The 72,089-nt window shown below is 39.0% G+C and overlaps 1 long non-coding RNA gene across 3 annotated transcripts; it reads right to left on the reverse strand.

Moving 5' to 3' along the window:
- Window positions 1-26,351: 26,351 nt before the first annotated feature.
- LOC147379607 (uncharacterized) lies at window positions 26,352-55,841 on the reverse strand. Of its 3 annotated transcripts, XR_015133783.1 has the most exons (3): window positions 55,698-55,841; window positions 53,817-54,064; window positions 26,352-26,592 (listed from the first exon to the last, which is right to left on the reverse strand). It is a non-coding gene; the product is annotated as an uncharacterized LOC147379607 (long non-coding RNA). The 3 variants fall into 3 exon arrangements; XR_015133786.1 differs by lacking the exons at window positions 53,817-54,064; window positions 55,698-55,841 and adding an exon at window positions 48,200-48,483; XR_015133790.1 differs by lacking the exons at window positions 53,817-54,064; window positions 55,698-55,841 and adding an exon at window positions 42,852-43,069.
- Between the last annotated feature and the right edge of the window lie 16,248 nt (window positions 55,842-72,089).

The raw sequence follows: 72,089 nt of genomic DNA on the forward strand, positions 1-72,089 counted from the left end.
TAGCCCTCCAGGCTCCTCTGTCCACGGGGATTCTCCAGATAAGAATGCTGGAGTGGGTTGCCACGCCCTCCTTCAGGGAACCTTCCTGACCCAGGAATCAAACCAGGGTCTCCTATACTGCAGGCAGATTCTTTACCAGCTGAGCTACCAGGGAAGCCCATTTTGTAGTTTACTTTGGTTTAAAAATTAATATTCAATTCATTATGGCTACAAAAGTAAAACTTCCTCAAGGTTTTAAATTTGCTACTCAAAACTTATTTTGTGTAGCATTTCAGCAAACATTTTAAAATCCTTAGATTAATATTTGGTACCTGTATAGACTTAATTAAATATCTTAAAATATCCTTAACTGTATTTATAAATTTGATATAATAAATTTCCCTTTCAAATATAATTTTTGATTCAATAAACTCTTCCAAATTACTTAAACCATGCAAATGTTATAAACTAAATTTTTACATTAAAAATGTAATCTAAACCAATTATTCAATTCTTATGTTTAAAATCAGAATCATAAGCCTCACATTTATTCTAATAAGTCAAATTCTCTTAAACAAATTACAAATGCCTAAAATACCAAACATGCAGAGTTTGATCACAAGAAGCTCACACTCATATGGAAAGAATAGCAGTACACATTTATGGTCTTGTCATAGGGCTATATGTTAACCTTCCTCTTCTCTATGATAATACAGTTCAGAATAACTTTGATCATCTTGATATTCCATATGACACACTAGTTCACTTTCTTAATGAGGTCATACTAATTGGACTGGTGAGCTGGCAGTGGCAAGTACACTGGATATCCAAATTAGACACAGGCATATCACAGGTAGGATAGAAGCCCTATAAAGAAAAACTCTATATATTGATGTGTCAGTATATCAATATCAATAAATATTTTATGAAAAATAAAAGGTTTTTCCAATGTTTCATTACGAAAATTTTCAAGCATATAGAAAACTTGAAATAATTTCACAGCAAACTCCTGAATATCCAACATCTAGATTCTATAATTAACATCCTACTATATACTTGCTTAATCATATTTAATAAAGTATTTAGAAGTTCAATAAGGGCAATTGTTACATCTTGCATCCTCTACCACTAATAAGTAAACAAGAGTATTTAGTGACCCATTTTGAATTTTGGTGACAGCATATACTGTTCTTAAGAATATCATTCTGATTTAGTTGTTGGACAACTCGAAAGGCTGACATTTCTGATGGAGCCTGGAGGAGAAAGAAGACTCAGATGCAGATCCAGTCTGAACTGTGAGCTGCCCTGCCTTCCAGGTTATATAGCCCAACAAATTAAACAGCACTAGGGGTATTCACTATGAATACATGGATCCACAGCGAATACAGGTGTGGGATCCCTGGGAAATGACAATTCAAAAGCTATAGTAGAGAGGCTTCAGATTTTGGAGCAAGACTGTCTTCTATGGCAGAAACTACATGCTTTTTGCAAAGTAGTCCCTGGCTGCTACTGAGGCCTAGTAGCAGTCCTACTCAATGCCTAACACAATGACTGCAAATGTTGCAGCCCTTCATGAATTGGTATTTTCAGGTTTATCATAGTGTAAGGTCAGACATGTGTAGGAGCCATCTATTGCACTACAGAAATGGTACAAAATCAGGATCAAGCAAAATCGGAGGATACAAAAAGCTACATGAATAGGACTTCTGACTCCCACACCACTTAATTCTGCCTGATGTTGTGAAAGTGCTGCACTCAATATGCCAGCAAAGTTGGAAAACTCAGCAGTAGCCACAGGACTGGAAAACGTCAGTTTTCATTCCAATCCCAAAGAAAGGCAATGCCAAAGAATGCTCAAACTACCACACAATTGCACTCATCTCACACGCTAGTAAAGTAATGCTCAAAATTCTCCAAGCCAGGCTTCAGCAATATGTGAACCGTGAACTTCCTGATGTTCAAGCTGGTTTTAGAAAAGGCAGAGGAACCAGAGATCAAATTGCCAACATCCGCTGGATCATGGAAAAAGCAAGAGAGTTCCAGAAAAACATCTATTTCTGCTTTATTGACTATACCAAAGCCTTTGACTGTGTGGATCACCTAATAAACTGTGAGAAATTCTGAAAGAGATGGGAATACCAGACCACCTGACCTGCCTCTTGAGAAATCTGTATGCAGGTCAGGAAGCAACAGTTAGAACTGGACGTGGAACAACAGACTGGTTCCAAATAGGAAAAGGAGTATGTCAAGGCTGTATATTGTCACCCTGTTTATTTAACTTATATGCAGAGTACATCATTAGAAATGCTGGACTGGAAGAAACACAAGCTGGAATCAAGATTTCCAGGAGAAATAGCAATAACCTCAGATATGCAGATGACACAACTCTTATGACAGAAAGTGAAGAGGAACTAAAAAGTCTCTTGATGAAAGTGAAAATGGAGAGTGAAAAAGTTGGCTTAAACCTCAACATTCAGAAAACGAGAATTATGGCATCCAGTCCCATCACTTCATGGGAAATAGATGGGGAAACAGTGGAAACAGTGTCAGACTTTATTTTTCTGGGCTCCAAAATCACTGCAGATGGTGACTGCAGCCATGAAATTAAAAGACGCTTACTCCTTGGAAGGAAAGTTATGACCAACCTAGATAGCATATTCAAAAGCAGAGACATTACTTTTCCAACAAAGGTCCGTCTAGTCAAGGCTATGGTTTTTCCTGTGGTCATGTATGGATGTGAGAGTTGGACTATGAAGACGGCTGAGCGCCGAAGAATTGATGCTTTTGAACTGTGGTGTTGGAGAAGACTCTTGAGAGTCCCTTGACTGCAAGGAGATCCAACCAGTCCATTCTGAAGGAGATTACCCCTGGGATTTCTTTGGAAGGAATGATGCTAAAGCTGAAACTCCAGTACTTTGGCCACCTCATGTGAAGAGTTGACTCATTGGAAAAGACTCTAATGCTGGGAGGGATCGGGGGCAGGAGGGAGAAGGGGACGACAGAGGGTGAGATGGCTGGATGGCATCACTGACTTGATGGACATGAGTCTCAGTGAACTCTGGGAGTTGGTGTTGGACAGGGAGGCCTGGAGTGCTGCGATTCATGGGGTCGCAAAGAGTCGGACACGACTGAGCGACTGATCTGAATGCCTAACTCTTCAATTCACACCTAACATTTTGTTGAAGAGATGGGAAATATTCTGAAAGCCAGCTGATGGAGGTAGAAAAATCTTGGGCCTAGTGCACAATTGGGTCAGCACAATACCTAAAAACAAACTAAAACTGGGCTATTTCCACATTATAGTCCCACTTTGGGGATAGCTCTGAATTTCAACTGTGAGGGCCAATCCTTCCAATGAATAGAACTGGGAATTCAGTTCAGTTCGGTCGCTTAGTCGTATCCGGCTCTTTGCGACCCCACGGACAGCAGCACGCCAGGCTTCCCTGTCCATCACCAACTCCCAGAGCATGCTCAAAGTCATGTCCAACAAATTGGTGATGCCATTCAACCATCTCATCCTCTGTCATCCCCTTCTCCTCCACCTTCAATCTTTCCCAGCATCAGGGTCCTTTGCATCAGGTGGCCAAAGAATTGAAGTTTCAGATTCAGCATCAATCTTTCCAATGAATATCAGGACTGATTTCTTTTAATATGGACTAGTTGGATCTTCTTGCAGTCCAGGGGACTCTCAAGAGTTTTCTCCAACACCACAGTTCAAAAGCATCAATTCTTTGAAGCTTTCTTTATAGTCTAACTTTCACATCCATACATGACTACCGGAAAAGCCATAGCTTTGGCTGGATGGACCTTTGTGGCAAAGTAATGTCTCTGCTTTTTAATATGCTGTCTAGGTTGGTCATAGCTTTTCTTCCAAGGAGCAAGCTTCTTTTAATTTCATGGCTGAAGTCACCATTTGTAGTGATATTGGAGCCCCCCAAAATTTAGTCTGTCCTTGTTTCCACTGTTTCCCCCTTTATTTGTCATGAAGTGATGGGACCAGATGCCATGATCTTAGTTTTTTGAATGTTGAATTTAAAGCCAACTTTTTCACTCTCCTCTTTCAACAAGAGGCTCTTTAGTTCTTTTTTGCTTTCTGCCATAAGGATGGTGTCATCTGCATATCTGAGGTTACTGATATTTCTCTTGATTCCAGCTAGTACTTCATCCAGCCTGGCATTTCTCATGATGAACTCTGCATATAAGTTAATAAGCAGGGTGACAATATACAACCTTGAAGTTCTCCTTTCCCAATTTGGAACCAGTCTGCTGTTCCATGTCTGATTCTAACTGTTCCTTCTTGACCTGCATACATATTTCTCAGGAATCAGGCCAGGTAGTCTGGTATTCCCATCTCTTTAAGAGCTTTCCACAGTTTGTTGTGATCCACACAGTCAAAGGCTTTGGCATAGTCAATAAAGCAGAAGTAGATGTTTTTCTGGAACTCTCTTGCTTTCCTGATAATCCAACAGATGTTGGCAGTTTGATCTCTGGTTCCTCTGCCTTTTCTAAATCCAGCTTGAACATCTAGAAGGTGAACATCACTGTTCACGTACTGTTGAAGCCTGGCTTGGAGAATTTAGAGCATCACTTTCCTAGGGTGTGAGATGAATGCAATTGTACAGTAGTTTGAGCATTCTTTGGCATTGCCTTTCATTGGGATTGCAATGAAAACTGATCTTTTCCAGTCCTGTGGCCTCGAACTGGGAGTAATACATTTGATTTTCTTCCTTTATATTCAGAAGTAGCTTGAGAAGAACATACACGTACTCGTGATTACTGGCAACCAGTTTGGCTGGTTGATCAGGGTCTGGAAGCAAGTTTGAAAGATCAAAGAGGGACTTTCCTGGTTGTCCAGTGGCTAAAACTCCATGCTCTCAATGCAGGGGCTCAGGTTCAATCCCTGACCAGGGAACTAGATCCCATATGTTGCAGCTAAAGAGCCCACATGCTGCAAAGATCAAAGACCCCATGAGCCACAGCTAAGACCTGGCCCAGCCAGAAAAATAAATAAATCAGTATTTAAAAAAGGAAAAAAGAAAGATTAAAGAGAAAACAAAAGTCTAAGAAAGAACAATATAATGGACCCATTAGAGCAGGTACCAAGTAAGTACAGATATTCTACTGCCTACCAGAGAGCAACCAAGTCAGGGGAGACAATAATAACACCCTCCCTCCTCTACCAGCCTCATGTTTGCACAAGGAGGCCGAGAATGGAGTCACCATGGTGGCAAGAATAGAGGTTATGCATTGGCTCAATAGTATGGACTCCCACTAACCAAGGCAGATTTAGCTGCTGCTTCTGAACACCCAACCTGCCAAAGTGCTAACAACCTGATACAAAGACCATGATAAGCAGCCAAGCTTGAGATCAGCCAGATACCTGGTAGCAGAATGGTTACCTCAGACCCCTTCCACCCTGGGGGAGACACTGTGATTCAACATCACTGCAATTGTTACTTACTCATGTATGGTTTTGATTTACCTGTCTGTCATGTCTCTGCCAGCACCACCATTTAGCACATAGAATGCTCACTTTACTGTCATGGAATTCCTACATAACATCACATCAAACCAAGGGACCTATTTTACAGGGAAGGGTGTGCAAAAAGTCAATGCATGACCAAGAGATCTATTACTTCCACCACATAGTAGTTCACCTGGAAGCAGCTAGCCTACTAGAACAACAGGTTTATTTACTAAAGGCTTACCCGAGGTGCTAACTCAAGTCAAAGATCTCAATGGATTTGGGACACTGGCTTACAAAACAAAGACAAACAGTTGTGATGTGCCTCCCAATGAGAATAAACAATTCTAGACACCAAGGGATAAAGTAGGATGTGTCCCTCTCACCATCATTCACAGTGGTTTACTTACAGAGTGTGTGCTTCCTGTCCCCATGTCTTTATGTTTTACAGGATCACAGGTCCTGATACCTAGGGGGAGTACTACTTCCACTGACAGAAACAGAGTTTCATTAAACTGGAAGCTATGAAACTTTGGGTTCCTCGTGCCAGTGACCCTGCAGACAAAGAAAGGAGTTAATACTAGTAGAGGGAGGAGTATAATTGAATATGATTATCCTGAGTAGTGGGGAGCAGATAGGAGCAGAGAGACCGTCTGAAACACAGGGAATTCACTGGGTGTCTGTGGGTACCTCCATGCAAGGTGATATTGATAAATAGTCAATTGTAGCAATGGCAGCCCAATGAGGAAAAGGGGGGAAAGGGCTCAGATCCCTCAAGGATGAAGTTACTGGTACACTACCCAGAAAGCAATCTAGAGGAACTCAAGTGCTGGGGATGAGTGAGGGAAATCCAGAACAGGTATTGAAGTAGTTAGAGAATGAATACCAATTGTGACCTCAGGCCCAGTTGTGGCAGCATGGATAGTAACTTCTTACACTAGCCCAATGTATTAAGATCCACTGGGGAATGATTGCAGCTGCCAGCATCTTGAAGAATGAGTAACTAATTGGCCTTAATATGTAGTGCACACAAGGGATGGACTATACACTTGTGCCATGCCTCATTTCCTCTTGGTGTTCTTCTGGTTCCATTTGCAACTGCAGCAGAGGGGTGAAGTGTTCCAATACTGACCACATCTTGCCTCAAGCATGTTTTTGGCTTGCCATGGTGTTTGTCTGATTCTGAAGGAGTGGGATACTCACAGGCATTTAATGGACATGATGCTTGCACAGGCCTTATCCAAGTACAGCAGAGTTAACAAGGCAACCCTCAACTCATAGGAGATGGGAGCCAAGGGACAAGTGTTTCCACTTGCTAATCCTGGAATCAATTCCCATATAAGCTACCTGAATGCAAGTTCTTTTCTCAAGTTCTGCCCTCTAGGGTCACCCAGACTAAGAAAGAAACATGAGAGTCAACAATAGCTCTCTTACAAATATGATATAAAATTCTATAGAGCAACAATAAAAGCTTTCATTCTGCAAACACATCAGCTTTAAGAACAGAAAATGTCAGTTTTGACTAATTCCAGATGATTCCTTCTTTTATTGTGTCCAATATTAGGGCACATATACTCCTTTACAAATTCTTCAACAGCAAAACTTAATAACAAAGAGAAATTATTATGGAAAGAAAAAGTATATTTGTATTTGCTATCTATTGCTCCTGCAAATTACCACAAACTTAGTGGCTTAAAACAATGAAAATGTAGTATCTTTAGGGTCTCACTGGGCTAAAATTAGGTGTGAGCTGGGCTAAATCCCCTTCTGAGGTTCTAGGGGAAAATTAGTTACCTTGCCTTTTCCAGCTTCTAAAGACTTTCCACATTCCTTGACTCAGAGTCCTTTTCCTCCACCTTCAAAGCCAGCAATATGCTGTGTCCTTTTTATATCAGATCATTTGACCTCCTCTTCATTCTTCCTCTTCTACTTTTAAAGACCTTTGTGATTATACTGGGTCCATCCAGATAATGCAGGGTAATTTCCTTATCACAAAATCACCAGATTAACAAACAATTCTATGTACAACCTTAACTCCCCTTTGCGGTATAAAGTAATATATTCAAGGGTTCCAGGGATTACAATTTAGACATCCTTGGAAGTTAGGTAGAGAGCATTATTCTGCCTACCACAATATTGGTGGTGGTGGTGGTGTTGCTGCTAAGTCTTGTCCATCTCTTTTGTAACCCCATGGGCTATAGCCTGCCAGGCTCCTCTGTCCATGGGATTTCCCAGGCAAGAATATTGGAGTGGGTTGCCATTTCCTTCTCTAAGGGATCTTCCCAACCCGGGAATTTAAACTCACATCTCCTGCATTGAGGCAGATGGATTCTTTACCACTGAGCCACCAGGGAAGACACAATATTAGAGGAAAGAGAGAATTTATCAATTTCCTTTAACATCTACCATCATATTTACTTTAGAATCAAATTCTCATTCAACTTAATTCAATTCCAATCTCTTGGTTGTAATTATATTGATTTATATCAGGCTGGTGGGTACATTTTCATTTTATGGGTGAACAGAATGAAATGTGAAAAGTAAAAGGAAAAAAGGCTATAAAAATAAGAGGGAGAGAGGAAGGAAGGAAGTGATGAAGGAAGGAAGGAAGGAAGAGACAACTTCAAATTTCTTTTCACATATGGAAAGTATGCTTAGCTACTGAACCCTGAGGTTACTCAGTTGGTGTGATGGTTAATTTTATGTGTCAACTTGACTAGGCTAAGAAATGGTCAGATAGCTGGTAAAACATTACTTATGGATGTGTCTGTGAGGATGTTTCTGGAAAAAATTAATATATGATTCAGTAGACTGAGTTGTGTAGCAGATATCATCTAATCAGTTGGGGACCCAGATGGAACAAAAAGACCAAATAAGGACAAATTCTCTTTCTTCTTGAGCTGGGACACAGGATCTCCTGGTTCTCAGGTCTTTGGACTTCAGCTGGAACTATACTCCTGGCTTTCCTGGCTCTCAAGTTTGTGAGACTTCTTGGCCTCCATAATAGCATAAGCCAATTCATGTAAGAAATCTCATCATAAATATTTCTCTATATATCTTAATAATTCTCTGAAGAATCCTGACTAATATAGTTGGAAAAAGCTTGTCTAAGGAGAAAGAATCCATCTGCTAGAAGTTAACAATCTTATTCAAACTCAAAATTCTCAAAATTCTATTTTTCACAGATAGTAAAAAAAAAAAATCCAGTCAAGTATAAATTTTCACCAACATTATTTGTTAAACTTTATTTTTATTTGTGATAACATTATTTGTTATAACTTTAATTGCACATTACATTTTTTTTAGCTGAACTTTTCCTGAAACAAATCATATTCTTGATTCTGATAATATGGACAATACTGAAGAGTCATGGTTCAGTGATGAAATGGTTGGATGCCATCATCAACTCAATGAACATGAGTCTGAGCAAATTCTGGGAGACACTGAAGGACAGGGAAGACTGGTGTGCTGCAGTCCATGGGGTTGCAAAGAATCAGACACAATTGAGTGACGGAACAACAACAACAATAACTGAAGAGTCAACAGCAAACCATACATGTTTTGGAAAACAAATGGGCATTTAACTGATAAAATTTATCATACAACCATCTTCTATAATTACCATTACCAAATTATTATTTGCTCTCATGTGAATTGTTCACATTTTACAACCTCCAAATTTGATCTGCAAGATTAAATATGATGAAATGTTTCAACTGACAACATGCTATGTTTTATTTTATTATTGATCTCAATCCATGTGATTTAGGTTAATTCTGCAAAACATATTTCTTTTGAACCAGTAAATCCAACAAAAGTGAAAAAGAAATGGCAAGGAGGCAACATCCTGAACGTGCATTTGGCACTTCAAAACAGGTGGATTGTTAAAAAGTTATTTGAGATTAGTTGAGCATGAGTAGGTATTTATTGCTTTCTCTTGGACAGAAAATTGTTAGAGAAATAAGATAATGATAGAAATATTCCCTCTTGTAAAGCATAATCATTTTTTAGAAGATTGACTCGAAAATATCCTAATGCTTTTAGATATTGTGTCCTTCTGGTTATACCAATTATGAGTTTACTTTGGGAAGCCAGCATATGAACTCTGCTGTATTTAGTACAGGGAATTAAAGAGAATACTGGGACCAGAATAATGTTTCAGGAAGGAAAAGTAGCCCTTGTCTGTTTAACTATGACATTTCCCAATCTAACTAGATACTTTGAATTCCTTTTGACATTATATTTCCACTTCTGAAAGGAGTTATTCCTAAAGAAGTCTTCTCTCTTCCTGGCTCTCAAATTATTTCCTTTTTGAATTGCCCTAGTTTCTATTGGCAAAAATATCAATGTGCAAACAATATTAAGGGAAAGAGTTATGAGCCAGATTTACAATTAATCATAATTGTAAATGGAAATTGAGCAAGATTTCCTGTAAGAAAAAGTATTTAAATTGAATAGTTTGGGAGGGAGAAGGAAGGAGTGTTCAGGATGGGGAACACGTGTATACCTGGGGCGGATTCACGTTGATATATGGCAAAACCAATACAATATTGTAAAGTTAAAAAATAAAATAAAAAATAATTTTAAAAATTGAATAATTTGTGGGTTTTTTTTTTTTTTTTTATGATTTGGATGTGGGGAAGGTCACCATTGGAATTATACACATGAACTGTATGAGTGATTTAGAGAGCCTATATTTATTATTCCATCCTTAAAGTACATTCCAGCCTCAAGGCCATTATTAAGCAAACTTAAAAATCAAGTAACTCTCTAAACTCTAAGTCACTTCAGTAGTGTCCGACTCTGTGCGACCCCATAGACGGCAGCCCACCAGGCTCCCCCGTCCCTGGTATTCTCCAGGCAAGAACACTGGAGTGGGTTGCCATTTCCTTCTCCAATGCATAAAAGTAAAAAGTGAAAGTGAAGTCGCTCAGTCGTGTCCGACCCTCTGCGACCCCATGGACTGAAGCCTAGTAGGCTCCTCTGTCCATGGGATTTTCCAGGCAAGAGTACTGGAATGGGTTGCCATTGCCTTCTACAAAAAATCAAGTAAAGCTCCTTCTTATCTACTCAAGGGTTAACTTCTTGAAAAATGGAAAGTAAATTATAATTAATTTTATCAGAAGAAATAAAAGTAAAACAGACACCATACTCCAATATGTTGAAAATAATACAAGTTGTCCTTTTTCCATTGTTCTCTTGATGTAAGCAATGATTAAAAGATTTTGGAGAAAGTAAAATTAACATATGAAAAAATTAATCATAAATTACATTTTAAAAGTCACTGACAATGTCTTGTCAATCTGCAGACTCTCTTTAAGTGTTTTATTTTTCATCAATTTCATTAATTAAATTATTTCACATAAAGGCTTTGACATATATTTGTTCACCAAATTTTAGTGGGTAACTCTTGAAGGAAAAATATCTAGGGCACAACAATTAGAACACGGTAATGAGACAATTTATTTTACCCAGAACGACAACAACCTAAGTAAATTTCTTCCATCTGTAGAGTGCTCCATCCATAGAATTCTTTAATAGCCACAATCTCATTTGATTTTCACAAACTCTCTATGAACTTGGTATTTCTGGGTAGGCACCTCAAACTAATATTTGCAAAAAAAGAAAGCGAGCTTAAGATGTCTTTTTCACTCACCAAGTAAGTATTCATTTGAGTGTGAAACTTTCATCCACCTCACTAGGTAACTGCTCAGATAATTCATTACCTAAAGACATAATAGGAGTTGAAAACATAAATACTCAGAAAAGCTTACATAAAATGGATATATAACAAACATCTAATGGGTTATAATGTGTTGTTGTACATGCAAGTATTTCGTTTCCTATTTAAGATAAAAATAACTCCCTTTATTAAATACTTTTTATATTGCATGGCTTTGGTAAAAAACAGACCATATATATTCACCATATTATATCTAGAATGAGTTTTATCAAGAAAGTTCTTTAAATATGACATACACACATCCTCTTGGTGATGAGTAGGGAAACTATACTACTGTGTATTCTTGTTTTACTTTCTTGTGTTAATCATGTGCTTAGTCCCTCAGTGTGTCCAACTCTTTGTGACCCCAAGGACTGAAAAGCCCACCAGGCTCCTCTGTCCATGGGATTTTCCAAACAAGAATACTGGAGTGGGTAGCCCTTTCCTTCTCCTGAGTTAATCATAGTTAATTACTAAAGAAAACATGAAGCATGTCTTAATACCTATACTAATGCCTATCATGGGAGAAGGCAATGGCACCCCTCTACAGTACTCTTGCCTGGAAAATCCCATGGACGGAGGAGCCTACTAGGCTGCAGTCCATGGGGTCGCTAAGAGTCAGACACGACTGAGCGACTTCACTTTCACTTTTCACTTCATGCATTGGAGAAGGAAATGGCAACCCGCTCCAGTGTTCTTGCCTGGAAAATCCCAAGGACACTGGAGCCTGATGGGCTGCCGTCTATGGGGTCGCACAGAGTCAGACATGACTGAAGCGACTTAGTAGTAGTAGTAGTAGTAGTAATGCCTATCATAGCTCTGCATTGCATAAAGGGGTTTGTTTTTATGTAAAGATTTACTATAACTATCTTCATGTATTCCGATTACTATTAGAATTATCAAATCAGTTGGTTGGCTAGTTTCCATTTCTAAACATTTCCATGCTAAAAATATTTGTACATTATGACTGGGGGCCTTTTTTAGTTTTGAGAGTTTTCATTTTAGAATAATATCACCAGTCCCAGCTAGTCAAAACACTAAAAAATGAGCACTGCTCTCTGGGACTTATATTAATAGTTCCATCTAATGAGTGACTGCCCTCAGTGATCAATGCAAAGAAACAGAGGAAAACAATAGAATGGGAAAGACCAGAGATCTCTTCAAGAAAATTAGAGATACCAAGGGAACATTTCATGCAAAGATGGGCTTGATAAAGGACAGAAATGGTATGGACCTAACAGAAGTAGAAGTTATTAAGAAGAGGTGGCAAGAATACTCAGAAGAACTGTACAAAAAAGATCTTCATGACCCAGATAATCATGATGGTGTGATCACTCACCTAGAGCCAGACATCCTGGAATGTGAAGTCAAGTGGGCCTTAGAAGGCATCACTATGAACAAAGATGGTGGAGGTGATGGAATTCCAGTTGAGCTATTCCAGATCCTGAAAGATGATGCTGTGAAAGTGCTGCACTCAATATACCAGCAAATTCAGAAAACTCAGCAGTGGCCACAGGACTGGAAAAAGTCAGCTTTCATTCCAATCCCAAAGAAAGGCAAGGCCAAAGAATGTTCAAACTACCGCACAATTGCACTCATCTCACACGCTAGTAAAGTAAGGCTCCAAATTCTCCAAGCCAGACTTCAGCAATATGTGAACCGTGAACTTTCAGATGTTCAAGCTGGTTTTAGAAAAGGCAGAGGAACCAGAGATCAAATTGCCAACATCCACTGGATCATCAAAAAAGCAAGAGAATTCCAGAAAACATCTATTTCTGCTTTATTGACTATACCAAAGCCTTTGACTGTGTGGATCACAATAAACTGTGGAAATTCTGAAAGAGATTGGAATACCAGACCACCTGACCTGCCTCTTGAGAAACCTATGTGCAGGTCAGGAAGCAACAGTTAGAACTGGACATGGAACAACAGACTGGTTCCAAATAGGAAAAGGAGTACGTCAAAGCTGTATATTGTCACCCTGCTTATTTAACTTATATGCAGAGTACATCATGAGAAACGCTGGGCTGGAAGAAGCACAAGCTGGAATCAAGATTGCTGTGAGAAATATCAGTAACCTCAGACATGCAGCTGACACCACCCTTATGGCAGAAAGTGAAGAGGAACTAAAAAGCCTCTTGATGAAAGTGAAAGAGGAGAGTGAAAAAGTTGGCTTAAAGCTCAACATTCAGAAAACTAAGATCATAGAATCTTGTCCCATCACTTCATGGCAAATAGATGGGGAATCAGTGGAAACAGTGTCAGACTTTATTTTTGTGAGCTCCAGAATCACTGCAGATGGTGATTGCAGCCATGAAATTAAAAGATGCTTACTCCTTGGAAGGAAAGTTATGACCACCCTAGATAGCATATTCAAAACCAGAGACATTACTTTGCCAACAAAGGTCCATCTAGTCAAGGCAATGGTTTTTCAAGTGGTCATGTATGGATGTGAGAGTTGGATTGTGAAGAAAGCTGAGCGCCGAAGAATTGATGCTTTTGAACTGTGGTGTTGGAGAAGACTCTTGAGAGTCCCTTGGACTGCAAGGAGATCCAACCAGTCCATTCTGAAGGAGATCAGCCCTGGGATTTCTTTGGAAGGAATGATGCTAAAGCTGAAACTCCAATACTTTGGCCACCTCATGCGATGAGTTGACTCTTTGAAAAAGACCGTGATGCTGGGAGGGATTGGGGGCAGGAGGAGAAGGGGACGACAGAGGATGAGATGGCTGGATGGCATCACCGACTCAATGTCCATGAGTTTGCGTGAACTCTGGGAGTTGGTGATGGACAGGGAGGCCTGGCGTGCTGCAATTCATGGGGTCGCAAAGAGTCAGACATGACTGAGCGACTGAACTGAACTGACTGAATGAGTGTCTGTCATGTACCAGGTACATATTCTATTCAGCTTACTTCATTTAACTCTTACCTCTCCCCCAAATCTTGATAAGTAGATATCATTGCCCCATTTTACAGATGAGAAATATGAGACTTAGAGAACACATGTAACCTTTCCAAAAATACACAACTAAAAAACAATGGAACTGTAATTTGACCAGGATGAGGTAACTCAAAATTTTTAGATACTACTTAAATAATGAAAAGATACTGTCATTTCAACAATTATCACTAAAGCTTTAATAAGGAAGAGCTTTGCTTGTCATGATATTAAAATCTCATTATTACGGAAAAACCCAGTCACACTGAATCTCTCTGCAAGTGTCTCTTACACACATTGAAGCTCTCTTCTTTTCCTAGTAGATAGTCTGTTCTGTCAATATAATAAACTTTCAAACAATATATTCAAAACTATAGAATAGGAGGCAAGAAATATTTTGGCACACAGATATTTTACACAATACTGGCAGATAACATTCAACTGCATCTTGTTGTAGTGAGCTACACAAACATTAGACAGGAATATAAGTTGAAAAGAGACATAACTCTTCTTTCAAGTCATGGTAGACCAATCAAATGACATCATGAAATTCCATAGCTATTTAATCTAAGCCAGAAAAAAACATGACTAATGCACAAAGCCATTAAATTTTAAAATTAAAATAATTTTAGGACACATTTGTAGAAGTCATGAATATACTATTTAGCTTAACAGAAGGAATAACTAGAAGTCTTCTCATCCAAAGATTATTTTTTCATATTTAGAAACAGAGAAATTTCTGATGGTCTTTTGACTCACAGTGAATTGTTGGCACAATATTGTGGCTGATATGTGCCCCCAAGGCAGGGACATGGACTACAGGTGCCACAGCTCTACCCTGAAACAGTCATACAACACTCGTACTTTCCTCCCGGTAGTACAAGTGGCTTCTCTCCTGCCCAGCCCTGAAGGCAAGACATTAACTGGCCTTGCCTTGAGTTCTCCCCAGCTGGGAGGGCACAAGGCCCCCCACATACTGAACTCTTGGCTGGTGTTATTTGGAGATCCTGGAGTCAATGCTAAACCCCAGATCACCTGAAAGGGATGAGAGGAAAGATTGATGGGAAAGATAACCTAGGTTCAAATCTTATTTCTGCTCCTTACTTTGACATCACTAGAGAAATTACCCAATGCCTGGAAGTATGTTTGCTAATCTGCAAATTGAGATTGAATAATGAAAATATAAATAGCATTATGATGATTAGTTGACATAATGCCAAAATCCTGATACAGTGCCTTGATATAGAGGGTTCTCTCTTCTTTTCCTTTCTTCCTTCTTTCTCTCCTTCCTACATATCTACAAATTTAGATATACAGTACTCTTCCTATCTCCTGGGACTGGGAAACTTTAGAGAAAGCACTTGCCTGTCATTTAAGGCTTGCACCCTTCAACCTCCTCATTTGGCTCCATGTCCATTTTTGAAGTTTCCCTTACGAAAGGTTCTGAATGGGGAAGTAAGAACCAGTAACCCTCCTGCTCAGTCTTTTTGCAGAGCCCTGGGGTCACTGAGAGCAGGCCTGGGGAGGATTTTTTCACTAATGTCGAACTAAATGATGCATTAAATTGGGTGAGGGCTGCCTTCAGGTGAAGATGAAAAGGACCCTGGCTGCCCTAGGAAAGAACATTTCTTCTAGGATGTTTTCAGCTGCACTTTTCCATTCCACTTTAAATAGCACAGGTGACAAGGACTTTATGTGCATAACCCCCTGAACCAGCCAGCAGCCCCATGTCACTTTCTGCTACAGAGAAAGAGAGAAGGAAAGGTTTGCAAAAAGAGATGCTTTAGCTTTCCTTTCAGTTTTTTTCCTTCCTCATTCCCACTTTGGAAGGAAAGAAAATACAAGCACAAAGAAGGTACCACTTATTTTACCAAAACTTCAAAAAACACCAAATTCAGGTCTCCAGGTAAGTTTCTGGAGCATTCCAGTTACCTTTGATTATAGTTCCAATTAGGATAAGCTTTGCTAAAATGAGTGAGGTATTTCTCTGTGTCTGCCATGGTCACAGAATAGAGACAATCAGTCATTGACAGTATGCAAGAGAGGAGGGCTTAGGGAAGACTTTTAGAAGATGTGGATTCCAGGCTCTCCAAAATGTCAAAGGGCAGATAATTTCACGTAAAGGGCAGTGAGATTTGGACCTCAAGGTTATGGGAGAAACTGTGCTATCTGATCAGAGCACAAATTGCTCTAAGGGTTGGTTGTTAATCACAGTGGAGTAAGTAGACCATTATATTTTACTGTCTGCTGCTTGTATTGACTAAATGAGAGAAGTTTGTATATTTCTGATCACTTTCTTTGTACTTTGTGCTGTTGAAAAATGAATACGGCATATATTTAGTTTGGTCATCAGAGCTTCAAATATAAGAAAAATTAACAGAACACTTTTTAAATTTTTTAACATTTCCTTAGCTATATAGGAGATAAGGCAGGTTTTTGTTGTTGTTGTTGTTTTGCCTTTTTTTTTTTTTACTTTACAATATTGTATTGGTTTTGCCATACATCACCATGAATCTGCCACAGGTATACACGTGTTTCCCATCCTGAACCCCGCTCCCTCCTCCCTCCCCATACCATCCCTCTGAGTTGTCTCATACAAATATGGATACTGCCTACCTCCAAGCTTACATATTTCTACGAATAAATGGTAAAGCAGGGTTTCAATATAGGTCCTGTCCAAACTCCTACCTCATAGAGCTCCTGTGAAAATTAAATGTAACAAACTCTAAAAACTAAGTGAGAGCAATGCCTGGCATGTAATAAGCCCTTAATACCAGGGCTTCCCTGGTAGCTCAGCTGGTAAAGAACCCACGTGTAGTTCAGGAGACCACAGTTCAATTCCTGGGTCAGGAGGGTCTGCTGGAAAAGGGATAGGCTACCCACTCTAGTATTCTTGGGCTTCCTTGGTGGCTCAGTTGGTAAAGAATCTGCCTGCAATGAGGGAAACCTGGGTTCGATCCCTGGGTTGGGAAGATCCCCTAGAGAAGGGAAAGGCTACCCACTCCAGTATTCTGGCCTGGAGAATTCCATGGGCTATATGGTCCACGGGGTCACCAAGAGCTGGACACAACTGTGCAACTTTTACTTTCAAAGGACTCTCCCCCAACACACACATATATACACACACATTCACTTTTACATCCACCCACAGTGCCCTACTGACTCCATACTCCATAGCCAGCTATGTCTCAGTGAGACACAAGAGTCCAGCAACTGGTAAATCCATCTGGTCCCAAGAGAGCTGGTTTTTGCAGTAAGTGATAGTTGTTGGTTGCAATGGTAAACTGTTGCAAGTAGAAATGACAACAGTGAACAAGGCTGAGGCTATAGAGAAAGGAAGAAATAATTTTTAAGGTATGCTACCTAAAGGAACAACAGGCTCTATGGTAACCTAAATGAGAATTTTTTAAAACACATGGAGCAAGACACCAGATAAGGGAAATAATACTGGCTCAGTGGCAAGTAGGTAAATTAGACCTGAATAAGAGCCTATCTCTGAGTTTCCTTTTCTGCAAATGGAGGTTGCAGGTGAAAAGATAAGTCAAGACTCTGAGTGGGTATCTGACAGGAACAGAAACAATGTCTCCTCTTTGTTTGCCCTGTGATGTAGCCATATTTCCTTATGACCATGAGCCCTGTCTGGCTTGCAGACTATACAATTTTCCTATTTTTTTCTCTTAGAAATGACTCACAAATGCTATATTATTTTACCCTACACAAATTGGTTTCCATAAACCCAGAGGAGAAAAAAGTGCTTGGAGCCATCATTATAAACATGACACATCTGTTTTTAATAACTGGAGAAGTATAATAAAAAACCTTTATTTTGGGGGAATATCCAGAATTTTATCCTGAAGAAAAATTGTATCCATCTGGTCCCAAGAGAGCTGGTTTTTGCATTAAGTGATATTTGTTGGTTAGGTGATTGGAGAGTGGGAGTGAGGAAAAGGGGGAAGTTGTTAGATCCAACACTTATCGTTAAGTGGAGTTAGTTTCTAAAAATGCAGCATCCAGAAACTGGTGAGTAATCCTTCTTCGTCGTGCAATATTATGTCACCAGATCTGCTGATCCAATGCACAATAAAATTAATCCTCCATTCTGCAAATGCTGGTGATATGGCAATCACAGATGTGCTGAAACAGAAGCGTTCGTGCCAGGCAGAGTTCACGAGCCATAGACCAGGCCAGTTTTTTAGTTTCCTGTCCATGCTCAGCTCCAAGCCTATGGTATCTGAAGAGGGGAGGAGCAGCTGAGAATTCACTAGACGACCTTCCAATCTTTTCTATTTCCTCTCTTTTCCAAGAGTTTTTATTGCACATTATCTTAAATTTCCTGCCCATCTGGCAACATAGTAAGGATGAAGACAGCGTGGAAGAGGAAGATGGCTGTAGAGTAGAACTAGGTGAGAGAAAGGAGCTGACATTTGTTGGCATATACATATTAGGCCCTCTAGATGTAAACCTTACAATAACCTCTAGAGTTGCTGTTACACAACCATCCTTTGACAAAGTTTTATTTGGGACCCAAATCTGTGCAACGTCCAACATCTCTCCATTAAACAATTCTGACTTAATCATCCCACAGTCTATGCTTAAATTCTTCTTTCACTGATCCCTACTGATTTCCATAAAGGGGGAACCAGATATAGGGAATTTAGGGTCAATATAATAAGTCATAACTACCATCGGTGAACTAAAGCAAGACTTACCCTTAATTCAGGAGAAGTCCATTATGGCTATTCATTACACCATGATATTAATGGCGGCCATTCTTCAGAATTTGACCACATGCACATGTGGCCGCATGCCTCAAATCTCCAGAAAAAATTCTGACTAGTCAAATTTGGGTCACATGCCCACTCTGACGCTAGAAAAAGGTGGGATACCTTGACAGACTATCTGCCAACGTCCTGTGTTGGGGGAAATCAGGTTGCTGTTACCAAAAAGCCAAAATAAAAGATCCTCTGTCCCTGGATTTCCCAGGGAAGAATACTGGAATGGGTTGCCATTCCCTTCTCCAGGGGATCTTCCCAACCAGAGGATCAAACCCACGTCTCCTGCATTGCAGGCAGATTCTTTACCATCTAAGCCACCAGGGAAGCCCATCCACTGAAATAGTACTACAGAAACCTGCAGTTACAGTAGTCATTTTTTTTTTAATCTATCACTCTCTAACTAGAATGTAAACCCCATGAGGGGAAGTGAGTAGTCTGTTTTGTTCTTTTCAAAAGAAGAAGCATAGAGCCTGATATGCAGCAGAGGCTCAATAAATGTCTGTTATATGAATGGGCCAGTCAAGATCCATGTTGCCTGAAGTCTCGTTATGAGACCTAATAGACCTGACCCGAGCAGACCTGGGTGTTTACTTAAAGTCCAATGATTCAGACAGCCCCATTAAAATTTCTTCTTATATCAGTTGAATCTCAAAATTGAACATGAATCCTAGCAAGTCCAACACCAGCAAGAAGAAAACAGCCAGCTGTGACTTTAGCCTCTTCACAGATATAACACTCACCAATTCTTTGAGCTTGGATGGTCAATTACCACAGTTAGGTGAGCTAAGCCATTCCCATCAAACCTCCTTTTAATTTTCATTAAACATCCTTTATTTTTAAACAGCTCAAAATGTTAACTACCAAATGCAATGCTGAATCTCCATTTCATGCGTTTATGACTTATTTAACTTCTATCTCAATGCCCCAGAAGAAAATCTGTGTTAATTAGGATGTTGACACATTTTTCAAACTGAAATCAGGGATTATTTCTTCCACCTTATTTTTACTAACCTTGTACACCTTGAAAACATCACTTTTTTATTTGTTGGTGTTTCTTCTCATTGCTTATTTCCCATTGTATCTCTAACACTGAGTACAGTCAACACCTGACACATAGTTGTAGTTGTTGTTGCTGTTCAGTCACTCAGTCGTGTCTGACTCTTTGTGACCCCATGGAATGCTGCACACCAGGTTTCCCTGTCCTTTGTCATCTCCCAAAGCTTGCTCAAACTCATGTCCATTGAGTCAGTGATGCCATCCAACCATCACATCCTTTGTCGTCCCCTTCTCCTCCTGCCTTCAATCTTTCCCAGCATCAGGATTTTTCTAATGAGTTGGCCTCTTTGAAACAGGTGGCCAAAGTATTGGAGCTTCATCTTCAGCATCAGTCCTTCTAATGAATATTCGGGACTGATTTCCTTTAGGATTGACTGTGATCTCCTTGCAGTCCAAGGGAATCTCAAGAGTCTTCTCCAAAGCCACAGTTCAAAAGCATCAATTGTTCATCATTCATCCTTCTTTATGGTCCAACTCTCACATCCATACACGACTACTGGAAAAATCATAGCTTTAATTAGACAGACCTTTGTTGGCAAAGTAATGTCTCTGCTTTTTAACATGCTGTCTAGGTTGGTCATAGCTTTTCTTCCAAGCAGCAAGCATATTTTAATTTTGTGGCTGCAGTCACCATCTGCAGTGATTTTGGAGACCAAGAAAATAATGTCTGTCACTGTTTCCATTGCTTCCCCATATATTTGCTATGAAGTGTTTCCATTGTTTCCCCATCTATTTGACACACAGTTGGCACAATATAAATGGCTATTGCACTTGATGTATAAATACATCAATGTGATTTTTCTTTAAATCAATTTCAATTATATGTAATTGTTGAATACTAACTCTATGTCAGGCAGGGCACTTTTGGGAACCCAGAGGAAAGGTGATATTAATGTTCTTGTTAACCCATATAGTTAAATTTTCCCCTTAAAGACTCACTTTCAATAGGATTTGTAGTGAGAAAACAATAGCAAAGAAGAACAATTTGTCTTATGAAATAATTCAACACGTTTAACACCTCCCCCCACACACACCCCCAGTGCCACTGGTATGTGGCCTCTTTGGGCCAGCCCTCCCGACTCCCTTCCTCCACGAGAATGATTAAAGTTAAACTTTCTGACTGTGCTGGTGTAAAGATGAATATAAACCAAGTTGGATTCATCATTATATTCATGATGATGTTCATTTTTTTCTTCTTGCTTTAAACAGAATTCAAGTGAAAACATTTACATGAGCCACTAAGAGCCCCACGGCCCCATGGACGCTATGCCTAGTGAGTAAGTGGACCCTGCTCTGGGGGAGCCACTAAGAGCCCCATGGCCCCATGGATGCTATGCCTAGTGAGTAAGTGGACCCTGCTCTGGGGGCCCCTCGTAGGGGACCATTTCCTCACCAAAGCAAGACCTCCTCACTTCTTTCTGATGGATGCAGTTTCAAAGCAAGGAGCTGGTCCAGACTTTCTGATTGGAATCCAACTCAGGAGGCCTCTCCTTTTCTTTGTCTGACTTAAGAATAAGCTGAGACCCAAGGGTGGAAATCCCTACCTGCATAACCTTCCACCAGGTCTTAATCGTGCTGACTCTTACCCTTCCTGTTGCTAAGCTGTGGGAAAATTATGCCTCCCACAGCCTCTACAGAGCCTTCCTCTTGTTTACATAAAGACCCCAATTACGCTAGAAATAGAATTTAGCACTGCAAACATTGTTTAAAAAATGTTAAGACATCCAGTCCAGTGCTCCTGTTCATTATTCTCTGCTGAAACCTAATATTAGTAACAGCATGTACTGAGTACCTGGACCATGAATTAATAATGAACCACTTGTACTGGAAAATACGTGAGCACCTAGTTACTTAATTTGGCAGGCACCCGTGGGGATGGGAGTTTGTTCTGTCTTACACAGCACTTTCAGTGATAGTTTTCCAGGATAAAAGTAGTTATCATTTATTGTTCCAGGGTTACCTGCAGGGGAAAAGATAATCAAGTATTCATCTACCACCCACCCTGTTCCTGGCTCTGCTTGCTGTAGATACAAGGTTCCTCAAACACTCTTTTCACTTGAATCATTTCTTCCACAAAACTTTCACTTTCCTCAAGTACTTGGTCCTGTTAATGTTTTAACACATGTAACTTCAATTATTTCCTCCTTCAGTTTCTTATACCTCGATAATAAAAGCTCCACAAAGACAAAGAATTTTACAGGGAATGTAAAATTTACAATGTGTAATAGTGGTTAAGGACAGAGATCCCAGTTTAAATCAGCTGTAGGTTGGAATCCTATTTCTATGGACCCCCACAAAAGAGTTGAAAGAGTTGCACAATCTTGAGTAAATCATTGAGCCTGAGATTTTCTGATCCTCAGTTTCTCCTCTGCAAAGGTGTAGGAGGGGTGATAATAATAATTACCTTTCTGGATTAATGTAAGGATTGGGATGAATGTGGTGGAGCAGCTAGTACATGTGTATATAGGGGGCATTTCATAAATAATAGTTGTTCTCATCATTATCATCATTATTTTCCCCATTGCCTTCTTTGTGTCCCAACAATATAGTATAATATTTGGTGAGTACTAATGTCTGTCGTATAAATCATGAAATGTATTTTATATGTAATCCTTTGATCCAAGAAGAATGGCTCGAGAGAACAATTTGTCTTGTTTGGCTTGGTTTTTAACAAAACTAATTTTCACCTGAGTTTCCTCCTTCTTGAGTGCGTCATCCCTGCCTCTAGGAGGCACCTTTGAATACCTGATAACAATATATCAAGGACATTTTCCAGTGGATTTTCCATTTCTGATTTTACTTCAAGAAAGTACAGAACAAATTCTCAGCCAGAAGTGATCACAGCACCTATTGTAGCAATCCAGAGAAATGCAAACCTGCACATAAAAACACGTTTGTGTACACATGTGTCAGGCTTTTGGTTCTGTATGTGTTACTACAACTTTAAAGATTATTTGGTATATTTCTTGCAAGGCAACTCACTCACCTGTCCCCTAAGACCAGGTTTTCTGTTGCTTCCTGCACATGTGAAAAAAATGCCTTTCTACATCTGCAGAAACAAGTAGTTGTTGTCATCACTATACTTGCCCTGTGAAACCTTAGCCAGGTGATAGGGTTACGCATTCCGTTCCTTTAAGAGAAGCACAGCATTTCAGCTCCATCGCTGGGAGTTGCCTCCAGTGGACCCGATAAACTTGGCTTTGGAGTTTTGTGGATTTAGACATTCAATTATTTTTAAAGACAAAATAAAACCCAAAATGTTTTTCAAAAACAAACCAAAAAAAAAAAAAAAAAAGATGAAAGGGAACGGAAGGTGTTAGAATGCTCTCTGCTGATGAAAACCAATTCATAGGGAAACGTTGCATTGGTTGTTTTTCTTTTAAGCTATTACATAACTGAATGCAGTATGTGGTACAGGAAATAATTTTGCCCACACACCTGCACAGAAAAACCCACATCAACAAGTTTGCTTTGGCCATCAATCTGTGGGACCAAGAGCTAAGCCTGAAAGCAAAGGTGAAATAAAATACGAAAATTGTACAGCAGCCACAGAGGAGTCAGCTATCCAGAGGCCCCTGCTGAAACCCCATCTTTAGGGTAAAGTTTCAGACACATTTTGATGTTTTGGTCACCTGACCCAAACCCTGGAGCCCAATTGGCCTCTGAGTTTACAGGCTAAGTAATGATGTAACCAGAGTGTGTGGGAACCAGAAGGATGAGACAGATACAATTTTTCCCAGTCATTTATTAGACTTGGCTACTAATTCTGCTTGTTCTTCGATTTGACTGCTGGTTATCAGGAAATTCGAACTACTTAAAGGACATAATGAGTTTATCTATACCTGGGGTAGAACTTAGTCACATTCATGTAAGATTAAACCACAATTACAGAGAATAGTAATTTATGAAATTCAATTATTTATGTTTGAATTTGGTAGATCTATTTTAATACATCTAAATTTTATTTTACCTGTACTTTTTTTTAACTAAACATCTCTTACAATAGCATTCTTATGTTGCCTGAAAAACAGAATTCATCAAAATAAATGTGTTATTTTAGCCATGATTTTTCTATTCCTTTTCTCAATCTTATAAAGTTTTTACCTAAAAAGAATAAATGTTTATACTCCTATAATTTGTCACTATGGCAACTTTTGGCCTTTAAAAATGCTGACACTGTATCAGAGAACCAAGAGAAGAAATTATCCTTGTTTGACAAGAATAAGCAGAACCAGTTTGGCAAACTTCAGATAAACCAAACAGCAGGGCAAGGATGCCTAAGGATAAAAAGCATTTGTTGTTCTACTCATATGACTTACTGTCAAGGAAAACTAGAGCATGTTCAGGTTTCACGGCAAAAATGAGAGATCTAATTAATGCTCACAGCAAACTTAAAGGGAATTTTTTTCCTCAATTTCCCATAACCATCCCTCTGTGCCTCCTCCACCAAATAAATCATTCAAGTAATTTCTAACACACACTATATTATCTTTCTGATGTGTTGGCATGAGTTTGTAAAAAATTTGCCAACTCTTATTTCTGAATCTCTTGAGAGTCTTGCAGTCGTATTTCACAAGATCTTACCAACAGTTTCACAACAGAGAGAAAATATCATAGGTTTCAAAACTGATGATATAACAAACACCCTGTGTGATTTTTTAAATTTATTGATATTGTATTTTGGTGGCATTTATACTCATAGAAAGTACTTCACATTCTCAAAATACTTAGTCTGGTTAGCAAAAATGTCTTCAGGAAAGAAATCTCTAAAAACACTTCTTTATCATTCTTCTTGTGCATATCATGCCCAACACATAAGCAATAGATATGGTGTCTGACATCTACTTAAACCTGTTGAGAACTATATCAAACATTAATGGGGATTAGTGTTAGAACCGGTGTAAACATAGCAGACAATCTGCTGGCAAGTCCATACTCACATTTCCATATGTTATGCAGTAAGCAGGGTCATTTAAGAAGTGAGACACCAAGGGAGATGGTGTTCAGGTAGTGAGTGTATGACTGGTGAGAATTAAACATATCCTGGATATATTTACTTCATAACACCAGCATATATACATACCTATCCAACTCTGGCCCTTACCCTTCTCCTCAAGAGACAGGTCAAGTTCAAGATATGCAATTTTATTATGAAAAGCTTCTAAAACATAGATAAAAATGATTTAGTACTTCCAGGTGCACTGTAATTCTTGGCAGAAGAAGTTAATTCCAGGTGTGTAATCTCCTAAAGGAATCTGTTGTCAAAGCTGGATAAAACCATCACATTAGAAAAATAGAAGTTCACCCATGAACAAAGTACAAAGTATGGCTAGGAAAACTCTTTGCTCTGTGCAGAAATTACAGCATAAAAGTGAAACTCCCTTTTACTTATGTAAACACTGCTTGGTTTGGGGCATCATTTCAAAAGAGGTAGAACTGAACATGCACAAGCATATAGAAATATGACATACTCTTGGTGGGAGGTTTGGGGTGGGGCCCCAATGCCAAGCCAGACTCTAATATACAGACAAAGGAAAAAAGAAGATGCATTTTATAGCTTACAGATTTTTTCTCCATTTTTTTAAGCAGCCGAACTAAGCAAATAACTCAATCAACAACAACAAAATGGAGATGTGCCACACAGTGGAAAATGTTATAACAGCTTGAATAACAACGGGGCCCTGACTGGGGTGGGAATGTGGGTGGAGGGGGTGGGGAGAGATCCCATATTATGGAATATTTAAACTTTGTAATTCAATGCACATTTATTAATTGGTTTCTTTTTAAGAGGCACTTATTTATGACAGATTTATGAACAATATAGCATGTACAGAGCACTGAAGTTCTCCCATGACTTGTTTTTATTTCCATATGTTCAGATGAAATGAACATCACATATAATAGTAGTACTAGCTGCTCTTGAAGTGTTTGCCAGTGCTGCATCCCTTGGGAGTTGTTACCACCAGATTAATATCCTGTGGGTCACTTAATTTAAAAAGCCACATTATAGAAGCATTATGTGATTAGATGTACTGCATTTACAAGCCAGTTGGGGTGTGTACTTTGCATCTGGTTCAAAAAGGCTGATGAGGCAAACTTATGAAGACCTCCAACCTGGACTCTCCAAAAGGCCAGTTGATGACTGTACAGACACATGGACCAGCGGAGAAAAACGTGTGCTCCATCTACCATCAGAGATCGCCTTTAAAACAGGATCTAAAAGGAACAACTCGCTTAGTCAGAACCAGGCCTGAACAGCTGTTCGGAACTGACTGCTTCAGAAAGGAAAGGAAGGTGCTATCAATATCCCCCATCAGGCCTGCTTGTCACCAAACGCGCACAGTAAACAGAGAATCATGCTATTTCCACGTTATGCTATCAACACTAAGTTCTATCAGCACTACACTATTTTACTTGTGAATTTCTAAATGTTTTTTATTCTCCCTTTAAACATTTTCAAATCTGGGCTTTGGACAGACCACTCAAAACAACAGGAAGTGTGCCTTTTGAGCGAGCAAGAGGAATTTGCCATTGGCTCCAAGGACCCCCTGGAATAGGATGCCCAGCATTTCCTGCAGGAGTTTCAAATGGCATCAGGTGCAGAGGCTCCAGGCAACACGGAAGCATCGATCATCGTCTGTGGTCCATCGCTGATTATCTGTTAAGGAGATAATACATTTAGGCTTCCTCAGGCCAGGCCCAAGAGGCCTCAGGAAAGAAACCTTAAAAGGAATCCAGATGGGTCACTGTGAGCTAAGAACCTATGTATGAGGTGCATTGTGGGTATCCTGGTTACTTTCCTTCATTAGCACAAATCTGCAATCATGACTCTTCTTTTTAACGGCCCTGGACTTTTACAAATACTAGCGACTGAAATAACTATTTTAAAAACAAATGCATTTTGTTCAGCTCTTCAGATTGCAGATGGGTATATTCTTAGAAAAATTTTCATCAAATATAAATTGAACTGATCAACAGTGAAATTCACTGCACTATGTAGAGGATAAGTAATTTATTAGAAGTAAGGGTTGTAAGAGATGAACTGGGGATTAGAAATGATGTGCCTATGGATTTGCCAAAGCAGAAAGTTCCTGACAACATCCCTATAAGTACAACTGATTCTTATTTTCTAGAGGAAGATGAGGTCTTAGAGAAGAGATGCATTTCCAGTGGTTGCTTTTGAAGCCCTGATTATAGGTTTAGGCAGTGAGGATCACAAGTCTTTCAGCCCAGCTGCAACCATCCAGATTTGTCCATTACTTTATATCTTAACCCAACTCAACAAGCAAAACATGGAGGTGAGAACGGGGTGTGTGTGTGAAAAGATGAACCACACTCTTGGCATTCTGTTCCACCATTTGTCACATTTCTAAAATACCAATATTTCTAGTCTTGAGACGTTGCGTGAATCTTTTGCTCTATTCATCTTTTGACAAAAAACTAACAATTCCCAATGGCTAAAAAAATTGCTGAAAAGGATTTCCTATTTCTTGCTTTGGTATCTCTAACTAACAACAGGTAGAGATCACTGACCCAGACACTCGGATGTTGTCGCAAACTGTGCCACCCTGAGTGGGTCACAGAACTTCTCCATGTCTGTTTCCTTATCTGTAGAATCATAATATTATCTCACCTGGTTGTTACATCACAAGGTTGTTGAGAAGAATTAAGTTAGTTCATGACTATGAAAATGGCTTCAAAATAGGAAGCACCACAGCAAAATCAAGGGACAGTGGCGACTGTGAAGATAATAATGATGATGAGAGAGAATGCAGGTAGAAATTGTGTACATTTATGAAATTATGGCTTAATTTCATCATATGGGTATTTTAATATGGGAGTCATCCAGGATTCAGATGCCAATAAGTTTATAAGCACAGTGGTGATCCTTAAACAAAACATTTTAAATATACAATGTACACATTTCAAAAGAAAATTCAGGACATGCAAATTTCTATATTATCTAGCACTACCAAACATAAAAAGGTAAGAAGATGCTAATCAAAGTGCTCAACATTTTGAAGGTTTTGGAAATTTTCTTTCCTTGCTTTGCCTGCATGATCACCTTCTCTTAAATACTTGGGAAAACCTAGTGAGATAATTTTTAGACAAATAGTCTGAATGAAATACAGTCCTGTTCTATTCAAGTCCTGCAGTTTATGCCAGAGGGTGAAATAAGCATATGTGTTGGTATGATCACCCAAGAGAGTCTAATTTTGACCCTCTGGCTCTGCCTTAGGTGGCTACTAAGTGATGGAAGTATGAAAAAGAGGAAAAGTGTATACAGTGAAAGCTAAAAATATGTCGTAATGGAAACTATAGTCTTCCTAGGATAAGGATAAAGGTTTAACTTTTGAAATATTAATTTCTAACCTATTAAGCAACTGCACTATAAAAACTTTGTCTTTCTGGATATCTACCAAAATTTCTATACCCTCTCATCACTGTCTAAGGTAAAGGAAAATGATATACTTCCATATTTTTAAGTTGGCTAGCTGGAAATCTGCTATTTAAACAGGAAGCTATGTACAGCTTAGGTAGCTGAAGTTGCCAGCAGAGCTTTGGGAACAAGACATTCAAGGACTAAAATCAATGCCACTTGGCACATTTCTAAAATACTAAGATTCCTAGCCTCAAGGGGATGCATGAATCTTTTCCATGTCCCAAATCAAACACAGTGAGCATCTTCGTGGTGCAGCTGAGATGAATGACAGTTATTTATACTCCACCTTACCACTTAAACACTCGAAATAAGGCTGGAGCAAGAAGACCAATGCTATTCACAGAGAAATGGAAATCATAGCATTCTGGATGTAGGGGTATTTATAACCCTATTTTCAGATAATTAAACAGAGAACCAGAGTGCATGGCTTACTCTGAGGATGGAGGGGAGTAGAAAGCTTGTATCCAAGTTTTCTCGCCCACTCTCAATATCCTGTACTTGGATTTCAAGTGTTCTTGCTTTCTTCCTCTTGCCCGTTATATTCCATATCTACAGGGGGCATTTTCAACTCTGCCAATAGTGTCTATGAAATCTGTGCTCTGGATATCAGGACCCTGTTGAAGAGGTTTGCTAATTATCCTAACTCCCCCTGCTGGAGGGTTTAAGTTCAACCAAACTCAAAATCCTCATTTGAACACAGTAACTGTTAAAAGTAGTTTTCAAGTTAATCCACATAGTAAAAGAAGAAGCATGAACTTTACGTGAGAATGTAACTCACTATATTATAAATAAATTGGAGGTTTGATATTATTTTCTAGCCTTTGTGATTAGGTATATAGAATATAAAATACATTGGTCTGATTTTTCCCTTATTCTCCTTTTGTTCCCACACTTATTTTGCAGTTTGCAATATTTCCCTTTATCTCTAAGCTCTAGACTTCTACTTAATAAGTACCAATAAAGATTGGATGTTATCCTTAAACAGTGGTAGCATTCCCCACCTGCTAATTGCTTTATTTGTACTTACTGTTTCCGCCCTCTCATCAACAGGGGCTTTAGCATAAAGGGCAATGAAGTAGAACGTGATGAAGTCAACAGGAGCCAGCTGAGTGAATGCTTCCATAATTACACAGTAGCCTGGAGTAGCTCTTCTCAAATCAAATTATGAGCCTGGATTACCTAAAACTCTCAAGACACAGCCCAGGTTTTCATTTGTCTGCAGCCCTCTTTTCTCTTGCCTTTATTCTTCACAGACTTTATCAAAGCTCCAATTCCAATGCAATAGCCCCAAAGCAATGAGACATTATGGAGAATGCCAGTTTCTTAAATGGTTTGCCTGACCCTGTCTGTTTTATAACTGATTTAAATTTTGTTAAAGAAAGAAAGTTCTTTCTATGTTTTCAACCACCCTCTGTCATTTGCATATCAAAGTTTATTCCAAACTGAGCTTATTCATGATACTTTGGCAAATATTTGTTCTTTGTCACCCTCCCAATCACCCATAAGACAACTAGAACAAGAGTCACTGGGCCTTGGCAATGTTTGGATTCTTGTTTGAACACCTGACCATCCCCTTGGAGATGTACACTGCACTGGAAATAATACAGAATAAGAGGACCAGACTTGAGGTTAGGTCATCAAGAACAGGAACTCAAATCTGCTGTTGACTAGCTGGGTGGCCTTGAATCAGTCTCTTGACTTCTCATGTTCTCCTACTCGCTCTGTGGTTCCATATATTCATGGATGGTTCCATTCATACATGGATGAGACACACAAGAATCTTTGAACATATTTGATTGCAGTAGTCCAGCAAAGCAAGATAATCTATTTCTCAAATGGTTTAAATGTTTATTAAATGGAAATTTGGAGTACCCAAGATCAAATCAAGAAGTGAACAAAATGTGGTAAGAGTTGGCTAGTTGATGGCTTCAGGAGAAAGAGAGCTGAGGTTCAAGGCTTAGCTCTGCCAGACTCTATGAGGTACTGGGTCAATCCACCAAAACTTCTGAGAGCATTGGGGTAGATAACCTCTAAGTGTTTTCCAACAGTGAAACTATGGCTCAAACAGAAAAAAAAAAAAAAAAAGTCAAATTGCCACATTCCTATACATGATCAAAGGCTTCCCTGGTGGCTCAGAGGGTAAAATGTCTGCCTGCAATGCAAGAGACCCGAGTTCAATCCCTGGGTCAGGAAGATCCCCTGGAGAAGGAAATGGCAACCCACTCCAGTATTCTTGCCTGGAGAATTCCATGGACAAAGGAGCCTGGTGGGCTACAGTCCACAGGGTCGCAAAGAGTTGGACACGACTGAGCAACTTCAATTTCACTTTCACTTTCACTTTATACATAATATTTAGTTTATTTCACTATATGTTCTTGAGGAAAATGGATATTGGTCTAAATAATTATGAAACATTCTCTGTTCCATATTACTCTATGTTGAAGAATTTGCAGTTGATTTACAAATATGTATTTATAGTGGGCATCCTGACGGGGTAGAAAGGTAAGAGTATAACCACCACAAAAGTAAGGGAATTTTTAGATATGGTCATCATAGCCATATGTTCTCGAATCACATGCCAATTTGTTGACCCTTAGCTACCATCAAAAAGAAAATGAGATTTTTATTTTCATGGCTAACATCTTAATTTAGAAAGTCAAACCAAACTAAACTGGAAATGTTAAGTGTGCATCCATTTTTTAAAGCTATAAGTTTCCCATAGTAAAGCCTTTATAAAGCTATTCATTAGCTAAAATATTACAAAATAAGCTGAGTTTTAAATTGATTCCACTTGAGAAGTAAACTATTTAATGATGCAAATTTAATTTACTTTTCCATATTATATTCTTAATTTTAAAATTATAAACATAAGTGCCAGCACCTTCCAAGTCTGTTACATTTTTACTTAAAACACAAGCTATATTCACAAGGCTAAAACACCCAACCAGTAAGATATCATAGAGTCACTCAATGCATGAAATGGCAAAGGCCCCAATATGGATAAGGTTCTTGTTCTGGACCATTATTATCTTCTGCAAGTTTGACTAAGATGGAAAGTAAAAGAACACCATTTGGGAATGCACTAAATACATGGATTATGAAATAATTTAAAGCTTTCAAGGGCCCAAATTATACACAGGGATAACAGGAATTTTATTTATGTACTGTAAGTCAAAGCTGAAGCCCTCATTCCAGAATTTTCCGGAAACATGTTAAGAACTTTTAAACCTTCTTTGCAAACTTTGTAAATCTAGTTTACAAAAATATTAGGGTTAGTCTATTTGGGGTTTGCTCTTAACCACTGTTTCTCTCTTTTACGTGTTGTTGAAGCAGTTAAGGAATTTTACCAAGAGTTAATTATATAGTATTTGCCACTCTCCAATTATAATAGCCTCTCCTTTCTATCTCATTTACTTGCCATGAACAACATTACATCTGCCTGAGTGGCTTCATAAAGGTGGAAATTAACATGTGTGTAAGTATGTATATTTAACATGTATTTTATACATATGTAATACATTTATTGCACATACATACAAACACACAGCACACAAAAGGGAATATCGCTTGGTTCAGGGTTTTCTTTCTTATTAATTTTTATTGGAGTATATTTGCTTTACAATGTTGTGTTAGTTTCTGCTGTATAGCAAAAGGAATCAGCTATATGTATACATATCAGCTATATGTATACATATATTCTATATACTATTTAGAATAGTACCTACCACATAAGAAGTACTAAGCAATTAGATATTATTACTACTATTGGCTTAGTTTATACTATAGAAACATATCTACAGCTAAATTACTCTTCTCATTAAAAATCTTCCAAGTCTTCAGAATATAAAATCTCATATTCTATCTTCCCCTTTATCCCTACTATTCTCTATTAAAGTAGAAGTTTTATTACTGTTATTTTTCATGAATACTCATGTCAAGGAAAATTTCCACTTAATTATAGGCAGACACTGTCCAATAGAACTTTCCTTGATAATTAAAATATTATATATCTGCCCTATCTACTACAGTAGTTACTAGCCCCATACAGCTAATGAATATTTGAAAAGTGGCTAGTTTGACTAAAAAACTAAAATTTTAATTATATTGAACTTGAATTTGAATCAAAAGAACCATAATGGCTAATTGGGCCATTAGGTTGAACAGTACTATTATGAGCCATTTTGGACTCACAGCTAGACTTGAATGCATGGTCCTGACACTTCCTACCTCTATAACATTTAATCTCCTGGAGCTTCAGTTTCTCGATATGTAAAACAGAAGAGTAACATCTATCACCTAAAATAAATGCAATAATATTTGTAAAGGTCTTGTGTAATACAGTTTATAAATATTAGTTTTCCTGACTCTCTGCCCTTCTTTAGATTGGTATTATTTTAAATAGCTCTTAACAGGACCAGGCACAAAGCAGAGAGAACGTTTTAGCTCTTTTTAGATTTCAAAATGAAAAACAGCAATCCTTCAATGTTCTCACTTGCTCCATTGTAACTGTTCATCTTAAGTAAAGATATGATGTTCAGTAGATCCCTGAAAATCCCTGAAAGATGCTCAGGCATCTCTCAAAAGGTATGAAACTAAGAGAATCCTCAGGATCCTCTCACACTTATAGAAGCCCAACAGGCTACAGTCATGGAGAGCCCATTTGTATACACTCCACTGGATGGATGATGGCCACAACCCAGGCTGCCTCTTGTTTCCTCTGTCCAAAAGTAATCACTATGGACCAATGTGCCAATAATCTTGTGATCTGCCATCAATATTTCATTAAAAAAAAAAACTCATCTCAAACAGTTGAGGGTTCCCAGGAGAACTTCCTTAAAATGAAAATTCCTCACAATTACATTTCTATAAAGTGGTAGAAGAAATGTTAATGTAACCACAGAAATAAAAGCACAGTCTCTTTCAGCACCTTCAAGCACACGGTCATAAGGATCTGGAAATCACAACCTCAGGGCAATTCCAAGCAGAAAATTGCAGTGCAACATCTATTATGAAGAATTTGGGAAGTACAGATTGCAGCATTAGTATTCCTAAAATTGGGACTTGACTTCAGAATAAGAGAATGGGGTCCAAGATACTTTGTCAGAAGCTTCAGCCCTTTCTGAGGTTGTCCTCTCTGGTAAGAAAACTCTTTTTCTATCAAGTCTTTTACTTGATGTTTTAAAGACTTTAGCCAATTTGGCTCCTAACAAGTTCCTGAGCATTAAGACTTTCTAGACATCCATAGCTTCATGAGACTGATTGTAATCCCAAAGAGAAAAGACTACATATCTACTCAACCATTATAATTTATATGCCACATAAATTGTGGTGAGGAAGATGCACTAATGAGAAATACTGATTTCATCCAACTTTGGTTCAAAACATATCTAAAGGGAAGAGAACCAAAACAAACACACAACCAAAGCTTAAATTGTATGAGACAGTGTAACGCTATGGCAAATGCAGTGGCTTGGTGCCATGAGATCCACATTATCACTCAGTAACTGTGGGATTTGGATCTAATTACTGGATCAGGTATGACCTAAATCAAATCTCTTATGCTTATACAGTGGAAGTGAGAAATAGATTTAAGGGACTAGATCTGATAGACAGAGTGCCTGATGAACTATGGACAGAGGTTCATGACATTGTAGAGGAGACAGGGATCAAGACCATCCCCATGGAAAACAAATGCAAAAAAGCAAAATGGCTGTCTGAGGAAGCCTTACAAATAGCTGTGAAAAGAAGAGAAGCGAAAAGCAAAGGAGAAAAGGAAAGATACACCCATTTGAATGCAGAGTTCCAAAGAATAGCAAGGAGAGATAAGAAAGCCTTCCTCAGCGATTAATGCAAAGAAATAAAGGAAAACAACAGAAAGGGAAAGACTAGAGACCTCTTTAAGAAAATTAGAGACACCAAGGGAACATTTCATGCAAAGATGGGCTTGATAAAGGACAGAAATGGTATGGACCTAACAGAAGCAGAAGATATTAAGAAGAGGTGACAAGAATACACAGAAGAACTGTACAAAAAAGATCTTCATGACCCAGATAATCACGATGGTGTGATCACTGACCTAGAGCCAGACATCCTGGAATGTGAAGTCAAGTGGGCCTTAGAAAGCATCACTACAAACAAAGTTAGTGGAGGTGATGGCATTCCAGTTGAGCTCTTTCAGATCCTGAAAGATGATGCTGTGAAAGTGCTGCACTCAATATGCCAGCAAAGTTGGAAAACTCAGCAGTGGCCACAGGACTGGAAAAGGTCAGTCCTTTTCATTCCAGTCCCAAAGAAAGGCAATGCCAAAGAATGCTCAAACTACCACACAATTGCACTCATCTCACACATTAGTAAAGTAATGCTCAAAATTCTCCAAGCCAGGCTTCAGCAATATGTCAACCATGAACTTCCAGATGTTCAAGCTGGTTTTAGAAAAGGCAGAGGAACCAGAGATCAAATTGCCAACATCCTCTGGATCATAGAAAAAGCAAGAGAGTTCCAGAAAAACATTTATTTCTGCTTTATTGACTATGCCAAAGCCTTTGACTGTGTGGATCGCAATAAACTGTGGAAAATTCTGAAAGTGATGGGAATACCAGACCACCTGACCTGCCTCTTGAGAAATCTGCATGCAGGTCAGGAAGCAACAGTTAGAACTGCATGGAACAACAGACTGGTTCCAAATAGGAAAAGGAGTACATCAAGGCTGTATATTGTAACCCTGCTTATTTAACTTATATGCAGAGTACATCATGAGAAACGTTGGGCTGGAAGAAACACAAGCTGGAATCAAGATTGCCAAGAGAAATAGCAATAACCTCAGATATGCAGATGACACCACCCTTATGGCAGAAAGTGAAGAGGAACTAAAAAGCCTCTTGATGAAAGTGAAAGAGGAGAGTGAAAAAGTTGGCTTAAAGCTCAACATTCAGAAAACTAAGATCATGGCATCTGGTCCCATCACTTCACGGCAAATAGAGAAACAGTGGAAACAGTGTCAGACTTTATTTTTCTGGGCTCCAAAATCACTGCAGATGGTGACTGCAGCCATGAAATTAAAAGACGCTTACTCCTTGGAAGGAAAGTTATGACCAACCTAGATAGCAGGAGGAAAAGGGGATGACAAAGGATGAGATGGCTGGATGGCATCACCAACTCGATGGATGTGAGTTTGAGTGAATTCTGGGAGTTTGTGATGGACAGGGAGGCCGGGTGTGATGCAATTCATGGGGGTCTCAAAGAGTTTGGACACGACTGAGCGACTGAACTGAACTGAATTGAACTGCTTGGAAGGAAGGTTATGACCAACCTAGATAGCATATTAAAAAGCAGAGATATTACTTTGCCAACAAAGATCCATCTAGTCAAGGCAATGGTTTTTCCAGTAGTCATGTATGGACGTAAGAGTTGGACTGTGAAGAAAGCTGAGCCCCAAAGAATTGATGCTTTTGAACAGTGGTGTTGGAGAAGACTCTTGAGAGTCCCTAGGACTGGAAGGAGATCCAACCAGTCCATCCTAAAGGAGATCAGTCCTGGGTGTTCATTGGAAGGACTGATGTTGAAGCTGAAACTCCAATACTTTGGCCACCTCATGCATAGAGTTGACTCATTGGAAAAGACCCTGATGCTGGGAGGGGTTGGGGGTAGGAGGAGAAGGGGATGACAGAGGATGAGATGGCTGGATGGCATCACCGACTCAATGGACATGAGTTTGGGTAAACTCCAGGAGTTGGTGATGGACGGGGAGGCCTGGCGTGCTGTGATTCATGGGGTCTCAAAGAGTCGGACACAACTGAGCGACTGAACTGAACTGAACTGGATCAGTGGTAAAGAATCTGCTTGTAATGCAAGAGACGCAAGAGATGCAGGTTCAATCCCTGGATTGAAGATTCCCTGGAGAAGGAAATGGCAACCCAATTCAGTATTTTTGTCTGGGAAATCTCATGGACAGAGGAGCCTGGAGGGCTATAGTCCATGGGGTTGCAAAGAGTAGTAAATGACTGAAGTGACTGAGCATGCATACATTTGATTTTCCAAGCCTTGATGTCTGTAATGTAGGGATAATGCTACTTTATTTTGAGGATTATAAAGACCCATTAGACAATTTTTAGAAGACTTACACAATAACAACCATAGGATTGATAGTCAAGAGAGATTTGTCTTCTTCCCTCATTCAATATTTGAAAATATTATAATCATTCCATATAGCATCCACAGTTAGCCCAGTCTATCCAAAAGTATTTACTTAACTTTTTACCCAGATTTCAAAAATGAACAAATGGACACTAAATCAGGATACTAATTTCAGCAAACTTTGATGAAGATTTAGGATTTATTACCCCTAGGTCTCAAATAAGGTTCAGGTAATAAGGATTTGATTTCACCCTAATACACCAATTAGAGTAACAAGACATCCATAATATAGGCCTTGGGCATAACCCATCTCAGGTCAGTTCAGTTGCTCAGTCATGTCCAACTCTTTGCAACCCCATGGATTTCAGCATGCAAGGCATCCCTGTCCATCACCAACTCCTGGAGTTTTTTCAAACTCAGGTCCACTGAGTCGGTGATGTCATCCAACCATCTCATCCTCTGTCATCCCCTTCTCCTGCCCTCAATCATTCCCACCATCAAGGTCTTTTCCAATGAGTCAGTTCTTTGCATCAGGTGGCCAAAGTATTGGAGTTTCAGCTTCAACATCAGTCCTTCCAATGAATATTCAGGACTGATTTCCTTTAGGATGGACTGGTTGGATCTCCTTGCAGTCCAAGGGACTCTCAAGAGTCTTCTCCAACACCACAGTTCAAAAACATCAGTTCTTTGTTCCTCAGCTTTCTTTATAGTCCAACTCGCACATCCATACATGACTACTGGTAAAACCATAGCTTTGACTAGATAGACCTGTGTTGGCAAAGTAATGTCTCTGCTTTTTAATATGCTGTCTAGGTTGGTCATAACTTTTCTTTCACGGAGCAAGTGTCTTTTAATTTCATGGTTGCAGTCACCATCTTCAGTGATTTTGGGGCCCCCCAAAATAAAGTCTGACACTTTTTCCACTGTTTCCTCATCTATTTGCCATGAAGTGATGGGACCAGATGCCATGATCTTAGTTTTCTGAATGTTGAGCTTTAAGCCAACTTTTTCACTCTCTTCTTTCACTTTCATCAACAGGCTCTTTAGTTCTTCACTTTCTGCCATAAAGGTGGTGTCATCTGAGTATCTGAGGTTATTGATATTTCTCCTGGCAATCTTAATTCCAGCTTGTGCTTCATCCAGCCCAGCGTTTTTCATGATGTACTCTGCATATAAATTAAATAAGCAGGGGGACAATATACAGCCTTGACATACTTCTTTCCCTTTAGAACCAGTCTATTGCTACATGTCCAGTTCTAACTGTTGCTTCATAACCTGCATACAGATTTCTCAGGAGGCAGGTCAAGTGCTTTGGTATTCCTATCACTTTCAGAATTTTCCACAGTTTTTGTGATCTACACAGTCAAAGACTTGGCATAATCGATAAAGTAGATGTTTTTCTGGAATTCTCTCACTTTTTATATGATCCAACAGATGTTGGAAGTTTGATCACTGGTTCCTCTGCCTTTTCTAAAACCAGCTTGAACATCTGGAAGTTCATGGTTCACATACTGTTGAAGCCTGGCTAGGAGAATTTTGAGCATTACTTTGCTAGCGTGTGAGATGAGTATAATTGTGCAGTAGTTTGAACACTCTTTGGTATTGCCCTTCTCTGGGATTAGAATGACAACGACCTTTTCCAGTCCTGTGGCCACTGCTGAGTTTTCCAAATTTGCTGGCGTATTGAGTGCAGCCCTTTCACAACATCATCTTTTAGGATTCGAAATAGCTCAACTGGAATTCCATCACTTCCACTAGCTTTGTTCATAGTGATGCTTTCTAAGGCCCACTTGACTTCACATTCCAGGATGTCTGGCTCTAGATGAGTGATCACACCATCGTGATTATCTGAGTCATGACTGGATTACCACAATTTCTTCCTCACTGAACAACCTTTTATTATTATTACAAAGAATTGTCATATTTTTTATTACAAAATATTATTACTGTTGTTTTATATTCTTTGAACTGTGGTGTTGGAGAAGACTCTTGAGAGTCCCTTGGACTGCAAGGAGATCCAACCAGTCCATTCTGAAGGAGATCAGCCCTGGGATTTCTTTGGAAGGAATGATGCTAAAACTGAAACTCCAGTACTTTGGCCACCTCATGCGAAGAGTTGACTCATTGGAAAAGACTCTGACACTGGGAGGGATTGGGGTCAGGAGGAGAACAGGGGCAGGAGGAGAACAGGGGCAGGAGGAGGGACGACAGAGGATGAGATGGCTGGATGGCATCACTGACTCGATGGACATGAGTCTGAGTGAACTCCGGGAGTTGGTGATGGACAGGGAGGCCTGGCGTGCTGCGATTCATGGGGTTGCAAAGAGTCGGACACGACTAAGCGACTGATCTGATCTGATTATTGTTACAAAGAATTCTTCTCCACTATGTATTTTGACTACCCTAACTCTTTTCTCCTCTAAGACTTACTGTAAATAAGAAACAAGACACTTGTGAACAGCTTCTAAAACCTATTTTGGATCACAGTTAATACCCAAGACGACCTCACTTTCATTGTTTTCATCTGCATCCCTTGTTGGCTGGTCTCATGCCAGCTTAACCATCATTTTATTTCTGTATTACACTAATGCACCTCTAAGCAGCCCTCAATATTTTAGGCAGAATTAAATATTGAATGCAAAGAATTGAAAAAAAAAATCTGTTTTTCAGGCCTATTTCAACTTTGCAATGTTTGATTTTAAATGTATGAAACTCAGCTTTCTAAATAATCACATCCTCCCCTCCCATCATGGCCTTTCTATTCCTTTCAACAAGTGCCAAATGAGAATGCACACCCTCCTTCCCCCATACACTTGCCTGCACAAAATCTTAACAGAATAGAAAGTAAGCCTCTTTAGTTTCTCTTTACTTAAAACTGCGATTTATAAGAAGTATTCCTGATCTTTAGACACTTCACTTGTAGAGTACACTAGCCCAGTGATGAACATGTAATTAGCACACTATAAACACCTGTTAATTGACTGACAGTGCTAATATTATTTATTCTTTTCATCCCACATACTTGCTTAGTGTTTTACCTGTTGTCTATTTATCCTCTGTTCCTACCTCTATTGTTGTTTTCTCTAAAACTACAAGCTGCAAAGTGTAGGAGCCACGTTTCGTTGACTCACTGTGGATAATGGGCTGAAGAGAGATGCTTAACCAGGCTTTTCAATTGATTGATTAATAGAACGATTGATGGATGGATGGAGGAAAGGGTGAATGCATTACAGCATTCTCCATTTGCTATTCCAACAGGCTAAATTTACCAAAGGGGTCCCCTCTGCCCCTGCTTTCTAAACAAAGCACCAGAGGTAGGTGAGTGAGAGGGGTCAAGGAACAGCCGTCCCTACTGCACACAATAGACAAGGGCGTCTTACAGAGGATAGGGCTGCTTCTTTGGCTAATTGCTGCAAAACATCTTTTGAGGCAAGGTGGTTATTTTCCACTTTTTTTTTTTTTTTTGGTCATTTTCTTAGGATAACTTGTATTTCTTAAGTTCTAAAAGGAAAGAAATCCAACTAACAAGCACAACACTTTCCTAATCCCACACTTTTTAACTTTGAGTCTCACTAAATGCAACTGCTTCTCCTGCCATCTATTGATTATTTATTCATCTTATTTATTCACTTTCCAGGCCAGTACACTTTCAATCTGCAAATGAACTTTGCTTCATAAACCTAAAAATGGACAAAAGAGATACACAAAATATTTAAATCTTTATATTGCCAGATTTAATTTAGAATGCATGTTGATTTCAAGTCGAAACTAATGATCTTTGGGCTTAAAAGTATAATTTGGGGGCAAGATTGTTTTAGCCAGATAGAAGAGCAGCCAGGACTAGACACATGGAAGCAAGCAACAGATCTCAGAGTTTTCGTGAATTCTGGCTAGAATAGAGCCATGTCTCTGCTCATGTTTATTTTTACTGATACTATGTATGAATGCAAGAAGAAAGCATTCCCTCAAGAACTCTGTCACGTGATTACTTATAGAATACTAGCTAAAAATCCATCACTCTCTCTGCCACTAAAGAAAACACATCAGAATTTAATATGTGAATAAACTAAAATACAGTCAAATTACCTTTTAATTGTTCATTCATTCATTCAAAAATACATATGGAGTACCTATTACCTGCCAGGTATGGTTCTGGGGGCTACAGATATATGGATGAGAAGATATACAAGTTCTCTGCTCTCATGAAGCTTATGTTCACATAGTTTTGTCCCTTCTTTGTTAAAAATTAATTAATTGGATATAGTGCACCACTGATATACTCATTCTGTTCTAAGGACTACATATAGAACAAACAGAAGGAGAACCAGAGGTAATGAAGGGATATAACTCAATCCTCAACAAATCCTCAATATCCACTACACGGGGAAGACTGGCCAGGATGGTACCTGTGCCATTCCCTTCAGCACTGGGATCATCACAGTAATACAGCTCTATGATAACTCTAGAAACCTGCATTAACCATGAATGGTTAATGGAGACCTGTGGCTCTTAGTAGAAGCTGTCATATCATTGTAGAAGAATATTTCACAGTAGGTTTTTGTTAGATTGGTAATTTTAAAAAGCAGTTTATAAAATGCATGTAGTACAATACAATTTTTTAGGAGAAAGAGTAACTATGCAGGAAAAGGTGGCTAGAATATATAGCAACATGTTGGCCATCGACAGCTCTGGTTAGGATCATGTGTACTCTATGCGTGTGGATGCACGCAAATGTACATGTGCTGCTGCTTTTCAATGCTTTCTAAACGTTCTACAATGAAAGAGTTTAGTAAGTTCTATACACATGGAGAAAATTTTTACATCTCCTTCCCAAAACTAAGTCAAATATTACTACAATAGAAGGTAGGCTCTAGTGACAGAGAAGCCAGCCTGCTGTCCAGGTGGCCTCCTTTCACACCTTATGAGGTGATGCTGTTTGGCCTTGCACACACTTGGAATAAAGCTCTGAAGTTTTTCTGGTCAAATTTCATTTGGGTCTACTGGCCAACAAAAAAATCTAGTGACCATAATTTTTTTAAACCCTGCTATTAGGTGCAGGACAAGAGTAGTATTTTATCACCTACGAATAGTCAGTAATTTTTACAATGGAACTTATTCTACTGAAATAAATTTCACATTCTTTACAATGTCATCAATAGAAACATCATAATGGTATCAAGCAAAAAACATTGCAACAAATACCTTTTTTAAAGGTAAGGGAAAAGATGTCTAAGTTAACCAAGGTGTTATCCTCACTTTAGGTAGGTAGATGGATAGACAGGTAGGTAGGTAGGTAGATTTGTTGTTGTTGTTTAGTCACTAAGTCATCTCTGACTCTTTTGCAACCCCATGGACTGTAGCCTACCAGGCTCCTGACCATGGGATTTCCCAGTCAAGACTGAGTTGCCATTTCCTTTTCCAGGGGATCTTCCTGACCGAGGGATTGAACCCACATCTCCTGCACTGGCAGGCAAATTCTTTATTGCTGAGCCACCAGGGAAGCCCTGATAGATAGATATTAAAAGATAGACAGACAGATAGATATAAAAAGCTTGCTATTTTTATGTGTGTGGCCTGTTAAAAGCAATGACATGGCATACCTTTTTTCATCTTAATTTGTCTCTTCCAAACTGAATCATTCCCCTAACCAGCCCCCCCTAAACCCCTCCCCCGTCCCTAGGAGAAAGTACAAGGCCATTCACCAGTAGAGAGAAATAAATGTGTAAACTCAGAGAATCATCTTGTCACAAATTGGCAAATACAGTTAATAGTTAATTATCTGCAAAGACTTCAATCTTGTCACTTTTCAATTTTCTGGTTAGTATTTAAAAAAAGGAATCAACTCCTATTAGTAAAATAATTTTTTAGGTCTCTGTAGAGTTGATTCTCTAGAAAGCTCTTAGAAAAGCTTGCTTTTGTTTTATACTATTTTCTTTTAAAGTAATATAATTCCCTTACTCCTAAATGAGAGCAAGAGCACGTGCATGCCCAACCCATCTCCTAACCAGGAAAATATTTTTTAAAAGATAACTAATTTTTTTAAGCACAGATCTAGGTGCTCTGAGTTTCTGCTGCCACTCATCTGCGCTGAATGATAAAAAGAAAGCATAAACCCCCCAGACAGAAAGTTGTATTTGAGAGTTAGTGTGAGCTTTGCTTCATCCATGTGAATGGTCTCAGGATAGTAATAGAATCAGAGAAGATGGTATGTATAGCTAACAGAGTCAAAATTATAACTCTACATGTAGACAGTTCAAACTAACTACTGGTTCCATTTAGAAAAGAATCTCCTCCCGAGATAAGAGGGGTTGAGTTCATCTCGCTGCTACTCACTCCCTTACCTTTGAGCTTCTGGGGGCCAGAAACGCTAACCTTAATTAATGGATGATCCACTAGACCCCAGGCAAGAGCTTGGGTCCCAGGCCCGGGTCTCCTCCTGAGCCTCACCCGGGAGTAACGAGCAAGCGGCCTTCATTACTGGCAGCTGAGGGGAAGGGTCACTGGGAATGGATTTGCAGGGCCCTCATTGAGCGATCACTCCATGCTGAGAGGAGCTGGCCGTGCTCTCGGACACCTGGTCATTAACATTGCTAATTAGCAGCCATTAATCAGGGCGCTTGCTTTTTTTTGTTGTTGTTGCATGTCACCGGCTCAGAGGAACCAAGTGAATAAGAAGATTGTTTCATTACCTCCACAAGAGGTGGAATGAAAGCAGTTCCCATCAGCTCAAGATGAGATGGATTAAGGGAAAGGTTAGACAACAGTTTGAGATGAGCTGGGGGGGTAGGGGTGGTGAGGGGGGGTGCGAGACCTGAGTTGTCTGCTCAGGGAAAATCAGTCACCTATAATTAATGAAATCTTCTGCAACCTAATTCTAATCACCGTGTGAGCGTTCCTCCAACAACCAAATTTTTGAACTTTAAGAGTTTTATTCTCTTCTGTTAGTATAGGGAATTATCTTTAAGTCATTTTAATTCCATTTGGATCTCAGTAAGTTTGATGTTTCTGCCTTCCCATTCTCAAGTCATTTTTTCCTTCTAAAAGATTATGACATAATTTAAAATTTTAAGTAGTTAAAACTAAAGCACTTTTAGACTATCTTCATTATCTTACCCAAATGGATACATTCCAACCAGGAGTCATAGGGTAATCAGAAAATAATAATTCTAGAGCTTTTAGAATGCAAATAATAAAAATAAGTTGTTTACTTTTACTCCTAAGTACCCTAAAAAGCAAGAGGGAATGAAAAGACTCTATACTGACTTGTATATAATGACACTGAGGAGAATAACACATCATTGAAAAGAGCTAAAGATTGTATGTGCCTGAGTGTGTGTGTGTGTGTGTGTGTAAATTGTTTTCTGTTTTTGTTAATTCAAATGCAATGTGACGAACATGCTTTAATGCAGTATTTTCTCTTCTGGAATGTGGGGTATCGTACGTGTATAGCACATTATCTTAATTTCTAAAAAATGAAAACCTTGGTAACAGGTTGTATGTCCCACTGTTGTAAGTTATCATAATCATTTTTTATTTAGGAAAAAAATATTGTGAGACTACATATTTAATTAGCAGTTAGTTAGCTACTATGAATTCATAATTTATTATGTTCTCATTGGAGAGCTGAGAAGCAGATGTCCTCGACTTACAGAAGTTCTCTTTATTAAACAGTGAGTATTCATCCAGTTTTTTGCTGTGTTTCTGCTCTGAGTCTCTCTGTGATGGTTTACAGAATGTGGTTTTCAGAAGCACTAAGTGACTACGAAGCAGAAATTGCCTAAGTATTTATTAGCACTGTGGCCTCATTTGGACATGTGTAATAAATATACATTCGCACATATAATATGTACCCCTGCACTTTCAAAACACAATTATTTATTTAATGTGTCCTACTTTTTCAACAATAAAAGGCGAAAACTGGTGGGTTTTTTTGGGGGGGGCTACTAATTTGCTCTGTTTATGAAGAACTATGAAGTTGTTGAGGGAAGGTAGCAAGTATGTAAAACTAATCTGAGGAGCATTTCAATTGGGTTGGAAATCCGTAATATGATTTCTAGGACTTCATGGGAAAGTTGAACGCTCAAGGGGAAATTACACAAAGGACAGCTGAGAAAAAGTTGCATTCTGGCACAGAATCATGCAAATGGGGCACATTCTTCAGTTTTCTCATGACGGATTGCCTCTGAAACCTCTGAGCCAAGCTGCAGCAATGCTAATGAGGGAGATGCATCAATGAACAGTGTCATCCCAGGGGCTTCCAAAAGGGACACGGTTGGGTGGGGGGGGGTGGGGGTTGTCGATGGGGAGGGGACCCAAGAGGGAGCTGGAGGAGGAAGAAGGAAGAAAGAAAGCAGAAAACGGGGTGGGCGGAGGGGGTTAGCAAAAGAAAAAGAAGGGAGAGCAGTTGAACTTTGAAGTATCTATGCTAAAACATTAAAAATCAAAACTTAGCAGGTAGAGCTGGAAGGTACAAAATGAAGAGCACTACAAGTATATCCCTTTAAGATTTGAGAGAGTTTAAGAAACAAACTAGGATACATAGAAAACTTTAAAAAATATCTGCCTGTTGGACTAAAACCAAAATTAAAGTTGGGAGCTAAAATGCTGTACCAGAGAATAGCTTGCGGTTTCTTTATTAGAGACTCTAGACTACAACAGAAAAGACTGGGGACCATCTATGCCAGAAAAAAAAAAAAAAAAAAGTAGCACTTTTAAGACTTAACTTCTTTGTGGTTGCAAAGTCCTCATTTGAATACTGAAGAAATTGTAAATGCATACATTTGTAGCTCATTTATCACAAATGAAAGACAGTTTGCTTGTCATTCCAATTGTTTTGAAAGATTTTTTTCTCTAAATGCATATACACAATTTTTTAAAGAATATTTCTTGTGAAGTTAACAAACGATTAATTTCATCTCAGAGATCTGTGAGCAGATTTCTCTTTCTTCAGTTGTTAAATTCATATATGCCGCTTGCTTCCATCCCCACCTAGTGAATGCAGAATTATTACTAATTTACCTTGCATTTTCCTTTCATTCTGGGCTTCCAGTGCACTATATTTCTCATGGAAATCAAATCAATAGCTATTTATTGAGCACTTATTATATTTAAGACTATTTAAATTATTTTTATAATAAACTTATTATATATATACATACATGCATATATATAAAATACATACATATATATATATATAATACTGTTAAGGTTCAGCCCTTTAAAGTGGTGTTAAGTTTCCAAACACAATGAATAACTCCCTTTATAATGACCCCACAATAAACACAGCCAATTTGGTATTGATGTCAATTATGTGTCACACTTTCAAAATTTCCCACTAAAATTTATTCAGTGCTGGGTTAAAATCTATTATATTTTCTCTTTCATTAATTTATTTTATTAGCATATGGTTTTAAAAATGTAAACATCTGACAGGCCCCTGTTTGCTAGCACTGTCATTTCAGTTCCTTTAGTTAAGTAAGTAAACAACTCAAATAGAAAAGAAATAACTGCAGTAAGTTTAAACTCTCTAATCAATGAGTATATAAGGAGCTATGCATCAATATAGATTGATGCTAAAATCATGTTCCTTTTATTCTTTTACTCAATTTCAACCAATAGCAACGGCAAGATTCAGAATTAAAGCTGAAAAAAAAAACCCTAACTCACTCTATTGTGTATTACAGTTCATATGGTATAGTTTCCAAGACCACCCACAGTTCTGAGACTGCTTAATGGAAGATTGTATCAGCTGCTGTACCTAATGACAACTAGATGAGCTAAGAATCAAGTGTTAGTATTCACAGTACTTGTGGGCATAAAACAGATTATTCACATCATTTCAAAGATAACCTTTGTAGCCAAATGCATTCATTCATGTAACGTATTTCTAACTAACCAAGAACAATTTCTATGAAATTAGCTTAAAAAATTAAATTTCTCAGAGAAAATTTTAAATCTATTGCATTATAGGATCTGTTAACATGTATTTAGACAATTTTAAATCATACATTAATGGAAAGAGCAAAGTGCTTCTGGCATCCCACACTGTCATTTAACAGCATAATTATGAACTATTAATTGGTAGTTCACTATTGTCCGTGACACACCTAAGAGATGGCAGAGTGTCTCAAAAAATTTTCCCTCTGAAAATCTAAAGGCAGAGAGAATACATTTGAACCGCAAGACATCTGGGAGTAAAGACTAAGATACTTGCTCCCTATCTTCTCTTCTAAAAAAGGATATTTCTTTGAAGTCTCCTGTTTTATGTATTAAATCTTGATGATTTTTACTCCATAATATGGCCATGTTCATTTTACTATAACAAGGATATAAATTGTGAACTATTTAGTTTGCTTGCTTGCTTTTAAGTCTTAGTGTAAAACTGATACTTCAGAAGATTAACCTACCCAAATACTGTTATCCAGGGTAAGATGGTACAGCAATCAGTAAGCCTTCCTTGGGGCTAGGGGACTCTGGTCTTAAGCCTACTGCAGACTCACTGTGTGGCTTTGAGCAAGTAAGCGCTTCAGTTGCTTCAGTCCTTTGTTCCTCTTGGGAAATGAGGAGGGTACTCCAGGTGTTGATCTTGAAACTCTTTCTACTTTGGGAAGGCTATAATAATTCTGGAATTGCAATTTGTTTTCTCAGTGGAGACTATGACTATGTAAAGATTAGTATACATTAATTCTGTGAATCTTTTCCAATGTAAGAATTTTAGAAGAGTGTGGCCTCTGTATGTAAAATATAAAAGGAAAAACCTACTTACTATTTGGACAAATTTACTTTGTCCAAATTTAAAACTGTAAAATATCAAAACTGGGGGGGGTGGGAAAGTACCCTGTTTGTTTTTCCCTTTGTTTTTGTTTGTTCAATAAGACCATGCTTAACTGAGAATGAGTAATCATTAACCCTTTACTAATCAAAGCTTTTTTCTTAAAGCATAATTCCAAAAGAAAGATGCAGAAAGAAACCAAAAAACCTTGTAACAAAATCTCCTTTCATTAAAAAATGTCAACATTTTGTACACAGCCATTCACTAGATTCAGTGCTTTAACACACTCGACATCCTTAACTATGGCATTTGGGTTTTGAACTCAGGCACCGGAATCAACCCTGGGTTGAAATCCTACCCCCACCGTTTAGTTCTGGCATTACTTATTCCCTCTCAGTGCTCTCATCTGTAAGATGAAGATAGTAATAATATGTCATGGAGTTTGTGGGGCAGGGATTAAATGAGATAATATATATCATGGGATATATATCAAAGGCTCAGCACAGTGTTCAGCCCAAAGTAAGTACTCCATTAATGTGATCATTTATTAATACTATTACCAGATAATTAGAATCAATGTTTCCCTTCACATAAGGCCTCTGTCAAGGTAAGCCAAGTATATGAAGCACACTAGAAACAAAAAAGTAATTCTAACTTAGCCAAATGGAGTCCAGGTTATCTTCCAAAAATATCTCCATCCATCAAAAACAGACTTTCATGCATGCTACCTACTCTTCTCCTCTGCTTACACCCACTCCCAAGCCACTATTATGGTGTCCAGGCAATACGAACGGTCTCTGCTGGGCTGATCTCTGTGTGCATTCAGAATCAGCTGCTATCGCTCTTGTAAGGTTACCTCCTATCCTAGGTGACAAATGAAACCCACCTTCAGGCCAGCCTAGCCCAGTACACCCTTACCTCTGTGCCACTGCTTATGTGCTCACTCCATCCCAGCACAACTTATTTCTTTCCAGGTTTCAATTTGTGCTTTCACTCCTTCAGTAGCTCCCTATTTCATTTAGCTTCAAGCCTGAATTTCATGTAACCTTCCAAACTCTTCTTTACTTCTTTAGTCTCAGTTTCCATTTCTGCCCTCCACCCAGTCTCTAGCTATGTTGAACTGCTGAAAGATCTCAAAACTGCCCCTATTCATCTTCATCTCCAAATCTTCACGGGTTTTCTTGTTTTTCTTATATACTCTTTCTCCCAGAACCTCTCCCTTCAGACTCCCCACAGCTAATTGTTATTTAGTCTTAAGGTTCTCAGCTTATGTGGAAGCCTTGCCTGACTGAGGAAAATTTGGATAGGGGCTGTTCATGTTTCTATGGCATTTCAGTCCTTACCTTATCATAATTTTTATCAAATATCATTGCAATGATATTGCAATGAAAGTCCTTAGAAAATACTTGTCAAAGAGATTTCTTTTATATACACCATAATACTTTATATAATCATCTGCAGTGTCCAGCTATAAGCTGTATTGATCGATTATAAAAATAATTTTAATGAATTGCATCAATGTTAGAAATTGTCATTAACTAGCCCAACCACTGAAGGGAGAGGACCATAATGAAACCCATCAACACTCATCTTCTCACCATACTGTTCTAGAGAATAAATAGTAACAGGGACAGTGCAGAGGTCCTTGCAGGTCTACTAAGCTTAGATTGAAGAAATATTTACTAGATTATTTATGCATCTTCAAAATTGTCCTTTGCATCCTAAAGGTGGAGAATGGAGTTGGGGAAGGGCAGAGTGTTGTGGGGAGATAGAACCATTAGGAATAACTGGGAAGACTTAAATATCTAAATCATAACTGGCTGTGTGGAAGAGTTTGAGACACAAACCCTCTAAAAAATATTTTGCTTATGACTAAGAAAAACTATGAGGTTTTCCAACCCTGTATCTCTGTAGAGTCTGGGTGGGTGTGTGAAGATGAGATAGGCAATTCTCTTCATTTATTTATTAAAGAAGTTTAAGAAGTATTTTTCTTTATAGCCTCAACTCTGATTTTTACCCACAGTTTTTATCCTGCCACACCATCTTGTATATCACATTCCAGTAAGGTAAAATCTCAGATACCTCAGCTATAATCACAAATATTTTTTTCTAGAACATCCATCTCACTTCATTTATGACATTATGCCCATTCTACTACGTCCAGACTTTTGATCCCATTTTGGCTTCCATTTTTGGCTCCCATTAAGAATTCTAAAACTTGATTTTTCCTAAGTTTCCCCCTTGATGTTCTTTTACAACTTTAGTTCCTTATGCTCAACGTTTCATTAATTCCACTAGTAGATTTAAATTCCTCTTAAAGAGTAGGTGTTCTTATCACTCTTTTACTAGAAATATGTATTTCATATACATCAAGAGTCAACTTAAATAATAGTCACCCTAGAATTAATTATCCATAATGGATTTCGGACCATCTGAGCCCTCAGTGACACAATGGGCTGGTATTTCCTGAAGTGGAGAACATGAGTCACGTGTGGGCATGCTGCTGGAGATGAACAGATGCAGGCAGTATACTGGCCTGACACTGAATACCAGTAGTCCACACAGTGAGTGGGACACTTATTCTCCGGTTGTTCTCTCTCAATCCTTCTGATCACAGTGAGAAGACGTAGTCCTACTTCTAATCTTGAACACTGTTCCTATAATCTGCAATACCTCTAACAAATGAACTTAACAGTTTTCATTTGTTACTTTAACAGCTATGTTTGTATGGTTTATCACATTTGTTTTCTATTTATAGTAGTGATATATTACAGTTTCCCTTGCAAGTAAACTACATTTAAAAGGTAAGTCCATCTAAAGAAAATATTATTTAAGTAATAGTACAAGTAGAGTGTGGCCATAATTTTAAAATGACAGCAGTTGCTGAATTTGGTAAATAATAAAAAATGAGCCAAAGTTGTAGATCAAAATATTTAAGCATCAGTAACAGTCTATATATTTTCTGACCCTCAGAATACCAGGTTTTCTTTAAATTGGAAATCAAAACATTTTTCATTAATTCTCTAAGCATTTCTTAAGAGAATTTAAAAAAATAAAATCTCCATATTTTCATTCCTGGCCCTTTCTTCCGCAAAACCATGAAACAATTGTTCCACAGACTACAGTGCTCACGGGTCAACCAAAAAAAAAAAAAAAAGAAAAAGGATCCTTTAGCCCCATAATTACCAAAGGAATAAGCCGAACCTTGAGAAAACAAGCTGGTGTTCAAGAAAATAATTTTCATTGCCAGCACCTAACTACTGGCTTCTTTCTTAGGAAGAGGATGAGGCCCACAGGCTAATAAAAGGCCCTATAGAATCACATAAAAGTTCCACATGTGCTCCTCCCTAAGTGGCCTCTAAGGGGGTGAGGCCTGAAGAGGGCAGGGGAACAGGGCTAGAGCAAGACAAAAAAAAAAAATCTTGCTTCTAGAGAAGCAGCTCATCTTACACATACACACACAAAAAAAAAACCTAATTAACATGACAGGTTCCTGTTTGCAGAGGAGCTTGTTATCAGTGAAAAACAACAACAACAACAACAATAACCGTAATAATAATAATAAGATGAGCCCCAGCAGTCGGGGTTTCTGCAATTACAGTGTGAATTGCATGAGAGGATTATATGAAGTGCTCTTGGCTTAGAGGGGAAAGTAAGAAGCTTCAGCTTGCGAGGCGCAAGCAGCTGCTTGGGGCCGTGCACCTGCCGGTTCCAAGGCTGTTTTCACCTCGAGAGGAAAACAGGCCCCTTCTCTTTTCTTTTCACGGGCCCCAATCCAAAAACCACCTCTAAAAAAGGGGTTGAAATGGGGAGGAAAAACGGAGAGAAAAGAAAGGAGGAAGAAAATAAAACTAAAAAAGTTCGTCCACAGCGGCAAGAGAGGCTCCCCCATTTAGTGAGAAAATCGCGGAACTGGAGAGCAGCGGGAAAGGTAGGGGTGGGAGCGAGGAGGGCGACAAGTGGGAGGGAATGACTTCATTTTAATGCAGCAACAGACAGCGCGCGATCCGATATTGGCAAAGTTTCAAGGAAAATGGGGAGGGGGTGCGCGAGGGGGCGGGAGGAGAAGAAAGGACTCTTTTACTGTTTCAGGCGGCTAAGTCTTCCCGAAGAGCATAAGCTCAGCTCGACACTCTGGGAATAGCAATGAGGCACACACAACAATCAAAACACACTATAAATCTGTTTGATGATTCAAACACATCATGCATCTGCACCCACAAAATAGGACTTCAATTAAATAACCTTGCAGATTTGAACAGGAAAGACGGGAGAGCGTGAGGATTTTTAATTAGTAACTCCCAAAACCAGCAGTTCTGCAAAAAGTAGGTGTTTGCCCCACACTTTCTTCTAAACTGAGCTGTAAGTGTGTGCTGCTAGAGAGCCCCGGACAGCTCCTCCCTGATATTGGCTCAAAGCTGTGTTTTCTTTCCTTAGCAAGAAGACTGGAGGAACTGGCTTCAAGGAGGCCTTTGCCAAAGGAGTGAAAGGAGCCTACATGAGGCTTTTTCATACACATTTACACAGATACATGCATAGCCACAGAACCTTTTCCAGGACTTCAGGAAAACTCCCACAAAACACACTAACAAAAAAAGTAATAGTTTTTCACTAATAGTAAAAAACACCAATAGAAAAAGAATAAACACTCATGACTCACATCAGGTTGTTGTATGAACTATAATTTCTGTTCCCCAGAATTTTTACTTACAGGATTTCTATTTCTATGATAGGGATAAATTACTCCCCTACCAAGCATTACTTGGTTTTTGGGTATATGATCTATCATATCTGTTTTTATCCACACTGTAGAATAACACAGTTAGCAGTGAATGATGTGCTTGAGTGCTCCAGAAAAGGGCTTTTCTTGTTATTAGAGAGACCCAGATTCACTTATTTCAGACTGACTTCCAAATAAGTTTGGCCTGGACTCTGCTTGCTTTAAGAAAATCAAAAGGAAATAATTCATATTGAAAAGTGGGAAAGCATTTGTGAGGCTCTCTTTTTGGAATCTTAAAAACACTTTTATCTTTTCTTGAAAATTTATTCTACCTGTTAACCTAAGCAGAGATTTGGAGGGATGGGAAGAAGTTTTTGAAAATTCCCAGACTATCCTCCCCACTCCCACAAAAGGGTCCAAATATATCCATTATCTGACAAAATATAAATAAAATCTATTTGAAATACAAGCATTTTTCTGAGCATAAATCTCTGAGATTAATATGAAGACTAGTAAAAGAAAGCCAAGTGTGCAAATTAATAAAACATGAAAACTAAATCATTCTTTAGGGTCTGAAAATGTAAATGAATCTCAGAAAGGAACACTAGAGTCCAAGAGTAGGAACATGAAGCTAAAAATGTCTCACCACATTTATATTTTCAAAGAGTGACTTGACCAGTTGGGGGAGGTTGAGCCATGGCAGCAGTTATACTGTTTAAAAAGCATCCAACTTTGGGTCAAAAACAGATACCTATCAGTCCCAGTGAAAACAATACCTCTTTTAAACTTTAGGTAAAATATGAATAAAGGATGGACAATTTTGTTCATCATGGAAGTGTGAATTACCTGTATGTAACCTGTAGAATCAGCAAAGTACAGAGACTCTACACACTACCCCCTGTCAGTTTCCCCTCAGTAAATGGGTAAAGCTTTGCCTCCCACTTAGAGTGAGGTGAGATTTGGGGTGAGTTCTTCCCTAGTAGAAATGAGGAAGCGACTGGGAGGCAAGAGTCCAATCCCAACTCAGTGTGGCCTTGAGGACATAATTTGCTCTCTCTGACCTCAGTCTTTTTATCTATGACACAAGAAAGCTGAATCATTAGTTAGTCTCAAAGATGTCATCTGATTCCAAACTCTTTTGATTTCATGGGTAGAACCAGAAAAGACTGATAGTACATTTTGCGCCAAGTAGTAGACAGTTAGCTAGGGTTAGTGTTAGTTGCTCAGTCGTGTCTGACTCTTAACAACCCCACAAGGTAGCTTGGCAGGGTCCTCTGTCCATGGGATTCTCCAGGCAAGAATACTGGAGTGGGTTGCTATTCCCTTCTCCAGAGGGTCTTCCTGACCCGGGGATCAAACCTAGGTCTCCTGCATTGCAGGCAGATTCTTTTCCATTTGAACTCCAGGGAAGTCCTAAGTAGTAGACAAGGAGATTTATGTTCCTCTTCCACTGCCAAGATTAAAATCCCCAAAGAGGTGAATCCCCAAAACTCACAACTTTGATGGAAGCTTTTCGATTAGGCTGAGAAACCTCAAAGGAGTCTAAAAGAATAAAAGGAAATTGCTTGTTATGAAGTCCCTGGAAGTTCTGAACATTCACCCATCTTTAAAGCCCCAGTATCTTCAAGGTTGATCATGTCAATCTGTGGTCAGAATCACAGTGGAAAATGGGTGAGAGCCAAGTTTTTGGACTGTTCATAACCCCCTCCTCCAGACTCAAACTCACACCCAATAGTGAGACACTGCTCTTAGTGGGAGTGTCTCCTATCAGGTGCTAGACAGCAAAACAATTAGAAAGCTACAGTGTTACCTTACCTCTCACCAAGCTAGATTCCATCCATCTCTCAAGCTTCTGTTTTCCTTCAAGAAGATTTTGCAGATCATTTCACATTAATCTTTCTCCTTTACAAATTGGTACCATAAACAGTACAGCATTCATCTGATATTAATTAAGCCTTGTGACATCTCATATTTTTATTTTAACTTTTAAAGCAGCACATCCTCAAAGATGATATTACTTCAGTGTTCCTCAAGTTGATTTTGTGGTCAGAATCTGGTACATGCTGGATAAAACAAAGCAAATTTTACAGCAAAATGTCTCAGGGCAATTAATTAATTAACCAATGTGCACTCTGACACTCCAAGTGACAACTGTCGATACAACATCACGTTGTCTTCCCAACCTTACTTTAAAAAAAGCCCTTATCAGAACCTTCCTACACTTTTGGTAGGAATGTAAACTGGTGCAACCACTATGGGAAACAGTATGGAGGTTTCTTAAAAAACTAAAACTAGAACTGCCATATAATCCAGCAATTTCACCCCTGGGCAAGTATTTGGAAAAGACGAAAACTCGAATTCAAAAAGATTCATGAGCCACAATGCTTATGTCAGCACTACTTACAGTAGCCAAGATATGGAAGCAACCTAAGTGACCATCAACAAGTGAATGGATAAAGAAGATGTGGTATTTTATATATATATATATATATACTGTTAGCCATAAAAAAGAATGAAATATCGCTACTGGTAGCAACATGGATGGACCTACAGATTATCATACTAAGTGAAGTAAGTCAGAGAAAGATAAATATCATGTGGCATCATTTATATGTGAAGTCCAAATAAATAATATAAATGAACTTATTTGCAAAGCAGAAACAGACTTCCAGACAAAGAAAACAAATTTATGGTTACCAAAAGGGAAGTTGAGGGTGAAAAATTAGGAGTATGAGATTAACAGAAACTAAAGACACTAAAATAATCAACATGGATTTACAGTATAGCACAGGGAACTAGAGTCGATATCTTGTAATAACCTATAATGAAGAAGAATCTGAAAAAGCATTATATATATATACCTGAAACTAACACAATATTGTACATCAACTATACTTGAAATTTTTAAAGTCTTTATCAGAAATATTTTCCAGTCTCTATAACAAGATTTCGTGTAGGAAGTTCACTTATTCATTTGATCATTAACGCCACAAATATTTACTGAGAATTCAAGTGGGCCTTAGGAAAAACTGCTGCCAATAAAGCTAGTGGAGGTGATGGAATTCCAGCAGAGTTATTTAAAATCCTAAAAGATGATGCTATTAAAGTGCTGGTCTCAGTATGTCAGCAAATTTGGAAAACCTAGCAGTGGCCACAAGACTAGAAAAGGTCAGTCTTCATCCCAGTTGTCAAGAACGGCAGTACGAAAGAATGTTCAAATCACCGGACAATTGCAGTCTTTTCCCATGTTAGTAAGTGTGCGCATAGTCTAAAGCTTATGCTCAAAATCATTCAAGCTAGGCTTCAGCAGTATTTGAGTCAAGAATTTCCAGATGTACAGACTGGGTTTAGAAAAGGCATAGGGAAGTGAGATCAAATTGCCAACATTCGCTGGATCATAGAGAAAGCAAGGGAATTCCAGAAAAACATCCACTTCTGTTTCATTGACTACACTAAAGCCTTTGACTGGGTGAATCATAACAAACTGTGGAAAACTCTTGAAGGGATGGGAATACCAGACCCCCTTACCTATCTCCTGAAAAACCTGCATGCAGGTCAAGAAGCAACAGTTAGAACCTTATATGGAACAACTGATTGAGAAAGGAGTTCAAAATTGAGAAAGGAGTACCACAAAGCTGTATATTGTCACCCTGTTCATTTAATTTATATGCAGAGCATGCGTACATGCTGACTCACTTTAGTCATGTCCAACTCTTTGACACCCTATGGACTGTAGCCGGCCAGGCTCCTCTGTCAATGGGATTCTCCAGGCAAGAGTACTGGAGTGGATTCCCATGTCCTCCTCCAGGGGATCTTCCTGACCGAGGGATTGAACCACTCTCTCCTGAGTCTCCTGCATTGCAGGTGGATTCTTTACCCACTGAGCCACCTGGGAAGCCCTATATGCAGAGCACATGATGCAAAATGCCAGGCTGAATGAGTACAAGCTGGAGTCAAGATTCTTGGGAGAAATATCAATAACCTCAGATATGCAGATGATACCACTCTAATGGCAGAAAGTGAAAAAGGACAAAGAGCCTCTTGATGAGGGTGAAAGAGGACAGTGAAAAAGCTGGCTTAAAACTCAATATTAAAAAACTAAGATTATGTCATCTAGCCTCATCACTTCATGGCAAACAGAAGGGGAAAAGGTGGAAGTAGTGACAGATTTCCACTTCTTGGGCTCTAAAATCACTGCAGATGTTGACTGCAGCCATGGAATTAGAAGAGGATTGCTTCTTAGAAGGAAAGCTTTGACAAACCTAGAAGGCATATTAAAATGCAAAGACATCACTTTGCTGACAAAGGTCCAGTAGTCAAGGCTATAGTCTTTCCACTAGTCATGTACAGATGTGAGAGTTGGAATGTAAAGAAGGGGAGCACCAAAGAATTAATGTTTTCGAACTGTGGTACTGGAAAAGACTCTTGAGAATCCCCTGGACAGCAAGGAGATCAATCCAGTCAGCCCTAAAAGAAATCAACCCTGAATATTCATTAGAAGGACTGATGCTGATGCTGAAGCTCCAATACTTTGGCCACCTGATGTGAAGAACTGACTCAGTGGAAAAGACCCTGATGTTGGGAAAGATTGAGGGCAGGAGGAGAAGGGGACGACAGAGGATGAGATCGTTTGATGGCATCACCAACTCATTGGACGTGGGTTTGGGCAAACTCTGAGAGATGGTGAGGGGCAGGGAGCCCTGGCGTGCTGCAGTCTATGGGGTCACAAAGAATTGGACACAACTTAGCAACAACCCACTTGGTAGGAGAAGAATGGTTAGGAAGTTAGAACCCTTTCTCCATGGGGTGACATCAGAAGTGAGGATGGGACAGTGCTATCAAATTACTGACATACATATAATGATTCACAATTTATAGTTTTTCTCATTTATTGTATATATATATATAAAACATTACATATATTTTTATATACATTTTCATGCCCCCTTGAGAACTGCCACATAGTAGCAGTATTTATTTCTGTATTTATTTCTGCTTTAATTTGTATCTTCTGAGAAAATACATTTCCTTTAGAGTTTTCCTGTACATTTTTCCTGTAAAATACTTCTAAACTCAGATGATAGTGAACGGCAAATTAAGTTTGGGCCTCCTCTATAAGTCTGTTTTACATATAAACTTTAGGGTAAAACTGATTAAGCAGTATCTATGAAATTCTCAAAGTGAGAACAGGTAATCTTTTTCAGATTAGTGATATTTAAACATTGGAAGCCCTGTGATCAGTACAAATAACATGAAGGAACTTTTTGTTTGTGGCTGGTGAAGATTTGAGCTTCCCAGTTGGCGCAGCTGGTAAAGAATCCTCCTGCCAATACAGGAGACCAAAGAGACATGGGTTCAGCCCCTGGGTTGGGAAGATCCCCTGGAGGAGAAAATGGCAACCCACTCCAGTATTCTTGCTTAGAAAATTCCATAGACAGAGGAGCTTAGCAGGCTATAGTCCAGGGGGTTGCAAAGAGTCAGACACAACTGAGCACACACATATACACACATCTAAAGATTTGAATTGGGATTCCATGGTAGAATAACTATGGAGAGACCTTGGGCCCTGGAAGGAAGCCAGCTTGACAAAGACAAGTAGTTTTGCCTGATGAAGGCCCTTAAAGAAGCTGCCACAGGGTTGAAGGCTCACTTTGTTGGCCAGTGGGTAGTCCTAATCTTTCAACCTACATGATAAGATAATTTACCACTTATTTTGAAAATAGACCATCCAAATCCATTTGATAAAAACCTGTGGTTTATTAGGATTCTAACAAATTTGAACCATTATCAGTTCCCACTCATATGAAAATATGATGGGTCACCTACATGGGACACACCTCTGATTGATCATTTAAAACAGAAATAAAATAGCCTACATTCTCCCTTTCTAGTATAATTTACGAGGAAGAATATAAGGTAGGTCTTTCCTGTCCCTACCAGCATAGGAAAGAAAGATCCTCTTTCACTCCCACTCTTTCCTATCTAGCTGTGTAGAGAAGGTTTCTTTGGATTTTAAAAACCAAGCATAGGAAACCTGGTGGCAGAAGGTGGTAGGAGGATGGAATGGTGGAAAAGAGGGCAGTGTGCAGGAAACAAAGCTGCTATGCATGTGACAGACTCTGGCAGTCACTCTCTAATGAAAACAGCGCTATAGTCAAACAGCCCAAGTCCTGGCCCAGCTCTACCTCTTACTAACTGTGATATTTTCCCTGTCTCCAAATTGAATAATAATGTCCTTCCAGTGTCATCCCAAGGGTGCTTAAGAGGCCCAAGTAAATTGATACAGGGGAGAGCACTGTGAAAAGCCTAAAACACCAAGAGCAGTATCCATGGTCTCTCTTCACTGTGTATGCTGTTTGGTCAAGAGCTGGGGCCCAGAGTCAGAGTTAGAATCCTACATCTGCCTCAGAGCAACTGTATGACCCTGGGCAAGATCCAGTCTCTGAGCCTCATGTTCTTCATCTATGAAGTGGAGAGTACTAACCCTCAAAGCATTGTGAGGATTTAATGAGATCGTACATGTCGCACCCTGACAGTGTCTGGAATAGAAGTCTCTTCAGCAAACACAGGCTCATATCATTAGTAAAGAGCTAATGCCTTGTGGATCACCTTATTGCTACAGTGTGGGAGAATGAGGCTCATCAGGTGTTGCTTGGCACCCCTATTAGATATAAAATTCATGTCACTTCCTCATTAGAGCCTTTCCTCACTCCCCCACCCTTGTGCAAGTTCATTAGTCTCTCTCCCACATCACCTATTTCAAATATTCTATTATGCCTTCTAGGCACCACTTTGTAATTTATTTTCTTGCATGTGTCCTCTATTAGTGGAGGAGGAAATGGCAACCCACTCCAGTATTCTTGACTGGAAAATCTCATGGAGAGGAATCTGGCAGGCTACAATCCACAGGGTCACAAAGTCAGACATGACAGAGTGACTGAGCACACATGTACATCCTCTGGTAGATTATAAGAATCTTGATGGCAGGACTCTGCCTTATTTATTTCAGCATCCCCTGGGCCTAAGATAGTGCCTACCTCATACACAGTAGGCACTTAATAAATGCTTATAGTATCAGAAATGAATATATAAAGTTCTGCTGCAAGCCAACTTTCAAGTGATGCAGACATAAGCACAGAGCTGACATGATACAGGGTAAGGAGAGCAACATACAGGGGGGCCTAGGGTAGCCTTAACTCTTGCATTCTCCTGTATTCACTCTACCGTGTTAACTTACCAGATCTGGTACTTTTGCTACTCAGCTCAAGCAAATATTCATAACTCAATTGTTTTACTGAGCTTGTGAGGTTAATAAAAATGATATGAGAGAGTTTGGGAAGTAAATTTTTAAAATTCAGGTAACTCCACATTTTTCCAATTTTTGCATCTTTAATATAATGTCACAAAATCCTGAACTCCATACCAAAAAGAACAAACATAAACTGTCTCAGAATCAAGAGATTAAAGCAGGGACTAGGACTAGCTGAAGTTGATGGCTTCCCACCAACAAATAGTATGATTTCCGGGCAGAACTGCAAGATCCTCAAAGATTTTGACCCATAAATCTTTCCCTCCTTCCAAACTAGCTTGAAATTCTTGCCATTGTAAGTTTATGCACACAGTGGTAGGTGTCAGGGTGGGCTGGATATCTTCAGAACCCTTGCAAAAATGCCTGTCATCTTTCACTCACCTTTTCTCATTAGCATATTAGCATAATGCATGGGACTATGCCTTGTAAGTCATAAAAATTATCATTATAATTTTTTATAATGGGACCAGCTTTTTGGTCCCACAGAAAATAACTTGGCCTCAGGGAAAGAGATATTGGAAAGGAGTGGTAGATTTTATTCATGGGCATCCAAATGCTGTGATATTAGAACCAGGTGCAGCCTAGAGAAGGTAAACCAGGGAGAGGTGACTTAATTAGAGCCTGGGCACTGGGCAGCTGAGGAGGAATAGTAATAATGGAAATCAAGGTCAGCATTCAATCCATCATAGTGTCCTGGACTCTACTGTTTGTTGTTGTTTTTAAGTAAGGTTTAGTGAGTACTGGGAGAAGGCAATGGCACCCCACTCCAGTAATCTTGCCTGGAAAACCCCATGGATGGAGGAGCCTGGTGGGCTGCAGTCCATGGGGTCGCTAAGAGTCAGACACGACTGAATGACTTCACTTTCACTTTTCACTTTCGTGTGTTGAAGGAGATGGCAACCCACTCCAGTATTCTTGCCTGGAGAATCCCAGGAATGGGGGAGCCTGGTGGGCTGCCATCTATGGGGTTGCACAGAGTCGGACACAACTGAAGCGACTTAGCAGCAGCAGCAGCAGTGAGTATTGAGAATGTCCTAGCACAGGTCTTGGTATACAGTGGTGTGAATGCAGATAAAGTACCTCTCCTTATGATGCACACAATCTAATGTGAGAGATAACATTAAACAAGCAAGCATACTGACACTTCATTTTAGAACATGCTAAGAGTTAAAAGGGAAAATAACAGTAGATTGTGAGAGAATGATGTGGTCTACCTTTTAGATTGAATGCAAAAGTAAATTTACCCCGAAACTAATGAAGTTTAAGCTTGAAACCTCTTATTTACATGGGCTCCCCTCAAAGCTTTGGAAATAGAAGGAAGCCTACAGTGTGTTCATATAGCTACATGTTTTTGTAAATTTTGCAAATGTGAGATACTTTAACTGCAATTAGTTAAAACTTCTGTCTCTTTCCATTCTGATTTCCTCTGTCATATTTCCCCTTATGTTGTATGAAAATGGGCATTTGGGGAATCTAGTTAGGGGAAAATTGAGATGGGAATACATCTCAACTGGGTTTGATGAGAATATTACACAGTGTGAGCATCCCAATACAAGAAAGGTTTCCAGCAACAGTCCTCCCAGCCTTTTTACCAATTCATACAACAGGATGACACAAGATGCAGGGCTGAGGGTGTCCCCTGATATGACCTTGTCTCCACAACCTGGCAGCAGGACTAGATAGGTGGTGACAGAGAAACCAGACATGAAATGCAGGGGACAAGTAGACCTTTTTACCTGTGTGAAAATATTACTACTAAACATTTGCATGGGCTTCGCTGGTGGCTCAGCAGTAAAGAATCCAATTGCAATGCAGGAGACCACCTGCAATGTAGGGGACGGGGACATGGGTTCAGTCCCTGGGTTGGGAAGATTCCCTGGAGAAGGAAATGGCAACCTGCTCCAGTATTCTTGCCTGGGAAATTCCATTGACAGGGAGCCTGGCAGGCCACAGTCCATGGACTCATAAAAAAGTTGGGCACGATTTAGCAACTAAACCACCACCACCACCAAGCATCTGCATAGTATGACTAATAAAAGTGTTATGAAGCCGAAATAAACTTTTCTATGCTGTCAATAATAAAAGGCAAATTTTGATTACTATAGAGGAAAACAATCTTTCTATTCTCACCATGTAATATATTACAATATCATTGTCATATGAAAGGACAATCAAAAGACATGTAGCCATGTCAATTAAATCTCAGTTTAAAAAAAAAAAAAGATACGTAACCAAAGAATACAGGGAAAAAACAATTAATGCATTATTTATGGTACTACTTATATTTTTTAATTTATCATATTTTGTGATGTCTTTTCTTATCAAATTAAGCACTCAGTTTTGAGTATAAATTTATATTCATTATTTTTTTCCTTAAGGAAAATCCCCGAATTACTTAAGTTTCAGGCCGTACAAAATCTGCTCCTGGTCACAGCTTCTTAGTCATGACATTTCAGCTAAAACCCAAGGAAAGCAAATAAAATAATCCACAAGGAAAGAAAATCCAGGGCCATGGAAAGAGTAATGTAGAAAGCCCTGGAGATAGGTTGAGCTTAGAGAGTTCACATGTCAGACCACAAATCTTATTTATTTCCAAAAACACTTGTTTTATTGTAAAAATAATACAAGTTCATTACATTAAATTTGAAAAACTCAGAGAAACACAAAGAAGAAAATAAGTACCATATGCATGACAATTTTTTTACTGGGAAAAAAAATCACTCCAGTTATATCACAGAATTCTGAAGCAGATAGGATATGATCTAGAATGATCTGGAACCTGACAGTTTAGAGCGTTATGCAAATATAAAAAATCTAGTCATTCTCATCATCATCATCAATGAAAAGTCAGGGAAATAAATTAAAAATACCCTCTTTTAAATTTTTTGCCAAGGTTCTCTGGCTGTGGAAATAAACATAGCAACTTTGTGGCAATGGGGCTTCCCTGGTGACTCAGTGGTAAAGAATCTGCTTGCCAATGCAGGAGATGTGAGTTTGATCCCTGGCTGAGGGAGATTTCCTGGAGAAAAAAATGAAAACCCACTCCAGTATTCTTCCCTGGGAAATGCCATGGACAGAGAAGCTTGGTGGGCTACAGTCCATGGGGTCACAAAAGAGTTGGGCATGACTTAGCAACTAAACAACTCTGTAGCAGTAAAGGCTGAGATGAAGAGGGGTACTTTGGGATTTCTAATTAAGTGAATACTCATTCCTCTGCTGTCCAGCACCCTCCCTTATTCTAGAAACAGCCCCTCTACTTTTAGGGAACTAACCCTACTACTGCTTCAATCATATGAGTCTGATAGAAAGTGATGGTCACTGTTTCTCCTCCCAACTCCCAACCTCAATTAATGAATTTGGGAATGAGCACAAATTTGGGCCAATCTGAATTTGAACCCATGATCTAGCTGGAATTGGACTGTCCCTCTCTGTGACAGTAAAGATGAGAGATGTGGGCCTGGAGCAACAGAAGGTTATGTTTCAAGCCAAACAGAAGTTGGTCTAAGAAAAAGTTAAGGATCTGAGAGAGGAGCAGAAAAGGAGGATGAAAATGTTCTGGTGACTGTACCCAAAGAGTTTCTATTTCAAGGCATGTCTGAGACCAAGCTGCCCTCACCTCCTGATTGGGTAGGCAAAACAGTAAATCTCCATTTTGCTCAAGTTAAAGTTGTGTGCCTGCCATTTGGAACCAAATTATCCCCATAGGCTAAATGTGAATGTCCTGTGGATAGTTTTCATTATAAAGCACTAGGCTGGATTTAGGGATACTAATAAGTAGAAAGGAACAAGAGTTAACATATACTGTGTGTCCAGTGCATTTCAGGGACTATGTGCAAATTACTCAATTTCGTCCTTATAGCAACTCTAGGAAGTAGGTATTGCTTTTATGAAATTGAGTTTTAGTGTGGTTGGCAACTTGTCCACATTCTCACAAGAAGTAACAGAGGCAAAGTTTTAATTTAGACCTGACTGCATATCCCAGATATTCCTCAGCTACATGTTGCCCATTATGGGATCTTATAATACAATATAGAAGAGAGATATTTATAGAGATAACATAACATGGTAAGAGCTGATATGAATAAGGAGTGGCAAAAGAGAAAAGAAGGATTGAGTATGGATTGACCCACTGCCCACAGGACCACCCAGTTTCTAGGTACCAAATTGGAATCTTGAAGCCCTGTTACTCATTTAAATCCTGTCCTTGCCATGAACCTAAAAAAGGCATTGTTACTAGATAAGTGCTCCTCACTTAAATATGTTCAGATCTGTAAGCTAGAAGTAGCAAATAAAATCTTCAAAGACTTAGCAATTTACTGGAGTAATGTTTAACCAAGTCTATAATAAAATGTGGAAGGATCAGCAAAATACAGCCATCCAAAGATAGGGCAGGGAAAATGGGTCTAAACCACAGCAGAACTTGGTTAAGTTCTTTATACGGGAAAACTGTTGACTGATAGTGAGGGCTGTTAAACAATGAAATGGGTTTCCAGGGCAAGCTCAGGAATCTCCTCATCCACAGGCCTTTAAAATAGTAAAATTTTCTTGGTCTGAATGGCTTTACGTGTGGTCTTCCTGGAAGTGGAGTGGGCTTAGGGAGTTACAGAGGGAGGGATGACCTTCTAATTCCCTTCCCAAAGCCTGAGATTCTCCCTACCTGTCATCACCTGGAGAAAGGGGCTTTGCCATTTGATAACCTGCCCACTCTCTCCTAGTTCTTGTCTACCTTAGTGATACATTCATTCACAACTGCTGTAGAAATGATTGAAATATTTAGACATAATGGAGGAAGTTTAATAGGGTCCAGTGGGAAACCCAGGTGTTTAGATCAGCTTAAAAATAATAACCGCCTCCCCTGCCGGGGTCTTTCTATTCACAATCAGCTCTGCTTTTATTCTTAACCATAAAGGCTACCTCAGACAGGAAATTATTCACACGATTGGTCTTTACAAGTGCTGTTGGGTTTAAACTGAGGGCTGTAGAGGTCATTAGTGGGCAGCCATGTGATTAACCTTTGCTAGCCCGTTGCTTTCACACTCTGTTAACAGCTTGCATTATTGCCCCTCTGAGTCTTGAGGAAGCTGTTTATTGACAGTATTAAAAATACATAGCTACAAATTCTTAAGAGCCGCGTGTTAGAGAAAAAAAAAAAAGCCCTCCTGACATCTTATAGCTAGCCTACTGGGGAAATGGGAAACCTCTAATTTGCCATAAAGGTTTATCAAGAACTACATTAAGTAACACTACACTTAGCGCAATCGTAGTCGTTGATATTGCTCCTTTCTTTTATTTTTATACGTGTGATGGTGACACCAGAGAATTTTAAAATTTGAGACGAGAGGTATAAAATCTCTGGATGTATTTGAGGCTCAATCTCTGTTATTTCTGAGGATATTAGGTTACATATGTTTGGGGAGGAGAGAAGGCAAGGTGTTGATAAGAAAAATGTCTCTCCCAAGCAAAGTCAAGCCCTCATCCATGTGAAATGACCAAGAGTTTCAGAAAGGATTTTTGTGTGTGATTCAGTACTTATTCTGATGGGAATAAATAATGGTTGTTTCAGTTTTCACCCCTCTCCTCACCCCCACCCTGGGCTATAAAATGTCTTGGGAGGCATTTCCTAGAATTGTTTGTGCAAGAAAGACCATATTGATGTCTCTCAACCAATAATATGCCTAAACCCTACTTAAAGGATGGCATTCTTCAAATGATCCTCAGTCTATGACCCCTCCCACTGCCCCTGTGACCTTCCTGCAAGAATTGAATGGCCTTTCTATGACCCGCCCCCCCACCTCAGCATAAGATTTCTTCCCAAGCACTTTCCTTTTACTTTCTGAATTCCAGTGAAGAATTTCACTCCTTTATTCAGAAGTATCTAAAGCTTTCCCCCTCCTAAGTCAGAATTCACATTCAAGCCAGAAAAGGCCCAGAAGACGATTCTTCCGGAGATTTATCTCTTGGTTATATATATGTATATATAGTACATTATATGTGTGTGTGTGTGTGTGTGTGTGTGTGTGTGTGTATGCATGCTAAGTTGCTTCAGTCATGTCCAACTCTGTGCTCCCTATGGACTGTAGCTTGCTGCCAGGCTCCTCTGTCCATGGGATTCTCCAGGCAAGAATACTGGAGTGGGTTGCCAAGCCCTCCCCTAGGGGAATCTTCCCAACCCAGAGATCAAACCTGCATCTCTTAATTCTCCTGCATTGGCAGGCAGGTTCTTTACCACTAGTGCCACCTGGGAAGCCTATATATATATATAGAGAGAGAGAGATAGATATAGATAGATAGATAGATATACATATATATATATGTATATGTATATATATTTATATACACATACAATAAATAATACACATGACATATACTTGTGTATATATAAAATAAATGAGTAGGAAAGGAAATCATTAGAATTCATACAAAATTTCTGTGCTCAAGAGATTAAGGGAAAGGGACAATGTACAAAAGAGAGATGATTCTCCTTCAGTTGCCTTGACTTTTTGTTTCTATTTTGATTCTATTGCTCTAACATTCATATGCTGTTTAAAATGTGCAACTATAGACCCAAACTCTTTTTTCTGAGAATAATCACAGGGCAAGTATTATTTCTCTCCAAGAAAAATATGAATTAATTAACATTCCGATTAAAAGCAGACAAGCATAGTAAGTGGGACTGCTGCCTTCTTCCACAACTGTTACACGCTATAATGATCTCTGATGTTTGTGTGAATTGTTCTAAAGTCAGACTTTAGTTTCTGCATATACACTCTGGTCAAAAAATCCAAAAAACGTAAAAGGTTTGATTTCCTTTTTAAAATACATTTATAACTTTTGAAACTAAAAGACCGCATATTCCTATATTTCATGATGGAAGGGTAGAGGGGAAATTGTTGCTAGGATAAGACTTCGTATTTTATGTCAAATTGTATCTGGAAACTCATTTTAAAAGTGGAATTATAACCCGCCCAACCCCCTCCTCCGCCAAGGCAGAGATTTGAGATGAAAATGCCAAAATAACTTTAATTATAGGTTTGTTGGGGGGTGTGACATTAAAATATCAGTCAGTGGAAAACTTCACATTGTTAATGTGTCACTCAAAAAATCTGAAATTTGTGTTATACCATTACTATTTATTTGTACATTCTTGGTCTCTTATATATCTTTTGCTAGATAAGAGCCCAAATCACTATAACAGTGGTCCAACATTTTCAAATTTCTTTTACCATCAGAGTTAAATATAAATTACTGTAGGCTTCTTAATGTAAAACCTTGGTTACGCTTTTGCAGATTTTCAAAATTGGGCTGATAATCATATAATTTTTAACATAGAAAAATAACAAAATTCAATTTGACCTATAATCTTTCTATTTTTTTCCACAAAATTCAAAATAATATTGTGGCACTAGGGAAAAAACATACAGTAGCCTCTAACATCAAGCTAGTATTTCTTAACCTAGACTTATTGTAGACAATAACTGGTTTTCTCTGTTCCCTTTCCCAAGCTGCATGAGAAAGGAAACCATGGAAACTGGGACACCATAAAGCAATGCTTTCTAACCTTAGCTGAGCTCTCACTGATCCTCAGGAATGGTTTTACACATCCCTTGTTGACTAATTATTATAGGAAACCACGGCGACTGTTTGAAACATCCATCCTCAAGGGCCCACCCCTTGACTTCCTTCAACTTAATCTCACTCACAGGGGATGACCTTCACATTTGCTTCACTGAGGAAATTCAGGCACCACAAGCCCCTTACACTGGTCCTTGACTAGACTAGACCTGGGCCTTGACCTGCCTGACTGGCTTAGCCAGACCTAGTCTGTGCCATTCTCTTAAGTTCTCTCCCCCTATGCTCCCCACACTCACAAGGCAACCCCAACTTGACTGTTCATCTTTCTTTAAGGTGTATACATTGTTACCTGGTCCCAGCTAACCTTAATCTGGAGTGTAATACAACTCTTAACAGCATCTTCTCTCTCTTCTGCCAATGGCCCCATCCCTATGTCTGAGAATATGCCCAGCTTTCCCTTATTCTTACATATTTCCTTTAAGACCTCTCTATCACCATTTCCACTTCTCCGAGACTTTCTCCTTGTCCCTCTTCCTTACTTTTCTGTTTTATAATCTCTGTCTCCACTGTCTTTGGTAATCTCAATTTGAGTTCTCTCAAATCAAGAATTTCCACTCTGATCTCTAAGTAATGAATTCCTCAATCCCTATACTCATATTTTTAATTTTCAGAGCCATTGACCAAATCCTCAAACTAAAATTCACCTTCCCCATCAAATTGGCCCTTCTTCTCAACTTCTTCATTTCAATAGATATGTCATAAATGTCACAGAGCCATAAGTATTTGTTCTCTCCCTCCAAGGCAAACGAATTGTCATGACACTTACAATGAAATTATAAGTACTCCATCCTTTCCATGGTCAAAAATGATCTGTGTAATCTCTGTGACATTGTACCCCTATATTCTCCCTGATTTATTATGGTTTGGCCATTCTGGCTTGCTTTCTGCTTCTCAGGCCCACCACGTTTGTTCTCTCCTTGGAGTTTTTGTGCATTATCTGGTCTACTCTTGGCCCTTTTCTACTCCCTAGATCATTCCAGGGTGGCTCCTGGTCATCAGACCAAAATGTCACTTCATCAAAGAGATGGTCCCAGAAACTCTGTCATATCACACTGTTTCTATTATTCCCATAACAACTTTCATGCTGATTAACCAGAAAGGGTTAAAAAATGAGTAACTAAACTACAGTAGTGACAAGAGACAAGGAAAATACAGGCTTGAGAAATGATTAAGAAGCAAAACCAAGAGAATTTGATGACATTTACAGAAGTAGCAAGGGTGAAAGAATTATTCCCAAATTTCTGTCCCAGAGGACCAGATATATGATGTAGTTATTAAGCAGAATCAAAAGCACAAGGTAAAGAACTAATTTTTGGAAGAGAGGCAGTTCAGTTTAAGATGTGCTTAAATTGTAGTTGTTTACAGTACAAATTGGAAATTTTTATACAGGCAATTGGAAATATGGGTCCAGAACTCACGGGAAAGTACTGAAAACTATATGAATAGAAGACAGGAGGCATAAAGGTTAAAAGAAGAGGGACCCAGAGAAGACCACTGGAGAGTACCAGCATGAAAGGGAAGAGACTCATGAAATCACAGGATAGCAAGGTGAGAAGGGAATTGTCGAAGCCAAGCAGGTGTTTCAAGAATAAAGGGGAAATCAACAAGGTAAGACCATAGGTATGTTGCCTAATATAACAAGTTTACCATGCTATTGGATTTGGCAGGTATCTCATTAATGAATTTAGTCAGAGCCATTTCAGAGGCAAGGTAGATGCACATGTCAAGCCAATAGTAAGTTGAGGAGGAGTATAGTAGCCAACGTAACAGGAAGAAAGAGACTTCAAATAAGTCTCAAGCTTTTGAAGGAGAAAAGATAAAATGCAATACTTACAGGGGAATACAAATGGTGATTTTCTTTCTTTTTGGTGATTAGAAAGTGTTAGTTGTGGTAGTATTGAGGGAAAAAATGGCATCTTGAGAGACAAATAAATCTTCAGTCTCCCTAATTGACACTGCCTTATTATCTTACCCATGAAAGTGAAGTTGCGCAGTCATGTCCAACTCTTTGCCACCCCATGGACTGTAGCCCACCAGGCTCCTCCATCCATGGGATTCTCCCAGCAAGAATACTGGAGTGGGGTGCCATTGCCTTCTCCAGGAGATCTTCCCAACCCAGGGATCGAACCCAGGTCTCCCGCATTGCAGACAGACGCTTTACCATCTGAGCCACCAGGGAAGCTCATCTTACCCATGCTGCTGCTAAGTCGCTTCAGTCGTGTCCGACTCTGTGCGACCCCAGAGACGGCAGCCCACCAGGCTCCCCTGTCCCTGGGATTCTCCAGGCAAGAACACTGGAGTGGGTTGCCATTTCCTTCTCCAATGCATGAAAGTGAAAAGTGAAAGGGAAGTCACTCAGTCGTGTCCGACTCCCAGCAACCCCATGGACTGCAGCCTACCAGGCTCCTCTGTCCATGGGATTTTCCAGGCAAGAGTACTGGAGTGGGGTGCCATTGCCTTCTCCGATAATGCCTCCAAATTGGAGCTTCAAGGTGACAGGAAGACACTGGAAGGGGAGGAGGTAGATAAGAAACCTACGATCCCTGCCTCATCATTATACCTCCAGCCAGCTCCGAATACCTGAACTGCAACTGATGGATAATTCAGCACTTCTCTATACGTGCTGCCGTATTTTTTACCCCACCCAGACTGAATGTTACTTGAGATCCAGAGAGTGTTTAAGGAATAGTGCATGTACCTTGGAAGAGAAAATACTCCATGTGTCTTTAACTTAAAATGATGAACTTTCATCCTTCCCCAAAACTCTCTGCATTCTAAACAAACATATATCTATTCATCAAAATGCATTGAAGATTCTTAGTACACTGTAAATAAATTTCAGACTTTCAGCTATAAAATTATTTAATGCCCATTAATATCATTCCTAATTACAGAATAAAAAATAAAGGAATGCTAGTATTTACAAATAATTCAGTATTCATCTTACTCTCTTGACACCCATGCTTGTCAGAAAAGCAGTGTAATCTTTTTTATAATCCTCTTTCATCTTGAGACTTCTTGATCTGAGCCTGTTTAATTAGCTCTTAGATAATAGCTACTGGCTTGGCACCTGAAGCAGGTCACCTGGCTGTGTGACTCTGAGCAAGTCATTGTACTTCTCAGAATGTAAGTAACTTACCCCATCTACTTTCAGCTCAGTTACTTCATGAAATCAAATTTTACATTACACCATTATCATTCACTCTATTGTAGGTGAGATAAGCTGCAAACCTATTGGAAAAATCTTCTGAGATAGCTAGCAGAAAGTTGGAACTTACAGCTATGGTAGAGCTTACAAGGTCATTCATAAGGGAAAGATCATTTAATGTTACTGTAAACTGCTATTGTAATTCATTCTTCCATAAAGATTACCTCTGTTGTACTAGCAATGCTGTTCAGCAAGACCTTGGGTTATCAGCCAAATAAATGCCACTGCAGTAAATTATTGCTGCCTGGGGCCAGCTTTAACTTGCATCGTCAAAATTTTTCCTGTCTAAAATTCTACTGTAGGTTTTGCATTCATAAACCCTGCTCCCCCTGGCTTTACTGCTTGCCCTCTTATAACTTTCCCCCTCTTTGTCATTGGTAAAGAGAGCCCCATTGTGTATAGTAACACCAGAGAGCTTCACCAGTGATGTAAAAGAGTCACATTCAAATAGTGTTTTAGGTAGAACAAAATACAAAAGCCCACTGAACATTTCCTTACTGTGTGAAAATTATTGCCTGCATCTTTTTCTGGGAATTCAATGCAAAAGAGATGTGTTCAAAAGTATATGACTTGCTCCCATGTATGATCATGAGACAATAGAGGAGCACTAAACTTTGTGACAATTTTTCAGTTTGTGGTTCTATGCAAAATTTTACCAGCTTTCCATCACTTGAACTGAATTCAAAATGGATTCAGAAAATGTGGTACTTGTCTAAATGAAAATAAATGTTGTTTCAACAGTCTTTTTTCCCCTTTAAGTTGATGGTTACATGTATAACAAAAGGAGAAAACAACAAACAATGTATATACATCCTCGTGTGAAAAAGCAAAAAAAAAAAAAAAATGCCACCCACAAACACAGACTACCACACACAGTCACTTTATGAAGAAAAGTCAGATGCCATATAGGGTAACTATTGAGTATTGATGACATTTTTTCTACTCCATACAAATTACTCCTGCTAAAGTGCATCCAGCTTGTTTTTTTGCCAGTGTTTCCCTCCATTATGTTGTCAAGTGTAGATTAAGGACACATTCTAGGAGCATTCTTCATAAGAACATTTCTCTCCGTGCTACTTAAACATGGCCTCTCATGTACATCCTCTGCGTCTCTGGCCTTTGATAATCAGTAAAGTATTTTTGCCTGAAGAAAATGAGTAGAATAAAGCTCTTCCAGGAAAAATCAACAAATATAAGTAGGTAATGGAGGTTGAGGGTACAAAGCTCAGAAACCTAATACAAATTCTCCTTAAGGACATACCATTCCCTTATGACATGAGAATGACTGGCAAGGCCCTGAAATATTCCTCTTGAATTTTAAGCGATTCTAGAGCAATTTTCACCAAGTTGTTGGAACTGCTGCCTTTAAAAGCATTATCCCGGTCCCTCATAAAGAGAAACCTGATAGGGGTTAATCAGACTATACTGATTTGAGGTGGGGATTCCTGTATTTACATCAAGTAAGAATGTACCCCAATGTTTGAGAACTGGTAATCCAGCAGAGAAGTAAAATAACACTATGAAGTTCTAAAGTCTCCATGTTGCCTCCTTTGTTTAACTCATTCTCTCCCTCTGATTCCATGCTAAGCATTTATTCATTAATTTAACAAATATTTGTTGAATACCTCACCTTTGCCAGACACTTTAGTTCAGTAATGAACAAAATATACAAATTTCTCCTTATATTTTTCATCTCTCTCTCAGGCTTATGTATCAAACTAAAGTAGAGCTGTCTTCTTTCCCCCAAATCTTGCTGATCTGCACTTTCACTTAGGAAGGGGGGTCACTTGTCAGAAAGAAAACCATCTCATTTATTATAGTAAACAAAGGTCATCAACAATCATTCACTCATCCACTCACCAATTACTGATGCGCATCACCTAGATGCCAGGACGTAGGCTTCAAACTGGCAACAGCAAGATGAAAATCACATAGTCCT

The sequence above is a fragment of the Bos grunniens genome, chromosome 1 (assembly GCF_055505025.1).
Source record: "Bos grunniens cultivar Pamir isolate PY7600 chromosome 1, Bosgru_T2T1.0, whole genome shotgun sequence".
In the NCBI taxonomy this organism is placed as follows: Eukaryota; Metazoa; Chordata; class Mammalia; order Artiodactyla; family Bovidae; genus Bos; species Bos grunniens.